At 38.7% G+C, this 72089-nt stretch overlaps 5 protein-coding genes and 1 long non-coding RNA gene across 6 annotated transcripts; 2 read left to right on the forward strand and 4 right to left on the reverse strand.

Moving 5' to 3' along the window:
• Positions 1-3720: 3720 nt before the first annotated feature.
• Positions 3721-10355, reverse strand: LOC105976254 (uncharacterized). Its single transcript, XM_088818209.1, has 4 exons — positions 10289-10355; positions 4503-4726; positions 4094-4403; positions 3721-4018 (listed from the first exon to the last, which is right to left on the reverse strand). Exons 1-4 carry the CDS (start codon positions 10353-10355, stop codon positions 3774-3776), a joined length of 846 nt encoding a protein of 281 aa, XP_088674335.1. The 3' UTR covers positions 3721-3773.
• Positions 10356-11762: 1407 nt separating this feature from the next.
• On the reverse strand, positions 11763-16759 carry LOC148772812 (uncharacterized). Its single transcript, XR_016032914.1, has 6 exons — positions 16717-16759; positions 16605-16639; positions 15787-15852; positions 15640-15706; positions 15454-15522; positions 11763-11912 (listed from the first exon to the last, which is right to left on the reverse strand). It is a non-coding gene; the product is annotated as an uncharacterized LOC148772812 (long non-coding RNA).
• A 601-nt stretch (positions 16760-17360) lies between these two features.
• Positions 17361-20511, forward strand: LOC105954336 (glucan endo-1,3-beta-glucosidase 11). The gene is made up of 3 exons (XM_012978011.2): positions 17361-17716; positions 17818-18929; positions 20125-20511. The coding sequence occupies exons 1-3, from the start codon at positions 17653-17655 to the stop codon at positions 20197-20199; spliced, it is 1251 nt and encodes a 416-aa protein (XP_012833465.2). The 5' UTR covers positions 17361-17652; the 3' UTR covers positions 20200-20511.
• A 2160-nt stretch (positions 20512-22671) lies between these two features.
• LOC148772813 (uncharacterized) lies at positions 22672-24848 on the forward strand. The gene is made up of 2 exons (XM_088821152.1): positions 22672-23884; positions 23970-24848. Exons 1-2 carry the CDS (start codon positions 23381-23383, stop codon positions 24126-24128), a joined length of 663 nt encoding a protein of 220 aa, XP_088677278.1. The 5' UTR covers positions 22672-23380; the 3' UTR covers positions 24129-24848.
• A 1081-nt stretch (positions 24849-25929) lies between these two features.
• On the reverse strand, positions 25930-39343 carry LOC148772814 (uncharacterized). Its single transcript, XM_088818288.1, has 4 exons — positions 38308-39343; positions 37964-38061; positions 37766-37835; positions 25930-27995 (listed from the first exon to the last, which is right to left on the reverse strand). The coding sequence occupies exons 1-4, from the start codon at positions 39341-39343 to the stop codon at positions 25930-25932; spliced, it is 3270 nt and encodes a 1089-aa protein (XP_088674414.1).
• Positions 39344-39457: 114 nt separating this feature from the next.
• LOC148772815 (uncharacterized) lies at positions 39458-40255 on the reverse strand. The gene has a single exon (XM_088818332.1). The coding sequence runs from the start codon at positions 40253-40255 to the stop codon at positions 39458-39460; it is 798 nt and encodes a 265-aa protein (XP_088674458.1).
• Positions 40256-72089: the final 31834 nt, after the last annotated feature.

Genomic DNA, 72089 nt, shown 5'->3' on the forward strand with positions numbered 1-72089 from the left:
AATTAATATATTGGCACCCTACTTTTCTCATTCGATTCCTTTATGTTTTTTTCTTTTTGGTTTATTTAATTCTTTTATTTATCGTATAGACAAAATATAAAAAGTTGGGAACTTTGTATTCTATTTATTGGAGAAATCAAATTCGATTAGGATCTATGGATCACCAGAAAATGATTTTTTTTAATAATATGTACAATATTTTTAGTGGCGTGATTTAGTTTCATGATTTACATCTCAAACCTCTAGAATATTTTTATTTATTATTTGTTTAATTGATATATACATCTATAGATTTTCTTTTATTGAAATATGTAAATTAAATAAACATCTTTAATAATAAAGAAATGACTTAATTTCATTTTGCACCTTTAAAATATAGAATTTTGGCACTTTGCACTCTCGAAAACAACTAGTAGCACTTTGCACTCTTGAAATACAATAAATCATGCATAATGCACCACGAATGAATTTTTAAAGCTAATGAAAATAATTTAATATTTTTAGCGACATTCTTTTAGGATTTCAAATGTCAAATAATTTTTTTTATATTCATCAATCCTTTTGAAACAACTAAGTGCATAAATACATCTCATCAGTATATTTGTAAAGAAATTGTCCAAAAAAATGTTTTACAAAAAACAAAAAGTACAAAAATCCTTCAGCTAGTTTGTTATCGAGTTATTTGAAAATTATGTTTTCTTCGACAGTTTTCTACTAGATATTTTCACTAATAACAGTAAAAGATCTATCAATCAAATGATTTAGTGAAAAATGTTTAGTTATTTTTTAAGAAATTATAAAAAAATTTCATTAATTCGTTGTGATTTTTTTTTTTTTTTTTTTTTTTTTTTTTTTTGCATTGTGTACGCTCGAATTTATGTTGGAGGTGGAAAAAAATAACAATTTAATTTATTATTTTACACTCTGGAAATAATAACCAATAAAAATTGAAATTACCCTCACTAAGTTTTAAATATTCAATTCGGGGTGCATTTTGAATGATTTATTGTGTTTTAGATGGTGCAAAATATATCATAAATTATATTATATTGTTTGAAAAATAATCAAAACATTCGTAACTAAAGTCTGTTCGAAAATTGAAATTTTCGGTAATTTTATATGTAATTCCAATTTCGTGCCAAAAAAATTGAAAAAATCGGAAACCGAAACTAAAAGCATGATTCTAAATTCGGATTTTTTTAATTGGAATTGGTGGAATCCGAAATCCATTCCGACACCCTTAACCACATTGCACTTTTTGCATTCTTTTTCTTTTATTTAATTTTATTAGCCATATGTATGATGATGTTTTTTGGTCGTCATATGTCTGATCATTTTAAAATTATTAAAATATGTTAATGAAATGGTGTTTATTATAAAGGGGTCATTTAATATACACCCCTAATATGAAAAATATATAGGAATAGAGCCATCTCTAAATTTTTTTGAGATACCCCTGAAGAGGAAAAAAAACTATGTTGCCCTTATATGCATTTTTTGCCCTAATTACATTCAGAATTTCCACCAGCTACATTTAGCATTTTCGAGTATTTTTTTTTAAAATCAAATATAAATTTAATTTTTTTTTCTTCTGATTTTTGTTTTCCCCAAAAGTTTACAATTTCGAATATGACTATATGGATTATATATCACTATAGTCTACTATAGACATATTTTTGCTTCATATACAGTTTCTTACATTTTCCAGCTTAAAATTGTATACTCTCGATCATATAGGGTAGCTTAGTCATATTCAAACAAATTATATAAAAAAACTATTATTTATGAAATATTCAATCAACATTCGCAAAAAAAAAAAAAATATAATAATAATAATTTAAATCTTGTTATTACAACTTGACTTATTTCCACAATATTTATCCAAAAAGTTACATGTGTAAATTGTTCAACTAAAACAACCATCAGCATTATTATACATTAAAAAAAACTACATATCTTATATATGACTATACATGATTGCATATGATTGTATATGACTACATAGTTGATTCTCTTTAATTGGCCTGTTGTTACCCATCTTCTTCAACATCGACTTTTTTGGCTACAACTTAATTTTACACCAGAAAACAACAGAAAACACCAAAAAAAAAAAAACTGGGATCAAGAGGATATAGATGAATAGAGAAAAATATACTTTAACCTCAAAATTCGTCGGCGGCGGAGGGCTCTAAACGATTGATCACCACAACACACAAAAATCGAAACAAATAAAAAATACCAAAAAAGTAAATATTCTTTTACTTTGGTCTCAGATCTCGCAGCGGCGGCAAAAACTCGACAACGACTCCTTATATCTTCTTCACTGACTTTGGTCTCTAATCTCATGGCGACGGCAACATAGGACTCCACAAATTCCGAGGAGCGACCGAAGAAGGAGCGGATCCAAGAACACAAATAAAAATCAAAATCATACATATCAACAAACGTTCATAAAAACAGATCCAAACAAAAGAAAAATAACAGACATGCACAAATGGATCCAATCAAAAGACGGATTCATACATCTATAATCTATCTATTCAAAAAAAATTATACTTGAAGGGCGCCGATGCATTCTTTGTAGAACTATATCACAAAAAATCAAGAAGCGACCATGACACCCTGCAACATACAACATAATATATTTTTAGAGTTAATTAAGTATAATTTAAATTGAATTTAATAATTTATTTATTTCTTAAAATTTTCTATTATACACATAAGAGTTTAAAAGAAACAATATAGTTTTAACAATTACCGTGGACAAGAATCCATATAAATATTATATTAGAGAGTAAACATTTAAAATTTTATTTGATCGTTCATATTACACAATAACTAAAAAATTATTTTATATAATATTAATTATATATAATTTTAATTATTTATAAAACAATTAATAATATATAATTTTAATCAATTAAATCTTAAAATAGTGTAAATTATTTGCTAAAGTGGTAAGAATCATGTCTATTGCACGTCGTCGTCGTAGGGCCATTTTTTTTTTTTTATAATATTTCGGTTTTTTTTTTTTGAGAATTGGGGTGATTTTGTAATTATTTACAAAAATACAATAAAGCGTCGTTTAAAACGACAGGCTTTAACGGCCATTGGATTGAGCTGAGATTGACGGCCAGATCTCCTATCTTGTCCTCCTAATCTGACGGCCAGAGATTAATCTGGGCGATCGGACTGTCGTTAAAAGGCGTCATTCAAAATGACGCCCTTTGACCCGCCACACAGGATTACAGCGTCATTCAAAATGACGCCTTTTACCAGCCGTTGGATTGTGTTTATATCAACGGCTGGATTTGAGCTGAGGTTTTTTAAATTTATTTAATTCTTTTTATTGTTAAATTGTAATACTTAATTTAATTTTAATTTTAAATTAATTATATGTTGTATTTCAAAAAATTCCTTGAAATATTTATGCAATTTATTTTATAATTCACTATAAAATAATACAAAGTTAATTAATTATGACCTAACAAAAATTAAGAAATAAAGAACTCTTTTATTAATTATATTACTTTTTTGTGAAATGAACTGTTTTTTTGCATAAATTATAAATAAAGAACTATTTTGTCAATTATATATATATATATATATATTATTTTTTAATCTATATTTCATTTAATAAAAATAAAATGCCTAATTATTGGGAAATATTTTTTGTCTCTAAATACTTTAGTTTATTTAATTTGTTTTTTTATTGAATAACTAAAATACTAAAAAGTTTAAATAAATAACCAACATAAACTACAATAATAATATCACCAATGACGGTGACCTCCGGTGCCACATCTCGGGGGCCTTCTAGTCCTGTGCCCTCTACCAACTTGTTCATCCTCATCATTTTCGTTATCACTCGAAGAATTTCCGGATTGAGAATAAGGAATAGGTGTCATCTGATGATCTACCGGTCGCGATGTAGAAGAAAACTGATGCGTAAACCCCAAATGAACTGGGTCTTCCGAATTCATATTCGGATTAAAGTAGGGGTATGGGGTGTACGGATCTGCATCAACGAGATTATAATTACACTCACAGTTGTAGATAGTATTAGAAATAAAATCAAAGGTACTAAACATACCGGATGGATGCCCGTGTGATCTAGGATCTGTATAATTATCGAATGCCGGATAATATGCACGAGAAGAAGTTCCTGCCTCGCCAGCGTACATCTGAGTCTGTGACTGAGGCATTTGAGATAGTGGTATCTGAGTCTGAGTCTGAGGGTGAGTCTGAGTATAAGGCATCTCAGATTGAGGCCTATCTGAAGGTCCGTGTCGACACTCTAAGACATTAAGACATGTTTTGAGAGTCGGTAAATACGAACAATAGCCATCCCGGGGCGTGTCTCCGCCATCAACAGAAACAATCAATGATCGAAGATGCTGAATCTAAAATAAGTAATAAGAAATATTTTATTTTCAGAAGACATACATTAATAAAAATATAAAATACACAAAATTTTATAATAAATAAATTTGAATACATACCACTGTATCCATTGAAATCTGACCTCCAACCTGAAATCCGGTACGATCAGATGGGGTAATCGGTGATATGAAACGACGTGTGTGCAGTTCATACCACTCAAAATAACCATCTTCTGTAGTCTGACTGTCACTGGCATATGGATAATCAATAATAAAAATGAGTCTATTATCCCAAGCGGTAACATGGGAAATATGTGTAAGACTCCAATCTCGGTTGGTAGCACCTGTACGGTGAGCATTGACGTGCATCCAGAAAATCTGTCTCAATATTTTCAGGAGGTTCAGGTATGGGTTGTACCATCCCGAACTGACGTACTACTTGATAAGTGTTCGTTTTGCACGATTTTTGCTTATCAAATCTTCGAGTTTTGGTCTTCGTTCGTCCGAGTTTCGGCTTTATTTGTATATATTATTGTGTTTCTTGTTTTATTTCTTTTTTTTAGGTTTTGTTAGCTATTTTTGCCGATTCGAAACGATTTTGAAAGCGAAGGCGAGAACCAACCAAACAAGTGCAAAATTGCATCCAAGTTGAAGATGGAAGCGTTCGGTATTTCATGCATAACTCTCTCATTTGACCTCCGATTGAGCTGATTCAAGTGGAGTTAGAAAGCCAACTGCAAGGGCTACAACTTTTGTGAAATGCATGTTTGTCGAATTCGTCCTGAAAAAGGGTCAACACGGAGTTTCAAGTTCAGACAGTCACCATATCGCGATATTGCCATCCTGTATCGCGATATGGGGAGAAATGAAACAGAGAGATTGGGCTTTTGCCATATCGCGCGATATCACCTCCCATATCGCGATATGGCGGAAAACGAAACAGAGAGCTTGTAATTTTACCATATCGCCCGATATTGCCGCTCATATCGCGATATGGGCCTTGGGATGCGTAAAAAATATCTTAAAAGGCAAAGCATACTATAAATAGATCCCTTGTGTCATTTAACAAGGAGGGACTTTTTCGTCGAATTCACTCTTCGACTTCTTCTTCGGTTTTCTCTTCGGTTCTCGCCAGTTCTTCGCGGGAAGCTTCGACGAGGGTTTCGACTCGGGTTTTTCATAAGCTTTTTCTTTACATTTAGTTTATGATTTCTCGTGTTCTTCATTTTGATGCTATGTTTGTAATGAACTAAGCATTTTCTTTTAAGGGAAATGAAACCGTGTATATATTGATTTTGATTTCCAGATCTGTGATCTATTTGTCGTTCTTTGATTCTGTTTATGTTTTCCTGTATTAAATGCTTTCGATTGTTTGGCCAACAGTTGAATTGATTGTAAATGGGAATGAACTCGAGAGAGGATTTCTCGTTTGATGTTAGAAAAACATAGCTCGGGTTGTGGAAACGGAGACGTGATGCACCTCGGGTAGCCCTTAAGGACTTGACCTAAATGCTCTCTTAATATCAGGTTCTGAACGGAGACGTCGGATCTGAACGGAGACGTCGGACCTGTGGGTAGACTCTAACTACACTGGAGACGGGGGTTAGAGTATTTTAGTGTCTGGGTTAGCGAACATAGAATCGACATTAGATTCGGATTTGTAGATCTTTATCGATAGTACACTGGTGGATTTTACCCTAGAAGCCATCACACGTCGGAATTCCTCGCTTCTACTGATGGACCGTTGTTTTTATTATTGTTGTTTTTCCTTTTAGCTTCATTTCATCCCCCACCATTTCGATTGTCTAGATAAAGTGTAGGATAGTATAATTACGGTACTTGGTAGATTTAGGAACTTAATTCCCTGTGGATCGATATCTGGAATTCACTATTCTACAAAACGCGATACTGTACACTTGCGGTTTTTCATACGTAGGTTTTACGCGTATCAAGTTTTTGGCGCCGTTGCCGGGGAATTAGTTAATCTTGAATTTACTAATATCGTTACCAACTATCCTTACTTTACTTTAGACATTTTTTTTTTCTTTTGATTTTTTTTTTGTTTTTATAGCAGATTTGTATACATCGATGGCCTCGATTTATGATCTCTCTCTTTGCAAGATTCAATCCAGAGCTGATTACATTCAACATGAGTTGGAGGATATTGAAAGACATCGAAGGTTGAACCCAGAAAATGGAATTGCACAGACAAATGAGCACTTGTGCTATTTACAAGACGAACTCCACTTTCTGGCAAATATTGTCGAAAATTTTCAGAGATGTCACATTCAGAAACCTCATCCGACCATCCCATATGAAGACAACGAGGTATTTACAGATTTTCGTATTAACGATGAGGTTGAGCACCTTGAGGGAATTATCCATCCCAGTTCTGTAGATACTTTTGCGTGTGATGAGAGTGGGATGAAGATGATGGTAGAGGAACTTGATGAACAAAATCCTATCCACATTGCTACTACGGATTTGAGTATGAGCGAGGAGACGAGTTTCAAATTTGAGGTAGAGCTTACTCCAAAGCTCGAATATCTTGTATACGAGTTTGAGAGATCGGTAGGCAAGCAACCCATCCTAGTCTCCTACCGACTGATTTCCAAAGCAAACGAAAAGTGCCATGGGTTGGGATGGTCATTACAAGATTGCAATCTAGTCCATGATATGATTGCAAAGTATGTATCAAGACTGATGGATGGATGCGCAATCTACAAGGTTTTGGATTGGACATAATCCGTCCAAATTGTGTCGAGCCGTCGACAGTAAAACAGACGCTGGATGGGAGGCAACCCATTATTTATTTTCGTCATTTATTTTGTTAGTTTTCTTTTATTTTTGCATTTTTTGGTTTAAAGCTAGATTTCACCCTTTTTTCTTGATTTTTGCCGGTATTTCGTCTCCAAGGAAAGAAGAGTAAGAAGTCGGGAAGTCTAGACAATTCCGGCAATTCACCCTCGGTGCCAAAATTCACGGCACCCCGTGCAATCAAAGAACACTTTCGCAACCGTAGAACACTGATCAATTTGCGGCACGACTGTTCAGGGTGTATTTCTTTCTCATTTCTTTTATTTTTCGCATTGAGGGCAATGCATGATTTAAGTTTGGGGGTGAGTTTAGCTTATTTTGATTTGGTCTTTTGCATGCATATCATATAATTTAGTTTCATTTATATATTTCGATTTCCGTAATTGTGTTATGTTTGTCACATGCATTTCATTTAAGATCGAGTATAAGTTGCGTTTCTGGAATCTATTGAAGCAAAGCAATTAATGAATTAGTAGATGGGCTAGTTGATTTTAAAATTGAAATTATGGATAACCGGCTAATTATAGATGTACCTTCCGACTGCGTTTTTGCAACTTGTGTGGATAGCCTTTCGAATCCTTTCCGATTAAGCTTGAGCGCACTTTTATGAGGGGTATAATAGTCTGAGGTTTGGGGGGCGAGTTAGAATTGAATTATGTGTTCACGATTTCCAGTTGTTGGCTAAAATTTCTATCAATGGTCTTTACGTTTTTATTTTATGTTTTATGTTAAAAAAAAGGAGAAAAAGAATAAAAAGAGAAAAATAATAATTTGTGGTATTGTTGTGATTCACGCTCTGATTTCCCCGCCTTTCTGACTCGAGCTTAACCCGTTGGGTGCACCTCGTCGCCTAAGTCTCTCGAGCTGTCGAGCTTGGGGGTTTCTTGGACTAAAGTTCGATACATGGGTCAGGGAGATAACACAGTGGTGTCGAGCCTTGCACGAGTCACAATTATGCCCGTTTCAGAAAAAATGAAAAAAGGAAACAATTGTGATGAAAATCACCAAAAATATTGTTGTTGTCAAATCTGTTTGAATAAATAGACCTTCTTATGCCAAACTCGAGTTTTTGAATTTCAGAATCAAAACTTGCTTTTCACCCACATTTCTACTCAAAACCCTCGATGATTGTGTTTATTGTTTAATTACGGATTCTTGAGTCTATCTTTCATTTTGGTGTAGAAACAACTAATTGCGTCGGTAGGAAAGTCGAATACCTGAAGCCGTATGCCATTCTAAGATTTTAAGTTATCTAGCTCGTTTTATCTTTGGAATTAATTGCAATGCTTTGACCAATCTGGCAACTTTGTGGGTGTGTTGTCTGAAAACCCTCACGAGACACAACTCGTCCTTTGGGGGTACCCAGGGGTTCAACGGCTTGTTGCATATGCTAAATGCAATCGTGTTTCCCTACGTTAGTGGCCTAGTTTAGATTGTTGCTTTTGTTCCTTTTTGTTTTTAGTTTCGTTTTGATTTACTCGGGACGAGTAAAGATCTAAGTTTGAGGGTGTGATAAGTGTTCGTTTTGCACGATTTTTGCTTATCAAATCTTCGAGTTTTGGTCTTCGTTCGTCCGGGTTTCGGCTTTATTTGTATATATTATTGTGTTTCTTGTTTATTTCTTTTTTTTAGGTTTTGTTAGATATTTTTGCCGATTCGAAACGATTTTGAAAGCGAAGCCGAGAACCAACCAAACAAGTGCAAAATTGCATTCAAGTTGAAGATGGAAGCGTTTGGTATTTCATGCATAACTCTCTCATATGACCTCCGATTGAGCTGATTCAAGTGGAGTTAGAAAGCCAACTGCAAGGGCTACAACTTTTGTGAAATGCATGTTTGTCGAATTCGTCCTGAAAAAGGGTCAACACGGAGTTTCAAGTTCAGACAGTCACCATATCGCGATATGGCCATCCTGTATCGCGATATGGGGAGAAATGAAACAGAGAGATTGGGCTTTTGCCATATCGCGCGATATCACCTCCCATATCGCGCGATATCACCTCCCATATCGCGATATGGCGGAAAACGAAACAGAGAGCTTGTAATTTTACCATATCGCCCGATATTGTCGCTCATATCGCGATATGGGCCTTGGGATGCGTAAAAAATATCTTAAAAGGCAAAGCATACTATAAATAGATCCCTTGTGTCATTTAACAAGGAGGGACTTCTTCGTCGAATTCACTCTTCGACTTCTTCTTCGGTTTTCTCTTCGGTTCTCGCCAGTTCTTCGCGGGAAGCTTCGACGAGGGTTTCGACTCGGGTTTTTCATAAGTTTTTTCTTTACATTTAGTTTATGATTTCTCGTGTTCTTCATGTTGATGCTATGTTTGTAATGAACTAAGCATTTTCTTTTAGGGGAAATGAAACCGTGTATATATTGATTTTGATTTCCAGATCTGTGATCTATTTGTCGTTCTTTGATTCTGTTTATGTTTTCCTGTATTAAATGCTTTCGATTGTTTGGCCAACTGAATTGATTGTAAATGGGAATGAAATCGAGAGAGGATTTCTCGTTTGATTTTAGGAAAACATAGCTCAGGTTGTGGAAACGGAGACGTGATGCACCTCGGGTAGCCCTTAAGGACTTGACCTAATTGCTCTCTTAATATCAGGTTCTGAACGGAGACGTCGGACCTGTGGGTAGACTCTAACTAAACTGGAGACGGGGGTTAGAGTATTTTAGTGTCTGGGTTAGCGAACATAGAATCGACATTAGATTCGGATTTGTAGATCTTTATCGATAGTACACTGGTGGATTTTACCCTAGAAGCCATCACACGTCGGAATTCCTCGCTTCTACTGATGGACCGTTGTTTTTATTATTGTTGTTTTTCCTTTTAGCTTCATTTCATCCCCCACCATTTCGATTGTCTAGATAAAGTGTAGGATAGTATAATTACGGTACTTGGTAGATTTAGGAACTTAATTCCCTGTGGATCGATATCTGGAATTCACTATTCTACAAAACGCGATACTGTACACTTGCGGTTTTTCATACGTAGGTTTGACGCGTATCACTACTCTGTCTGGTCGATGCATCTCCACAATTGCGTAGCATATCAGGGGGACTCTCGATACCTATATACCTGAATATGTGATCGCCGAATCACCAGCTACAGTCTGATACTCCGGATCATCGATATCATATGGCATCCATATAAACTGATCTGGGAGCATATGATCCAACATCATCCTAAAAATACGAAGAACATGTGCACCAGTCTCAATGAAGCTGACATGGTTGGTCCACCTGTGATATATTATTATATATTAAACTAAAGATAATAATAAAGATAAGGTTAAATACAAAAATACCCCACTACTATGAATTTTGTATCATATGCCCCATGTACCTTTTTCCCAAATATGACTATAATACCCCTACTCAAGCATCTTTTTGACAATATTACAAACATCTTTAAAATCATATTTTTGTTGAGAATTTGAACAACCGGAAGACATTTAAGAAAAAAATTAAGAAATTCAAAATGACAAAAATAAAAGGTTTTATTTAGAAAATTAAAAAAAATCTAAGTAATTAAATGTTTTGAAGAAAAAAAGAAAAATATCAATTTTTTTCAAGTAAAATTGACTGAAAATGTTAGAAAAATATAGTGGAAGGTTGCTCAAACAAACCCTTATATTTATAGGCACAAAAAATTAATACACAAATCACCGTAAAAATAATGCAAAAATAATTAACATAAATCTTAAAACCATTACCGTGCACCGTAAGATGGTACGGGAAACTCATATCCTGCATACTCAAGTGTTGTGCCCCATTTTGCCAGAGTAGGTATGGGCCTTGGTGGAGGAATCCGCATCCATGCCCATATCTGTTAAATAATACAAGAATATAAATTTTTTATAATATAAACTACAAATTAAATGTATTAACGTACTAAATTATATAAGTAATTCATATGTTACCTGTAATAATTGAACAGGACCACTGATTTCTTTTGCAGATATCTTCGATGCTTTGCACAACTCGTGGTAGAGGACTGCTAGAGTACAACTACCCCAACTATATGTACTGACAGCATCAAGATCCTCTAAATGTCGCAAATACATCAACGGAATAGAGTCGCCGGTGTGATCGGGACACATAATCCCCCCTACTATGAGAAAAGCAATCCCTCGAGTGTAATGAATAAGGTGCGCATATGTACTATTATCAAGAACGAGATTATTGATTAAATATTCACTAAGGGCTTTGACGCTCAACTTCGATCCTTTTATCTTTGTTGAATCCGGTGTAAATCCCAGCCATGTCATACAATACTGCAGCCACTCACGAGTCCTACGATGAGTATCAACTCCTATGACCGGATGTCCGTCAACCGGTAGTCCGTATATCAACGCCACGTCCTGTAGCGTGACTGTCACCTCCCCTACACGCAAGTGAAATGTGTGAGTCTCCTGGCGCCATCTCTCTACTAATGCAGTGATAAAAGTCCCCAATCTGCTTGCATACGTCGACAACGATATACACCATATAACTTCATTTGGACCTAAAAACATAACACCCGAGGATGAGGATGAGGGTTGTGCGGCCTATGAAAGACGCTCCATATCCCATGATCACTTCGTCTGACTCGTATGGTCGTATCCATATTAGACTCTGTCAAAACACTTGATCTATGATCATTCTGAAGATACAGAAGTGAGGGATCTCGGGGACCGTATACAGCGTTCTCCATTTCAATCCTGTTTCAAGTTCATGTGAAAGCACATAAGATTATTATTATTATTATTATTATTATTATTATTATTATTATTATTATTATTATTATTATTATTATTATTATTATTATTATTATTATTATGATGATTATGATTATGATTATGATTATTATTATTATTATTATTATTATTATTATTATTATTATTATGATGATGATGATGATTATTATTATTATTATTATTATTATTATTATTATTATTATTATTATTATTATTATTATTATTATTATTATTATTATTATTATTATTATTATTATTATTATTATTATTATTATTATTTCAACAATTAAAGTTCGACATAACATAACACATACATTACATAATATAACATAACAAACACAACATATCATAAGATCGACACAACATAACATAACATAACACATAAAATAACTAGTGTGATTCTTGTGTTGCCCGAGATTTTCTTCTAGCACGCGCTTGTGGTCGGTCCATTTCGTTACGAATACGAGTACTTTCTGGCCTACCCCGTCGTGTAGCTTTCCGTAGGGTAACATCGTGAAATAGCTCAAAATTTGCATCCTCCCAGCACATTTCAGGCAGCAAAGGGTGAAACACGCCACTATATGTGTTCTTATGGTTTCTAACACTGTAGTACTCGGCAACCAAAGTTTCGGCATCCAAACGAAAATCACGACATACATGTTGCACATGAGAGCAAGGAATCCCAAACAATGTCCACTTATTACATGAGCATTCTTTGGCCCTAAGATCGACACAATGTGTTTTTCCTCCACCTCCTTGAGGTTTTGCCCTGGTGAATACCTCACCAGCGTAGTTGCGAGTGTTGAACCTTCTCATGTAATGGGTCGTTGAATGTTCCTCCCATAATTTGAACTTCTTCAATGGAAATTCGGCCCATCGTTGTCCCGATTGCTCCCAATTATTACCTTTCGCTACTCGATTAATAAAGTGCTTAACCACTCGATGAAATGTAAAATCCACAATAGCTGTGACAGGCAGTTTACGAGCACATTTCAAAGCACCATTGATGGACTCGGACAAGTTGGTCGTCAACTGACCGCGTCGAGACCCTCCATCATGTGCTAAAGTCCACTTTTCTCGATCCATGTTCATCAAGTATCTGTGTGCATTGGGATTTTCCTCCCCAATCTTGTCCAAATACCGGTTCAGCTTCCAAACCTGAGATTGTTTTCCAGCAGCGTAACAAAAATCTTTCACCACAATGCTCTTAAACTTGGCGTTGACATTTGAAAAAACATGCCTCAAACAAAATCGATGGGTGATGCGAGGGGGCCTAAACCCGGGCATTGAATCGATGGCACTTAAAATACCGGTTCCTCGATCCGAAATTATACAAATACCATCTGATATGCCCGAAAGTAAATGTTTGTCAATGCATTTGAAAAACCACTTCCATGCACTTGCGGTCTCTTCATCAACAATTGCATGCGCAAGTGGTAAAACTTGTTGATTCGCATCCAAACACACAGCAATCAACATCTTATGTTTGTACTTAGTGTACAAATGAGTTCCATCGACGCTGATCACCCGACGACAGTATTTGAAACCATCAATACACGGCTTGAAGGCCCAGAAGACGTATTTGATTATGAATTTCGATGGATGATTTGTCGCGTGATGTTCCCACTCAATAGCTGTGCCTGGATTCCTTTGTTGCAGTGCTTTCATAAATTTTGGCAACTTCTGGACCGAACTCTCCCATGTTCCATATACATTTTCTCTGCATCGCTTCAAAGTGTACCATGCCTTCATGTAGGATATCTCATATCCTATTTGCGCGGTCACAATCTCTCTTGCCTTTGAAATCTCACAAACTGGATTTTCACGAACACTTTTCAATAGAATTGCGGCGCAATAATTGATGTTCAAGTTGCCATGATTGTTTGTCATCCCTTGCATACCGCAACTATGATCGCCATCGTAGATCCCAATCCTAAATTGTCCTCTATCCCCAATTCTTGATGCTCTTAGCCTCCATCTGCAAGGTCTTGCTTCAGTGTCGTGTTTGCAGATAACCTTCCAAGTTCTTTTTGTACTTTCGATAACTTTAAACTCTCTTCTGGCAAATCGAATGGAGTGGTCTCTAACGGCTGAAATGACCCTTGCTTTACTATCAAAAATCATCCCCTTTTCGAGAGTACCTTTGCTGCTATCATAAAATTTTGACCACATACCCGACGGAACATCAATGGAATCGGCTGGGATTTCAGGAAATGACAGAGAGTAGTACGAAGGTGGATCATAAAACTGAGTAGGAGGTTCTGCAAATGATGGATTGCTGACATGAACATGGGAAGTTGATGGAATTTCTGCCTGCGATATTGTTTGTACAATGTCATCAACGGCTTCGATATTCTCATCATTGTTCTCTTCACCACTATCATCATCGTCTCCATGGTCGGAGGGTTCAGAGTCGCTTCGAACATTTGGCCCATGTGCGTCTCCGAAAGGATCATCGTCATCATTATTATCACAATGACGAGTATCATTAGGAAGATCAAAATTTTCATGAGCATTTCTCATGCCACTTGATTCCCCAATATGTACCCCAAGATTTTGATAAGAATGCCTCGATGGCCCCGCTTCAAAGCCCATATTAGAAAACCCTTGTGTAACCGCAACTAACTCAGGACTTGTTTGCATAAATGAATTGTAAGCATCATTCAAATCAAAATGTTGTGAAGGTCTCGAAGGGGAGTAGAGAGGTTCTGATGTAGTGAATTGTGAAGGTCTCGAAGGGGAATAGAGAGGTTCTGATGTACTGAATTGTGAAGGTCTCGAAGGGGAGTAGAGAGGCTCTGATGTAGTGAATTGTGAAGGCATCAAAGGATTGTATAAAGGCTGAGACTCAACATAAACATCTATGGAATCGTTTCCTTCATCCGGGTGCAAATAGATTTCTAAATCATCATCACTTGTTATCTGAGAAACTATAATCGCTCCACTGATTTTGATACCATCGTGATATTTTGCCCGACACCGATAACACAAATTCATTTCTATCTATTCGGCAACGTGAGTATATTTTCGCCAAGAAGTCTGAGAAAGATATATCGCGTTTCACTCGTACGACTGTATGATGAGATTGATCATAATTCACTGACAATCCATCATAAACAATCTGGCCTCCTATGTACACGAAAACTTTGACAGTATCCCTACCCGGAGTCGCCATTGAAACCCTATATTTTGATATTTTGAGATTATTATTTTTATTTCGAAATATTTAATATTTTCTATTTCTTTTTATAGCTACAAACACTTATGTTATATTATAAATCAGTTAAAACAAACAATTAAAATTTAAAAATTTCTAATTCTTTTTATAATTTGATAGTTCCAAAACTATTAATTTGTATATTATAAATCCTAAACACATTGTGTAACTCGTAATTTTTCGGCATATTCATATAACACTAACCAGTTAAAAACAAACAATTTGTATAAATTAGCAAACTTATCATTCAAGTAAGACTTAAATTAACCAATAAAATATTTAATTTACCTCAAAGATAATTGTAGATTTGCTAGCACCCACAATCACTACTCAATCCACCACAAGTTGAACTTCCACCTATTTATAATAATAAAAAGACCATCAAAATAAAAATTTCAGCAATTATTTAAAAATGGGGAAAAAAAAACACAGCTCCAAGTTGTACTACATTTGTACAATATAACAAATAATTACCTTCAAGATATTATTATTTGCTAGCTACAAAAATCCCTTCTCAAAACACCACAAATTAAGCTTCCACCTAGTTATAACAATAAAAAACAGAATTAAAATTTCAGCAATTAAAAATAATAATATTTGTCCAATATAACAAATAAATACCTCCAAATATTTATTATTTGCTAGCAGCGTAAATCCCTTCTCAATCAACCACAAATTACATTTCACCTAATTATAACAATCAAAACACACCAAAAATTTAAATTTCAGACATTATTTATAAAAAAAAGGATAAAAATATGTTAAATTATTAAAACATAGGATCAAAAGTGAAACTGATGTAAACTTGAGGGGCTAAAGTGTAATTTTACAATTTTCATAAATTGAAAAGAAAAAAAATAAGAATTTTGAAGTCATTGATTTTGAATTTTGACCAAACATCCATAAATTCGAACGGTTTGAAATCATGAATTTGAAATCTAAATCCTAATTATGGTAAAAAAGACGATTTATGGTCAAAATTAATGGCACTAAGAAATTAATGGTAAAAAAGACGATTTATGGTCTTGTTGAGGTAATACCTATTCTAATGTCATGACTAATTCTACCAATTTATCCACTAACTCACTAATAATTAATTAATTTATCCTACTAATTATTCTACTCGTATCATATTTAAACCATTACAAAAAAATTAAATTTCAGAAATTATTTAAACACAATCAAACATTCCTTCTTAAATCCACCATAAGTTAAAGTTTAACCTAAAAATAACAACGAAAAACAACAATAAAAATTTGAATTTCATAATAAATTATATATATTTTAACAATACAAGAAATAATTTATCACCAAATTAATTGATAATTTACTAGATCAAAATTTCATTAATCCACCATTAATAAAAATTTAACAAAATTATATTAATAATTAAAATTCTATTTAACTATAATAATAATTGAAAGAGTGAAAAAAATTACCTCAATAAGTACCCTGCTGAAATTAATTAAATTACCTACATTAGTTAAAATATAAATTAAACAATTATAAATAATAATTAACAAATAAAAAAGGGAGAGAAAGAAAACTTACGGTGGTGTTGGGAAGAAGGGAGCAAGGCAGCAGCAAATGTGGAATGGTTAAGGGATAAATAAATAAATAAATAAATATATATATATATATATATATATATATATATATATATATATATATATATATATATATATATATATATATATATATATATATATATATATTCGGCCGAAATCACGACCGTTAGATCAAGAAGAATCGGACGGCCGCTAAAACGCGTAGTTTGAAGTGACGCGTTTGACCATCTGACAGGTCAAAGCGCGTCATTCAAAATGACGCGTTTTAGCGACCGTCAGATCTTGCGATCTATCCCTGGCCGTCAGATTAGGAGGACAAGATAGGAGATCTGGCCGTCAATCTCAGCTCAATCCAACGGCCGTTAAAGCGCGTCGTTTTAAACGACGCTTTATTGTATTTTTGTAAATAATTACAAAATCACCCCAATTCTCAAAAAAAAAAACCGAAATATTATAAAAAAAAAAAACTAGTATATAGTAAACGTAGAACTGAATAACTTAATTGCCCTCCGAATTCTACATATGGGTTTTTACATAGAAAATGGTTCCTTTATAATAATACAGATAATAATGAAATAGTATTAAAATAACATAGTAAAATTGTAGTTAAATAGTATAGATTAAAATATGAAGTGTCCTTCTTTGTGATGAAAAAGAGGTGGAAGGATCTAATTAAAAAAAAGAAAAGAAAAAAAGATATCCGTTGGAGAATCTCCAAAGAAGCACATGGTAAGAGTGTATGACATTAGTCCACAAAAACAATAATAGCTACTAGCTGTATATATTGTATTGTATTGTATATCTATCTATCTTGTTGGTTGAACTAAACATTCATTATATCATATTTACTTTCCTCCTCCATTTGCACTTGTGCTGTGTCTCCTCACTCTTTTCCACACTCCTTCACACAACTAATTCCATGGACTCCACTCTCCTTCACCACCACCACTACATCTCCGCACTTGCTCTCTTCCTCTTTTCAGGTAATTTATTAATTAATTAATTTAACCCCCTTTCGATCAACGAATAATCATACATATGTATATATTTAATTTTTGTTTGTAAAATGAATGAATGAATGCAGCTTCATTGTTGTTGACGGCGGCATCCTCCTTCGCCATAAACTACGGGCAGATCGCAAACAACCTCCCACACCCAGAGTCAGTAATCCCACTGGTGAAATCAATCGGAGCAACTCGTCTGAAGCTGTACGACGCCGACCCACGTGTCCTGAAAGCATTTGCCAACACGGGGGTCGAATTCATAGTTGGCATAGGGAATGAATACTTGGCCAACATGGTAGATCCGAAGCAAGCCCAAGCCTGGGTCAAGACCAATGTCCAATGCTATTTGCCCGCCACCAAAATCACATCCATTGCCGTCGGTAACGAGGTTCTAACTTTCAACGACTCAACTCTTTCTTATAACCTCCTCCCAGCCATGGAAAACATCCACTCCGCACTTGTTTCGCTCAATCTCGACAAGCAGGTTATGGTGACAACTGCACACAATTTGGGTATTCTGGAAGTTTCTTACCCTCCCTCAGCCGGCGCATTCCGCCGGGATCTGACTCAGAAGCTGTCCTGCATACTTGATTTCCACTGCAAAGTGGGATCCCCATTCTTGATTAACGCATACCCATACTTCGCCTACAAGGCTAACCCAAAGGAAATAAAGTTGGATTTCGTGCTGTTCGAAGGGTCCGGGATTGTGGATACGGGTTCGGGTCTCCACTACGATAACATGTTCCACGCCCAAATCGACGCAGCCCATTCAGCGATGGAAAAGCTTGGTTACAAGAACGTGTGTTTGCAGATCTCTGAGACGGGTTGGCCGTCGAAGGGTGACGGAGATGAGGCCGGAGCCTCGCCGGAGAATGCTAGAAAGTACAACGGGAATTTGCTGAAGTTGATATCCGAGAAGAAGGGGACGCCAAAGAGGCCCAATATGGATTTGAATGTTTATGTGTTTGCATTGTTTAACGAGAATCAGAAACCAGGTCCCACTTCCGAGAGAAACTTCGGTCTCTTTAAACCAGATGGAACGCCGGTGTATAATCTTGGATTCAATGTCACCGGATTGGGGAGTATGAATTCGCCGCCGAGCTCAAGTTCCGGCGGCAACTCCGGCGGCTCAACACCGATATCTTTGCCGGCCGGTGGCCCTCCCTACTTGTCCATTACTGCAGATGACGCGGTACGCCATAGTCTCTTTTTCCCCTCTTTACTTATTTTTCTTTTTTTTTTTTTTATTTATGTAAAATATAAAATTAATATTTAAAGCCAATAGAAGTAATTTATTATATTGTCCCTAAATTGAAATGAGTGGTGCAGGGAAGTATAGGATATTGATAAGGCTTTGAAGGGAAAGAAAATTCCAAATTTCTGAAAGATTTTTTGGGGAAAAGAAATTTCTTCAACTTGAATTGAATATTTTACTTAATATATGAAATCAGTAACATTAATGGTAAAAGAAAATAACAATAATAATAAGGGGATAAAAAACAGCTTGTGTGGGGGGTGGGTGGGTGGGTATTGGTTCAGTAAATGTAAAATCTAGGGTAGATATACTCATTTATGATGGAAGAGAGTAGTTGTGCGTGCATGTTGAAGTAGTACATTTATCTTTTTGTTGGCCAACTGTCCCATGTGAGAGAGAACTGGCATCCCTTGTCTTCTTCTCAATACAACCAACACCTTCCACCCAGGTTTGTGCATCGTCTTTTTATCGGCCACCCACTTTTATCGGTTGATAATTTTTTCGGCTTATAATTCTGTTGTCCGGCCGGTAATTTTAACCGAATCACATATAAATGGATCTACCGGAAAGTTTACTCAAATGTCGGTTGGCCGGGTTGGGTAATATCGGTCAGCCAACTTTTTTAATAATAAAAATTTATTATAAATATTTAATTGTAATTCTTATTTTCTTAACTTTGAAATATTTTAAAAATGTCAAAATTCATAAACTCGAAACACAAATTTATAAACCTCTACGCACAGTTGATATTTTATAATTCTTATTTCATATTCTTCATTATATATTTACTTATTATAGAAGTTTAATAAATAAAAAACTCTTAGTTTTAAAGATAAGATTTTTGCAATATTAGTTTTCCCAAAATTTTATATATCTTCTAAATAAACTTTTAAAATAAAAACATCTTATTTGGAACTTTGAGCACCTCCTTATAATCTTTTTTATCTGACTGTTCTAATTTGGTTGCCATTAGATGTTTACTACATTTATTATTTTTTATTGGTTTAAATATTTTGACAGCATAAGAAAAATAACGAATGTGGACCACTATATTATATATACTATTGTTTTCTGACATAAATGAAAGAGATGATTTATTTAATTTAGGTTTGTGTTGTCTGAATTAATGCAGGAACGACTTCCTATTGGAGGGGCATTATTTGTATTGTGCCTCATTGTTTCAACTATTCTTGCACTACAATTTTGACAGCATAAGGTAGGTATTCTTATCTCAAAGTTCCGGAAATTCAACTGAGAGTTTGAATTTGAAAAGAATGGATTCTTGTTCATTTGCATCTCTACACAAAAACAAATTATTAGCAATGAATTATGGGATATGATAAAAAGATGCAGTAGTGCAGGCAAATAATGCCCTCTTGAGCTTTTCTTCTCTGTAAATTTTGTCCGAGGACCGAGTTATGTTCCTATTGTATTATTAATTACAACCTACATTATTTATTATTACATGTATGGACCCATTCTTATTCTATTAGACTTTACTTATTGTTCGTGTATTGAATTGGCATCCTAGGATGTGCTCATACATCTATCATACATACTGCTCATTGCTCAGTCATTTCTACTTCTTTGGAACTATTTAAATATACAATTTGGCCGGATCGGACACGGCAATCATACGCCTCACGGTCAACTACTTATTGACTGCGACACTTAATCGATGTCTGAAGACGAACATGATCATTGTTGATGGTTTTTTACAAAACAATATTGACTGTTGTCGACAGTCAAATGATCAACGATCAAGAGAACGTGAACGTAAAAACAAAAGAGCAATATTGAAATATCCCCGGTTCATTTCCTTGATTTAAAATTGTAAAATTTTATGTTGGGAATTTTCTATTTCAGTAAAAGGGCTTGAAAATTATTTCATGTCCGAATAAATTCAATAAATTTGAACTATTATTGGATTTTCCATCTATTTTTTTAATCAAGGAATACAAGCCAATCATGCACTTAATGTACTGATGATGCTAAAATGTAGATCACCTAGGGTAGTGTAAAAAATGAGCTGGGAGAGCAAAGCGGATCAGTAGCTTGACAACTCGATGATCCTGAGGTTCCTGCGAAATGAACACACGTGAACTACGCCGGGGGTTGATCCGGCGGAAACCCCTCCGACGCTCAAGTCAGATATACGGATCGTGGAAATGGTAGAGAGAATTAAACTCTAGATTGTTCGTGAATAATGAAAACGTGCCTTAATAAATGAGTAAAACATCTATTTATATATCGGTGATTGGGTTGGGCTTACTTTGTTGGGCCCAAGCCTTACTTTGAATGTGTTTGGGTTTTCGTGTAGTGGGCCTAATTAGTAGATAAATTTGAGGGGCCATTGAGCCGGCCCATTTAGGTATATCATTAAGCCCCCCAACTCTCGATTCGAGACGGGGACTTGTGTGGAGGGATCCGGGTCGTGTCGAGAGTTAATTGCGTCGTGGATTGAATTGTTTTCGTTGGCGGTGAATTAATTTCTTAATTTAAATAAGGGATAATTGTATTTATTTGGCAGCGATGTATATATTTAAGGGTTTTAAATAATATACCAGGGCCAGATAAATAGACTCTTTTTGCGGTGGAAAGAATTAAACTTCATCTCATGCGTAATAAATATGTGTATGTACTTTTAACTTTAGGTCTTCTTTGTGTTCTCTTCTTTTATTATATAGCGGTAGAGTAGAAATTTTTTGTTTTCTTGATTGCTTCTTTGGGGAAAAATATTTCTCATTTCGAACCCGGGTAATTCGAAACCTTTGCGAATTAAACTTCGAGATCCGGTTGAAGGGGGCCAGAAAACTTTTGGTACAGTGGGTATGGAGCGCGAAAAGTTAGTGTTATCAGATGTGGAGGGTTGTACGCAGATCGGATCTTGCAAAGGGGGTGGGGGTTCTCGTGCCGGCTCGGCTATGCAAGTTGGCTTGAACCGAGCCGGCGAAGGTGGTTTTGTGGGAGTGCGCGCGCGGCCTGATGAAGGATTGCAGCCGAGACGAGTTGCTGAGGTGGCGGCTGGCACGGAGTCCGAGGGGAGGAGAGGGACACGTGAAGGGATGGCCAGTGGGCAGGGCGCCAGCGGTGTTCCCACGCGCGCGTCGTATTGGGGCGTGCGTGGACGCGCGCGCTCGGGAGGGAGGGGTGGGGCTGGGCGGTGACGCACGCGCGTTGGCCAATAAGGCGTCGATGGGGGGGGGGGGGGGATCTGCTGGTAGACGCGCGCGCGCTGCCCAATAAGAGCGCGCGTGCGCGCGCGTCACACGTGGGGGCCAGTGCGAGTGAATGCGCAGTGGGGGGGGGGGGGGGGGGTGGTAGGGCGTCTCCGGACGCGACTCGCGCGCGTGAGCGCGTCCGGGCCCTGTTTTTGACGCGATTCGCGCGATCGGGTCGGGGTCTCGGAGTTGGCAGTTGACGACGAAGTTGATGCGATTCGGAGGAATTTTGGTCAGCGAGAAATCATTGAGTTGTGGAGTGATGATTTGGAGTCTAATATTAATATTCACTCTAGTGTTGTGGAAGATGATTCTAGTAGGCGTCGTTACGGGCGTCAAGTTGTGGATTTCGGTAGTGACAGCGATGATTCGATTCAAGCGCCTTCGGCGAGTGATCATTCCGCCGAGTGAAGTTGAGGCGATGGTCGAAGAGGAGGACGAAGATGATATTCCGCCGAGTGATGTTGAGATTGATACGAGGAGGCAAAAGAAAAATAAGCCAATTAATTTGGACTTAGTTAATTTTGATAGTGTATTGACGGAAGAGCAATTGCATTCTATTCGTCGTTTATCTGGAGCGCCAAGTAATGTTGAGTTGTTGTTGCCTCAGAAGGGCGACCGTTTGTACTCGCAACCCAATGGGTTTCATACGGTATTTTTGGCGTACTTGACGTGTACATCTCAGATTACACCGCATCCGACCTTGTTGAAGGTTTGCGAGGAATTCAAGATAGGGTATAGTCAGCTAACTCCTACTGCTGTGCTGATGTTCGAGGCGTTTCACTATAGAGTGGTTCGAGTAGGTCTGCCTGTGACTGTGAGTTTGTTCAAGGTGTTATTTACGTTACATCGGCCCACTAAGATGCCTTTCTTTTGTTTTCATCCTCGCGTTCCCTACCAATTCGTGAAGAGTGTGAAGTTATCCTTGGGGGAATGGAAGACCCATTTTTTTTATGTGACGGCTCCCATTTTTGACGTTCCCGTAGTTTGGAACCCTACGTGGGAGAGTTTCAAGATAAGTGCGAATATGGCGAAGAGGATTGAGGAGTCTGGGTTGTGTGATGTGGAATTTGACCCGAGGGGTTTGATACCAAAGGCGAAGGGTCAGCACCGTATATCCTTTGAGTGATTTTTTTTTTTTGGTTGTCCTTTGGTTGTATATACTTCATGTCTCTTATGTGTTTGTTATCTTTTGTAGATGGGGGTATCACTTCTGCGGCACTTCGAGCTAAGGCGAATGGGACGTCGAATAAGGCATCGAAGAAGGTTCCCGCTACGTTGGGAGGTTCTTCGGGTGGTTTGCCTCGTGAGACGGCCCCTGTAGAAACTCGTCGAGTGATCGAAGATGACCGTAGCAGTGCTGGTGAAGTGGATGGGCGTCCACTTACGAGAGACCGTGGCCAGGGAAAGATGGTAGATACCGAGTATGTGGTTGTGCCTAAGCGTCCACGGGTAGACCCTGAGGAGACGTATGCTTTCAATGGTGGGGCGGGGAAACAATTATTTACCTATGGCGTGAATTGTGAAGGTAAGGAGTCGTATTGGGATGTGTCGGACCATGATTTGCCGATGTTGAGTACCGAGGGGTTCGTTCGGGAGTATGACCTTGCTCGTATGTCTGGTAAGGGCCCTTCTCACATGTTGGAGTTAGCTGGTGGGGACCTTTGCCGGGTGAGTACTTGTTTATTGAAAACAAGATTTTATGTTTACTTCCTCTCTTTTTTGTGTTAAAAATTATTTCTACTTTTTTTTTTAGTTGGTGTCGACTTGGAGATATCTCATGGAACACGGTAGGAACGTGGAAGCTAGGAAGGAAGAGGAGCGGGCTCGAAGTCAGGCGCGTGAGGACGAACTTCTAAGCCAATTGGAGATAGCGCGGTCCGATCTTGCTCAACGGTCGGAAGAACTTGCCTAGAGGACAGAGGAGCTTGCTCAGAGGACATAGGAGCTTGAGGTTATCCGAGGTGATGAAAAGGCATATAAGGATGATGTTCATAAGTTGAACGAGTGCTATGACCAGCTCAAAGAGAAATACGAAGTTGAGAAGGCGACGGGGAAGAGGTTCCTCGCGACGTTAGGTGGTGCGGCTTATAGGGACTCCATCGTGGAGGAAACCAAGCTTAGCTTCCGAGGTAGTGATGAGTGTGCTGCTATGATTGAGGAGCATGCGTTGGCTGTGGTCTATAAGCCATTAGTTCGTGCTTGTCGCAAATATCTTCGCGATGCGGGTGGTATTAGTGAGAAGGTTATTCGCGGGATGGAGGATGGTATAACCGATGAAGAGGAGGATGAGGTCGATGTCAACGGAACGGGAACAGAGCTCGTGGATGACATGGTTGCTGATGACCCCACTGTGGGAGCGTCTTCCGCCCGTGGTGGGGGAGTTTAGATATTTTTGCTAGGATAGTTAAACTCTTTTTTATTTATTATTGGTATGGATTTCTTAATTTATCTTTATCGCTGATGTAGATGGGTATGTCCACTACTGTTTCGTTTGAATTTCTTCCTTGTTTGACATTTGAAGTTTTGATATTTAGTTATTTATTTTGACATTGTCAAGATTTTTTGCGTCGCTTATGCGTATTAACATTTAGCGTTGTACGCGATGTACTTGAAGAGGGGATCAGTCTCCCAAGGTTTTTGTTAAGGGTCGTGCCATTTGTTTGGACCACTTGGGTCTAAAATATATTTGTCCGTGGCCATGTTTTAAAAGTAGCACCTCGTGAAACAGCTAAAGGGACTTATATAATCCAGCTGGCCAGGCTATACGGATTATCTAAATCTCTCTAAGTGTTTGTAAGGTTATTGAATTGAACTCATGGTAATAGGTGATTCGTGTAGATGTAACATCACAAATAGTAAAGCAAAAATAAATTTGATTAATTCAATGGTAGCAAAAGTGCATTGATACAAGCCTATGTGAGGCGAATGTGAATAAATAGCTAATGCGATAGGCCTACGCGAGGCGAAGGTAAATAAATACTGCCAAAACAAATAAATTGATGATAAAAATTCTTGTAAGTGATTGTATTACACTTGTTCTTCTTCCACGTCTTCCTTGTACTCGTTCGTTTCACTGTGTTGATGGTAGATTGATTTCTTTTGGCGTCTCTATGCCTGTCAAGTATAATTGAGAAAAAGAGAATTTGTTTAAACACTTGTATTGAGGATTTAGTAATTGAAGCTGTGGTGATGTGTGTTGCACTTTCACGTACCCTACTACGGGGGTTGGTTTTTCTTTCTCGCAGTCTGAGATATGAAATCAACTCGTGAGTTGCTGCGAGTTGCTATGCGATCATGCCTGCTAGTGGAATTATTTTTTCACGTTAGTAAGAGTAAATAAGATCATCCGTGTGTTGAATTCTAGTGGAAGTATAGTTACCCTTGGCGATGTGGTATGGAGTGTCTTCGCTCTTTGGACCATTGATTGAGTAATATACATCCTCTCGTAGTAGGTTCTCAACCTATAAGAAGACGATGGGATGTGATTTTGCATTTCTGATGTAAGTAAAAATTATTAGCCCCCCAGTTTAGGTGGGACGTTCACGCACCTCGTTATGTAGTAGAAAGTTTCCAAAGCGTGTAGAGACAGTTTTGCGAGACGAGTGACGTGGAAGACCGCGGAGCCTGCAGGGGTAATGATTTGTGAGTAATTTTCATATAGGAGGGGTATAGGTGGTGACTTCAACGGATCTTAATTTAGGTAGATGTATACCTTAAGCGTAGAACCGTTTGAGGCTCCCTATATTCCACATTCTAGGTATAGGGCGTCCGTCATTGGTCTCGAGGCGATATGCTCCAGTGTTGACCACTTTGGTGATTTTATATGGTCCTTCCCACTTTGGATCGAGTTTTCCGATGAGGTGAGAAGCTTCGACTTTTCGGAGGACTAAATCTCCAACTTGAAAGGATCGAGGGCGGACCTTTGAGTTATAGGCCTTGGCCATGCGTGATTTATACATCTGTTGTCGGATGTATGCAACCTCACGTAGCTCATCTACGAGGTCTAGGCTTCCCCGCATAGCTTCTTCATTAGCTGCTGGATCATAGTTGGTGATTCGCCAAGATGGTTCTCCGATTTCGACGGGTGCGATAGCCTCTATTCCGAAAGCTAGGTTGAAGGGCGACTCTCCGGTTGCTGCTCGTGGGGTTGTGCGATAAGCCCATAGTGCGTTAGGCAATTCTTCCACCCACTTCCCTTTGGCAAGGTGTTGGAGTATGGTGCGATTCGTGACCTCCGTCTGGCCGTTAGCTTGTGGATTGGCTACGGATGTGAAGAACTGTTTGATGTCCAAGCCGAGGCACCAATTCTTTACTTTGTCACCGCAAAATTGGGTTCCATTGTCTGAGATAATGAAACGTGGGATTCCAAAGCGACACACGATGTTCTTCCATAGGAATTGGGTGACTTCTTCTTCTCGGATACGTGCTAAGGGTTCAACTTCCACCCATTTGGTGAAGTAATCCACTGCAACAATGAGGAATTCGCACCCTCCCGTGGCGGGTGGGAATAGTCCAACTAAATCCATTCCCCATTGGGCGAAAGGGATGGGGCTGTCAATTGGTTGCATTAATGCTGCTGGCAGGTGAGGAATATTGGCATGCTCTTGGCAAGGCTTACACCTCTGGACTAATCTCTTTGCGTCCTCATGCATCGTTGGCCAGTAGTAACCTTGCCTCAGTAGTTTAAGAGCTAAGGTTCTCCCGCTCAAGTGATTTCCGCAGATACCTTTATGTACTTCTCTAAGTACGTAATTCGCTGTGGTCAGGTCGAGGCACTTGAGATAGGGGAATGAGAAACCTCGTTTGTACAGTTCTTCTCCCACTATAATGAAGTGGGCGGCTCTTGTTTTTAACTTCCGCGCTTCAGTGGGATCCGTTGGAAGTTCCCCCTTCTTGAGATACTTCAGGATTGGAGTGAACCAGCATGGTTCATCCTCCTCGGTGTACTGTACTTCACTAGGTGAAGTTATCTCCGGCTGAGGTGAGGTGAGGAGCGTCACCTTCCGACTTCCGATGCTGGCCATGGAGCTTCCCAGCCTAGCTAATTTGTCAGCATGGATGTTATTGGAGCGAGATACTTGTCTTATCTCGTAGCTCTCGAATTTAGATAAGAGAGTGTGCGCGAGAGCTAAGTATTTGGCCATGGTGTCTTCTTTAGCCTCGTAAGCTCCGAGTACTTGGTTGACGACGAGCTGAGAGTCACTTTGGATTAGGAGCTTACGGGCTCCGGCAACTAGGGCGAGACGGATTCCGGTTATCAGTGCTTCATATTCAGCGACGTTGTTCGAGGCTGTGAATTCGAATCGTTGAGCATACTCGAATTCGTCTCCGTCGGGGTTCGTTAGTACGATGCCCGCTCCACGTCCTGTGGCAGTGGAAGATCCATCGATGCTGACGGACCCAGTAGGTAAAGAGTTGCTTTCTTCTATTGATGTCATTTCGACTAGAAAGTCAGCCAATACTTGCGCTTTGATAGCTGGGCGGGGTTTGAATTCCACTCCATATTCACTTAGCTCTATCGCCCATTTTGCTAATCGCCTGGATGTTTCGGGATTCCTTAGTATTTGTTTCAACGGATAATTGGTGAGAACCACCACTTGATGTGACTGGAAGTAAGGTCGAAGCTTCCGGGCTGCATTGATGAGGGCGAGGGCGAGTTTCTCAATATTGGAATAGCGCTGCTCGGCTCCTTGAAGAGCGCGACTTATGTAATATATGGGTTGGTGACCTTTTCCTCCATCTCGGATGAGGACTGCGCTGATGGCATCGGCTGAGGTAGCTAGTTATAGTAGGAGTGTGTCTCCGGGCTGAGGTTTTGTGAGCAGGGGTAGGGATGCGATATATGACTTTAGCTCAGTGAAGGCTTTTTGACATGCCTCATCCCACTCGAACTTTTTTCCTCCCCTTAAAATCTTGAAGAAGGGGAGAGCTTTGTCTGCTGACCTAGAAATGAACCTATTCAGAGATGCCAAACAGCCATTAAGCTGTTGGACTTTCTTGATGGATGTTGGTGTTGGGTTTCGGGCACGTGTACGCAGCGGAAAACAAAAATTTTATGCGAATTAAACGAATTTAAAGCACATAAACACATGCCCGATAATATAAATCAATTAATTGCGTACCTTTGCGCTTCCAGCGAAATTAAAAACAACATACATTATAAAATGTTTAACTGAATTTAAACCAATTAACATGCTCGCGTTTAAACCAACTAACATGCTCGCAACGATTAAAACGATTACACATAATCACATAAAATCATTCGAAAGCAAACATGAATATTTAGTTTAAACGTAAACGAATCGAAACATGAAATTCGTGTGTTTACCTCTTGAAGAGTGAGGTAGGAGCGCTAAGCAAGTCGAGATTGCTACGGAAACCAATCCGTACAATCTGGGGTAGCAGCGGTGCAGCGGCAGCAGCGGCGAGACGGCCACGGCGGCGCGTGTATCTCACGCGCGGTCTTCGGGTGGCGCGTGGGATCGCGTGCGGCTTCGGCTCGTGTGTTGCTCCTTGGTTCTTCGATCTTCGATCTTCCTCCTCTCGGATTTCACCTCGTACACTTCGATCTACTAAACACGTGGCACTAGACACGTAATAGTTAGAAAAACGGAAGAAAAAGAGAAGGAAAGAAACTACCAAAGCAATCGGCCAATGAACGGCCGATTCCGGCGACGGCGCCGGTGATGGCCGGGGGAGAGAGGCCGAGAGCGAGAGAGGTGAGCGGCTAGGGTTTTTTTGATTAGGTCTTGTGTGTTTTTGCAAGGCCTATAAATCAAGTATTTATAGTCCCTTGCATAAAACCCTAACGGACTTAAGTTGGACCGGGCCCAACAGCTTAAGCTCGTTAGTTCCTTTTACTTGCTCGTCTCTCTCAATTCAATGATCGGAAAAATGCAACAATTACAATTTCGGAATCATTATAATATCCTCGTGGGCCCACAACCCTTTGTGGTCAAAACTCGTCCCTTAGAGTTACGATTAAGATGAAGCTCGTTTCACCTTAATCACCCAACGAATCAAGATTGGCGTCTAGCAGCTACGCATCATGATTCCCTAGATACAAATGAAGTGCATGCAAGAACCTTCAGATATAGTTAACGTACAGTACGGTCCCTTCGATACATATGTCCCGATCGAACTAGAGGCATTGGTTCATCGAGACCTCTTTATATGTTCGATGACGGTGCGATCGTTCCAAGTGTTGTAATCGTCACGTGCATGACTTAGAGAATCGAATTCTCTAATCATCACTTAGTCAGCTCTGGCCAGAGACTTATAATGATTACAATCTTTCAGAACACACAGGACATCCAAGACTATTCTAGCGATCGAATCCCCGACTACAATGCACATACCTCCCACTAGATTTCGGACTGCACGAACACTGGCCCTTGGGATGGTCCTCGGTGGAACTCAGGGACAGGTCACGATACAGCTGGTCCTCTAGTGAAGTCACGGTGATGTCTAGGTCATAAGGACTAATGGTGTACAACTATACCATAGATATCTCTACTCGATTATTGGGAACCACTTAGAGATTTCTAGGGTGAGGGAGTTCAGTGAACTCGTCAACTTACGAGCACCCACTTATGCATGCCGATATCACAATACCGTTTACTGATGAGATGCAGTACACATACACTAAGTGCTAGTCTTAATGGGAAAGGCCGATATCCTCATTAGTGGCGTAACCCTTCGACTAGGAACACGTTTAACAGTTATAATACTTAAGTAAATATCTCACGATCCTAACGATCAATTACTAGTACTTGTAATAACTGTAAGGACTATATCTATGCTTGTGACAAAGGGACAAAGATATAGAATGCCAAGGTGGTTTATCATTAATACGAATAAAGGTTCGTTTATTACAATAATAAATACGAAAAACCACAGCCACATGTTGGCTTGTTGGTCACCTACTCTAACAATCTCCCACTTGACCTAAAGCCAACTACCCATAAATCGCAATCCCATCGACTCTCGATGTTTCTCATGGACCGATCTCGGTAAAGGCTTCGTGAAGGGGTCTGCAACGTTCTCTTCCGAGGTGACTCGTTCTACCTTAACTTCACCTCTATCAATGATCTCTCGGATCACGTGATACTTCCTCAGAATATGCTTCGACTTCTGATGAGATCGCGGCTCCTTAGCTTGCGCCACGGCTCTGGTGTTATCACAGTACAACGGTACTGGATCACTAGCATCAGGAATGACACCCAACTCTTGGATGAATTTCCTTATCCAAGTCCCTTCCTTTGCAGCTTCGGACGCTGCAATGTATTCCGCTTCGGTAGTGGAATCGGCCGTCGTGTTTTGCTTGGAACTCTTCCAACACACGGCACCACCATTAAGTGTGAATATAAATCCAGAATTCGACTTTGAGTCGTCCACGTCCGATTGAAAACTAGAGTCGGTAAAACCCTCTAATTTCAACTCGGCACCCCCATAGACCAAAAATATATCCTTAGTGCTTCGCAAGTACTTGAGGATATCTTTCACGACTTTCCAGTGAGCCGGGCCGGGGTTAGACTGATATCTGCTTGTGACACTCACAGCATACGCAATATCGGGTCTCGTACATAGCATGCCATACATTATGCTTCCTATGGCAGAAGCATAGGGCGTCCTTTTCATCTCCTCGATTTCACTAGGTGTTTGCGGACACATAGATTTCGAGAGACGAACCCCATGGGACATTAGCAAGAATCCCTTCTTGGATTCTTCCATGCTAAACCGTTTCATAACGGTGTCTATGTACAGGCTTTGGGATAAGCCAAGCATCTTTCTCGCTCTATCTCTATAGATGCGTATTCCTAATACATAAGATACTTCTCCCAAATCCTTCATTGAGAAACGTGTGGACAACCATGCTTTCGTTTGCTGCAACATTCCTACGTCATTCCCAATGAGTAGAATGTCATCAACGTAAAGCACTAAAAATATCAATGCCCTCCCACTAACCTTCTTGTATACACAAGGTTCCTCCGGATTCTTCTCAAAATCAAACTCTTTGATAGTTGAGTCGAACCTAATGTTCCAACTTCGGGATGCTTGTTTCAATCCATAAATGGATCGCTGGAGCTTGCAAACCTTTTGCTCACTTCCAGAAGATATGAAGCCTTCCGGCTGCGCCATGTAAATTTCTTCCTCAATATCTCCATTAAGGAAGGCGGTCTTCACATCCATTTGTCATATCTCGTAGTCGTACCACGCAGCTATGGCCTGCAAAATCCTAATGGACTTCAGCATCGCGACTGGTGAAAAAGTTTCCTCATAGTCAACGCCTTGTCTTTGAGTGTAACCTTTCGCTACCAATCTAGCTTTATAGGTCGATACCTTTCCATCCACTCCAATTTTCTTCTTATAGATCCACTTGCAGCCTATAGGAACAGTTCCCTTAGGTGGATCTACCAAGGTCCACACCTTGTTGGAGTACATGGAGTCCATTTCGGATTTCATGGCAGTTAGCCAATGTCCCATGTCCGCATCCGATACGGCCTCATTGTATGTTCTTGGATCTTGTCCAAGATCAACATGATCTTCATCATTTTCGAGGAGGAATAACCTATCCGGCATTTTCCGAACTCTTTCGGATCTACGTACTGTAGGTTCAGGAGGTATATTAGTGGTTTGTTGTATTGGTTCGATTGCTTGTTCTTGCGTTTGAACTTCACTTTGTGGTTCTTGAACTACTTCAAGTTCTATCATGCTGCCCTTTCTATCGGATAGAAACTCCCTTTCCAAAAAGGTGGCATTTCTTGAAACAAACGTCTTTGCTTCTTTGACATAATAGAACTCGTATCCCATTGACTCTTCGGGATACCCCACAAAATAGCACAAGTCGGATTTACTATCCAACTTATCTCCCAATAACCGCTTCACATAAGCGGGACAACCCCATATCCTAATATGTTTGTAGTTGGGTTTCCGGGAATGCCAAAGTTCATAAGGTGTGGATTTAACTGCTTTGGTGTTAACTCTATTCAGCAAATACGCGGCAGTACAAAGTGCATGACCCCACAAGTATGCCGGTAAGTTCGTGAACCCCATCATTGATCGAACCATATCTAATAAAGTTCGATTCCGACGTTCGGAGACTCCATTAAGTTGAGGAGTTCCCGGTGGAGTCCATTGGGATTGTATCCCATTCTCTTTTAGATAGTCAATGAACTCGATGCTCAAGTATTCTCCACCACGATCGGATCGCAGCTTCTTAATACTTCGTCCGAGTTGCTTTTCCACTTCGTGTCTAAAATCTTTGAACCTTTCAAATGTTTCAGACTTGTACTTCATCAAGTGCACATACCCATACCTAGAATAATCGTCGGTAAAGGTAGCGAAGTAGTTATATCCACCCTTCGCACTAACACTTAGTGGACCACATACGTCTGTATGGATCAAATCCAAAAGACCCTCGGCTCGTTCCATTTTCCCTTTGTAGGGTGATTTGGTCATTTTCCCTTTAAGGCAAGATTCACAAGTTTGTAGTGATTTCACGTCCTCCAAAGAGAACAATCCTTCACTGACAAAATCGTTCATCCTTCTTAAAGAGACATGACCTAATCTAGCGTGCCAAAGTTGTGCGGGGTATTGATCTATCTCCTTACGTTTTGCTGATATAACATTAATAGGTATTTCATTTGGATTTAGTTCATACAAGTTGTTTAATAGTCGTCCTTTGCAAATCAAATTCTCATTCTTTTGTATAATGCAAATCGAATTTCCAAAAACAAAAGTAAAACCTTCAATATCTAATACATGAATAGAAATAAGGTTTCTAATGAGGGACGGAACAAATAAACAATCGTTCAAAACAATAGGAAAACTAGAATCCAAAACATTTAAGTAAATTGTGCCAATGGCTTCAGCAGCAACTCTTGCTCCATTCCCCATCCTTAGGAAGGTCTCACCCGCTCTAAGTCTTCGACTTCTTGTCATTAGCTGCAAATCATTGCACAGATGTGAGCCACAGCCCGTATCCAATACCCAAGAAGAAGAGTTGACAGACAAATTTACGTCAATGAAATACGTACCCTTTTCAGAACCTTTCTGCTTCAGGTAAGCCTTGCAGTTGCGGCGCCAATGTCCTTTCTTTCCACAGTGATGGCAAGCATCATCAACTTGCTTGCCAACCTTTGCTTTGGGGCCCCCACTACCTTCACCCACTTCGAACTTGCTCTTTGGGAAAGGAACTCTTTCCTTTCTCTTCTTTTGGAAAGAACTCTTCTTTCCAGAAGTAGCAGCAATTAGAACAGACTTCTCTTTCTTAATGGTGGACTCGAAGCTGACCAACATGTTCATTAACTCATCCAAAGGAGGATCTAGTTTGTTCATGTTGAAGTTCACTATGAACGATTCATAGGAACTAGGGAGAGATAACAGGATCAAATCCAACGAGAGCTCGGCTGGGAGGGTGACATCAAGATTCACTAGCTTTTCAAGGAGAGTGATCATTTTGAGACAGTGCTCGTGGACCGAAGTCCCTTCGCGCAGTCTTGCCGTGATCAACTCCTTTGTAGCAGCGTACATCGATGCCCTAATATTCTCACTATACATGCTATCGAGATGGGCCTTTATGTCGAAAGCATGCATGTAAGACTCATATTTCCTCGCAAGCGCGGGCTCCATGGCGGCTATCATATAGCACCTAGCATGAGTGTCATCTTTCTTCCAAACTTCATAAGTTTCCTTCTCAGCATCAGTCGCTGTGGCAGGTATAGTGGCGGGAAGTCTCTCGTTCAAAACATAGAGACGCCCCTCAACGGTTAGTACAAGCTTAAGACTACGCAACCAATCTAGGTAATTAGGGCCATTGAGTTTATTGTCGAGGATTGACATTATGGGATTCTTAGACATGATTATCTGAGACATATAGAGAAGAGGATTATTAGAGATTCGCGTTTAAATGATTGTTACAATTTAATGTTTGGACTTATGTTATTTAATTGTTCTCCCACTAATTTTATCGAGTTCCACTTCCCTCTAGTAGACAAACGAGAAAACTGATTTTTCTTAATGGGCTTTAGGTCGAATAGACAAATATAACCCGTAGTTAATCTAGCCCGATTATATTTGCCCAAAGGTAGATCACAATCAATCATATCCACAATATGACCCTAAATTAATTTTCCTCACACTTGATAATGACCTAAGTTAATCTCGCGAATATCAAAATCGTCGTGTGTCAAGTCTAACCTACCAATCAAAGATGCTCATAGAACTTGATTATGCCAAACTAATGCAGTCCCTAGTTAATCTAGCCGACCACGTTAATTCAACATAACCCTTTTCTATGGCTACCTTCATCGCTATGTCAATTGAATTACAGCTTACTCTACCATAGCACTCCCCGCTAACACGGCTTACTGCACTATAGTAAAGGGCTACACATAATCCAACCGTTGGCAGAAGGAAAGAAATAACTCAACAGATTGGGTTTTTCTTTATAGCTTGAAATGATTCTTAATTAAATTAAGAATGAGGGATTTTTATTAAAATGTTTTATCTCATCAGAAGGTTTGGATTGGTCTATGTGATTCCTACATCTATGTTCTCTAAAGGTATATGGAAGCGCATATTGTCTTAAGAAGAACATACGACCTAATTTCATAATTAATTACATTAATTAATTATCGAGTTTTTCAAGATAATTATAGAACCTCAACTAGCATAAATCATTCAAATAATGTTGAGGTACTACTAATTAAGTTGAATCATAATCAAAATTATGAATGTGTTCTATTAATTGAAATCAATTTAACAATTTAAATTAATTAATTAATCTAACACCTATTTACTAAAATAGATGATTGTCGATCCAATTATCTAATTGGGAATAATTGAAAATAATTTTCCAAAAATTAAAATCAATTTGTTTTAAGTTTAATTTTAGAAATCTGAAATAATTTTTTTTTTTTCAGTGAACCGGTTCGGCCCAACCGGTCTGACCGGTTCGGACCGAAGCGGTCCGGTTCTGCCCGGTCCGGTTGACCCAAATCAGTGGGTCGGATTAGTCGGACCGAGAACCGGTCTGACCGACCCGAATCCACGTGGATTCGGTCAACTAGATCGCACACAACCATCGAACCGGTCGGTTCGACCGGTTCGATCCGAACAATTGAAAAACCGAAGTTTCAAAATAATTTGAGATCCGATTTTCCCATTTTAAACAATTTTAAAGCTGGAAAAATTCTAAACAATATTTCAAAAATATTTTAAACTTACGAAAACTCCCAATTACATAATACAACAATCACTACTTTAATAAATCGAACATGCATAAAATCATAGCATATTAAAACGAACGCAATTAATTGCGCAACGAGCTCTGATACCACTGTTGGGTTTCGGGCACGTGTACGCAGCGGAAAACAAAAATTTTATGCGAATTAAACGAATTTAAAGCACATAAACACATGCCCGATAATATAAATCAATTAATTGTGTACCTTTGCGCTTTCAGCGAAATTAAAAACAACATACATGCTAAAATGTTTAACTGAATTTAAACCAATTAACATGCTCGCGTTTAAACCAACTAAATGCTCGCAACGATTAAAACGATTACACATAATCACATAAAATCATTCGAAAGCAAACATGAATATTTAGTTTAAACGTAAACGAATCGAAACATGAGATTCGTGTGTTTACCTCTTGAAGCGTGAGGTAGGAGCGCTAAGCAAGTCGAGATTGCTAGTGAAACCAATCCGTACAATCCGGGGCAGCAGCGGTGCAGCGGCAGCAGCGGCGAGACGGCCACGGCGGCGCGTGTATCTCACGCGCGGTCTTCGGGTGGCGCGTGGGATCGCGTGCGGCTTCGGCTCGTGTGTTGCTCCTTGGTTCTTCGATCTTCGATCTTCCTCCTCTCGGATTTCACCTCGTACACTTCGATCTACTAAAAACGTGGCACTAGACACGTAATAGTTAGAAAAACGGAAGAAAAAGAGAAGGAAAGAAACTACCAAAGCAATCGGCCAATGAACGGCCGATTCCGGCGCGGTTCCGGCGACGGCGCCGGTGATGGCCGCGGGAGAGAGGCCGAGAGCGAAAGAGGTGAGCGGCTAGGGTTTTTTTGATTAGGTCTTGTGTGTTTTTGCAAGGCCTATAAATCAAGTATTTATAGTCCCTTGCATAAAACCCTAACGGGCTTAAGTTGGACCGGGCCTAACAGCTTAAGCTCGTTAGTTCCTTTTACTTGCTCGTCTCTCTCAATTCAATGATCGGAAAAATGCAACGATTACAATTTTTGAATCATTATAATATCCTCGTCATTACGAGTGCCAACTCTCAATTTCCAACTTTCCAAAAGTGGAAACCCTAGTTCAGTGCACTTTCTAAATTTGGAAACTTCCCGATTTAGAAAGTTCACTAATACGTTCGCCTATTCGTTTCCTTTTCTTATTCTCATTCATAATTCCAAATTACGAATGTTGGATCCAATCATATTGACTTCCAATCATGCAAAGATAAACTATTTTATCTTTGACCGTTTATTCAAAGATCTCATGTGCACGAGCAGTGTGACCCTCGATGGTTCAGGTGTAAGCTAGCCGTGGGCCCACAACCCTTTGTAGTCAAAACTCGTCCCTTAGAGTTACGATTAAGATGAAGCTCGTGTCACCTTAATCACCCAACGAATCAAGATTGGCGTCTAGCAGCTACGCGTCATGATTCCCTAGATACAAATGAAGTGCCTGCAAGAACCTTCAGATATAGTTAACGTACAGTACGGTCCCTTCGATACATATGTCCCGATCGAACTAGAGGCATTGGTTCATCGAGACCTCTTTATATGTTCGATGACGGTGCGATCGTTCCAAGTGTTGTAATCGTCACGTGCATGACTTAGAGAATCGAATTCTCTAATCATCACTTAGTCAGCTCTGGCCAGAGACTTATAATGATTACAATCTTTCAGAACACACAGGACATCCAAGACTATTCTAGCGATCGAATCCCCGACTACAATGCACAGACCTCCCACTAGATTTCGGACTGCACGAACACTGGCCCTTGGGATGGTCCTCGGTGGAACTCAGGGACAGGTCACGATACAGCTGGTCCTCTAGTGAAGTCACGGTGATGTCTAGGTCATAAGGACTAATGGTGTACAACCATACCATAGATATCTCTACTCGATTATTGGGAACCACTTAGAGATTTCTAGGGTGAGGGAGTTCAGTGAACTCGTCAACTTACGAGCACCCACTTATGCATGCCGATATCACAATACCGTTTACTGATGAGATGCAGTACACATACACTAAGTGCTAGTCTTAATGGGAAAGGCCGATATCCTCATTAGTGGCCTAACCCTTCGACTAGGAACACGTTTAACAGTTATAATACTTAAGTAAATATCTCACGATCCTAACGATCAATTACTAGTACTTGTAATAACTGTAAGGACTATATCTATGCTTGTGACAAAGGGACAAAGATATAGAATGCCAAGGTGTTTTATCATTAATACGAATAAAGGTTCGTTTATTACAATAATAAATACGAAAAACCACAGCCACATGTTGGCTTGTTGGTCACCTACTCTAACAGTTGGTGGAGCCATTGAGGTGATCGCTTCGATTTTAGCAGGATTAGCTTCGATTCCCCGCTGTGAGATCATATATCCCAAAAATTTACCTCCCCGAACTCCGAACGAACATTTGAGGGGGTTGAGTTTCATCTTATATCTCGTAAGGTGGTGAAACATTGATCCAAATCGGTTAAGTGGTCTGATACCTTGACACTTTTGACGAGGATGTCGTCGATGTACACTTCCATATTTTTACCGATCTGATCTGCGAACATTGTGTTCACTAGACGTTGGTAGGTGTCTCCTGCGTTTTTTAACCCGAAGGGCATGACTTGATAGCAGTAGATGCCTTGGTCAGTGATGAAACTAGCCCTCTCTTGATCTTCTGGCGCAAGTAAGATCTGTTTATACCCTTGGCATGCATCGAGGAAGCAGAGGAGCTCGCACCCCGAGGTCGAATCGATGAGTTGATCGATTCTAGGTAGAGGAAATGGGTCCTTAGGACAAGCTTTGTTGAGGTCAGTGAAGTCTACGCATAATCTCCACTTACCACCCGGCTTGGGAACGAGTACTACGTTCGACAGCCATTCAGGATACTGAACTGGTCGTATGTGGCCCGCTTCAAGGAGTTTTGCCACTTCCGCTTTGATATGCTTGTTGCGTTCGGGACCAAATGTCCGTTTCCTTTGTTTGACTGGCTTCAACCTTTTGTCGACGTTGAGCCGATGCAGAGCTACCTGAGGAGGAATGCCCAACAAATCTTGGGCTTTCCATGCAAACACATCTCCAGTGTGCCGCAGGAAGTTGATTAGCTGCCGCTCCGTGGTTGGATCTAGATCGGATCCTATTCGTATGAGCTTGGAAGTATCTTCGGGAGTGAGCTCTATGAGCTTAAGCTCTTCAACAGCTGCTAGCTTGATGCTGTCATCTGGTACACTAATAAGGATTTCTTTATTATCCTCAATGATCGCGTTGACCCACTTCCGTTTGTCGGATTTTTGGGTGTCGTCTCCCCTTCCGGACGGTTTAGGCTTCTTGGAAGGTTCTCGTAGGGCCCTTGCATAGCACTCTCGGACGAGACGTCTATCTCCAAGTACTTCCCCCATTCCGTCGGGAGTAGGGAATTTCCACTTCTGATGGTAGGAGGAAGGTACTGATTTGAAGGTATGGATTACTGGCCTCCCTAGGATGATGTTGTAGGGGGATGGCTTGTCGACGACGAGGAATTTGATTAGCTTGGTGATTGGATAAGGGTCTTCCCCTAAAGAGACGGGCAGCTCCACTTCTCCCATGGACAAAATGCCCTCTCCTGTGAATCCTTTCAGGGGCGTGGAGATGGGACTAAACCGGGCATTATCTATGTCCAGCTGCTTAAAAGCGTGGAGGTACATGATGTCAGCTGAGCTCCCCCCGTCCACTAATATCTTCTTAATAATTAAAAAGTTGGCCACCGTTGTTGTTACTACCAACGCATCGACATGATCTTCATCTGGGCCTTCAAGGTCTGAGGAGTTGAAGACTATGCTATGATCAGGTCTTCGTATTTGATAGATACGTGCGGATGGAGAAGCACGTTCTTGATTCATACATGCTGATCGAGCGAGGGTGCGTCATGCATTTTGTGAATCGCCACCTGCCGGTCCTCCGGAGATAAAGGAAATGATGCCCCGGGTAGGTTGGTTGTCATTGTTATCTGGGTCTCATCGATGACCCCCCTCCTCTCGTCGTTGCTGTTGATCTCGATTGTTATCTCGGCGTGGAAGATCATCACGGCGCTTATTTCGAGACTTATCAATGTATTTGCCTAAGTGGCCTTGCTTGATCAACCTCTCAATCGCCACTTTGAGTTGTGCACATTCCTCGGTAGTATGTCCTCTATCCTTATGGAATCGACAATAGCGATCCGACTTTTCTCGCTTTGCATTTGGCTGCATAGGACGTGGAGGCTCTGCTAAACCTTTCTGTTCTATCACGTGAAGGATTTCAGTGAGGCGAGTGTTTAGCGGAGTGAATCTGTTGTAGGAGGAAGATGGTTGACCTTGAGGTGGAAGTGGTGGACGTCGATCATCCCGCCTCCTATTGTCTTGACGGTCATCTTCCCTTTTCCTTTTAGGAGGAGCATGGGTAGAGGCTTCCTCTATCCGGACGTATTTTTCGGCTCGATTCAGCAACTCCTCTAGGTTGCCTGGGGGTCTTCCAGCGATAGATTCTTTGAATCTACCCGGTTTCAAGTTCTGCTGCATAATCCCGGAGAGCATGTCTTGCCCTACACTGGGAACTTCATGGACGGCTTCTACAAAACGCTTGATGTAGTTGCGGAGCGTTTCGTTATCTCTCTGTACTACAGAGAAAAGGTGAGCTGGGGTCTTGGCATACTGCTTGTTGATGGCGAATTGGTTGGTGAACCGAGTTGACAGCCGAGCGAAGGTGTCAATCGACCCTATGGGTAGAGAGTTGAACCAATTCATTGCTCTCTTGGAGAGAGTGGTGCGGAACATTTTTCACATCGCAGCATCCGTCGGGCCATATAAATCCGCCATGGCGCTGAATTTCTCTATATCCTCCTGTGGGTCGGTGGTCCCTTCAAATTGAGGTAATCCCGAGATCTTTACTCCTTGAGGTAATACCTCGTTGAGGATGTCTATGGTGAAGGGACTGCGTCTTATTGGGACGGGCATTCTTTCACCCATTGGATTATTTGGTTGGGGGAAAAGATTTTGGCGAGACATTCTGTTGTTTACCTCGTCTTCTTCCTCATTAAAGAGGGGGACTCTCTGTGGTGACGCATTCCCCCGTGGGGGTGAGCGCTGACGCTGCTGTCTGGGCTGTGCCCCTCTGTGATTAGTGGATAGCTGCACTCCGAACCGTGGGTCCGAGGTGGAGGAGGAGACACTTATTTGATTCTGGATTGGCGGTGGGCCATAGGTGGCACTATAGGTGGAGCTGGTGCTGGTATCGCATTGGGGTGTAAATCATCAAATTTGAGTTGAACTGAGTTTCAAGGAATTCGGGGTAATCTTGATATATATAAAAAAAAGTTTTCCTTATTTGCAAATAAGTTTCAATGAGCTGGAAATATTTGAAAGACAAAAATGTTGAATGTCTTTTTTTTAGTTAAGTGTCCTTGTCATGGGCCTCTATGACATTAACCCTATTTATAATGGACCCTAAGAACAAAGCAAACTCAATTTATCAATTTGGATCAAATAAGTTTTGACGATTTCGATCTTCAAAGTTGAAGATAAGATTTACTAATTTATTATATGGATATAAAAAAAAAACTATGACTTTTTTGTTCGTTAACGTAAATTTATTGAAGTCAATCAAAGGGATATTAGATAATTTTCATAGTTTATGTTGATATTTTAATGATTTTAATAGTTTATGAGAGGTATTTGATTCATTAAATATACTTGCAAAATATATTTACCGTGGCCTATTTGAAATTTGAAGATATCAAAATCCTTCCTTATTTTAAATTACATATTCTAGTCAATGTAGGATTATTATTTTATATGTATATATATACACACACAAGAGTATATCGAACCTACATGCTCTATCTCTAGCAAATTACTCTTTTTAATTTTTACTTTTTATATAAACTTATTTCATCTTTAATTACTTTTTGTATTTTTAAGTACTAAATGTATGAATGTTACTATCAATGTAAATGGTCACAAGTTTGTTTAATAAGTTTACGAATTAAATGTTGGTCATGTTTAAATACTACCCCGACCTTAATGCATAGTGGTAATTGATTTAATCGTAAGGTTGAGAATGACACAATGAATAATTTAGGTACATTCGCAAGGTCAATAAACTAGAGAGGTTTTTAGGAATTGTATATAAATATTTACAACTTCGTGACAACTCTCTAATATTTCTACAATATTCATATCCAAAACAGGGTCTACTATGTCTTTTACCATAATTTCTAGTGAAGACCTTTTTGGCCAAGTACTATAAAATTTTATCCAAAATAGACCGATCCTGACACCTTAGTATCCTTTCATTTCGTAATATTTAAAGTAGGGTTAATCACAAAAAGGCCCATGATAAGGGCACTTAATTAAAAGAGTGACATCCAACTTTTTTGTCTTTTAAATAAATCCAGCTAATTCAAACTTATTTTCAAATAAGGAAAACCTTTTATATATACCAAAATTACCCGCAATTCATTGAAACCCAATTCAACTTCAATTTCATGATTTACACCCCAATTTAGCCCAATTTTATCGATTAACCAATTTTAACCCTAATTTCAATTTTGACCCCAATTTTGACCCACCGCCGCCGTTGACTGCTGGTCTCCGGCGTTGACTTTTTTTTTTTTTTTGAAAAACTTTTTTTCCCCAATTTTTTTTTCCGGTCGGTAAACTGCCGTTGACTGCCGGTCTCCGGCGTTGACTTTTTATTTTTTATTATTTATAATTTTGTTTTTTATAAAAAAAATATTTTAATTAATATTACTGTCTTGGCTGCTAAATTACTGTCTCCGTCAATTATTTAACTGTCGGAGACAGTAATTTAACAGTTAATTAACTTTTTTTTTCTTCGAAAATATTTTAATTAATATTACTGTTGTTGCTGCTAAATTACTTTCTCCATCAATTATTTAACTGTCGGAGACAATAATTTAACTGCTAATTGACTTTTTTTTTTAAATATATTAATTAATATTACTGTATTCGTTGCTAAATTACTATCTCCAGCAGTTATTTAACTGTCGGAGACAGTAATTTAACTATTAATTGACTTTTTTATTCTTAAAAAAATATTTTTAATTAATATTACTGTATTCGTTGCTAAATTACTGTCTCCAACATTTATTTAACTGTCGGAGACAGTAATTTAACTGTTAATTAACTTTTTTTTTTTTTGAAATTTTTTTTCTTAAAAAAAATGATTTTAATTCATATTACTGCTTTGACTACTAAATTACTGTCTCTAACAGTAATTTAACTGTCTTAGACAATAATATTAATACTATTACTGTTCGGGAAAATAATATTCATAATATTACTGTCTGAGACAGTAATTTTGTAACCAAGACACTAATATTAATTAAAATATTTTTTTCTAAGAAAAAAAATAAAAAAAAAGGTCAACATCGGAGACCGACGGTCAACACCGGGAATCTGGCCGGAAAAAAAAAATTCAGAAAAAAAATTATTTTCGGAAAAAAAAATATTTTGGGGGTTACTGTGATATATTTGTTTAAATCCGGGGTCAATGTGTAATATTAAGGAAGTTAGAGCATAATGGATGGAATTGATAAGAATTATATTATGAAGGGTATTTTAGACTATAGACATGGGTTTGGGTTTAATTGAGAGACTGTTTTTTTTTTTTTTTGCACAAAAATACATTTAAGTCCTATGTGATGGGGCTTTTTGCCATTCGCCCAAAAATAATTTGAGAGTTTATATATTTAATGTATCAAATACCTCCCCTAAACTATCAAAATCATTAAAATATCAACCTAAACTATGAAAATTATCTAATATCCCATTGATTGACTTCAATAAATTTACGTGAACGAACAAAAAAGCCCACGTTTTTTTATCCATATAATAATTTAGTAAATCTTATCTTCTACTTTGAAGATCGAAATCGTCAAAACTTATTTTATCCAAATAGATAAATTGAGTTTGCTTTATTTTTTGGTCCATTATAAATAAGCCCATCATAAGATACTTATTCATAGTGATAAAAAAATTATTTTATAAAAAAATCCACACATTATCGAGAGGTGTGTAAAAGACTAAAATACCCCCTCACATTTTAATATGCTCCAATTCCATCATTTCATTCAATATAACCTCATGACCCCATATTTTACATATTATTCAATTTTGACACAAAACTCAATTTTGAGTATAATTTTGCCCGTCCCCGCCGTTGATCGCCGGTCAACTCGGTCTCTGGCATTGACTTTTTCGATTTTTTTTCTTTCTTTCTTTCTCTTTTCCTTTCTGCCGTCCGCTGACCGACGGTCAACACCAGCCTCCGGCGGCGTTGACGTTTTTTTTATTGATTTTTTTTTCAACTTTTTTTGTCCCGTTTAAACAGTAATATTGCCGTAATATTACTCTATAGTACAATAATATTAACACAACAAAAATCACTATTATTGTGTAATAGAGTAATATTAATATGTTAACCGTTCAACAAATGCAAACATAATAAAAAGCCAAAAAAATTAATATTGATGTGGTTGATAGTAATATTACTGTCATCCACAGTAATATTACCGTAACGACAGTAATATTACCATCAACCATAGTAATATTATTGTGTTTATAGTAGACAATAATATTATTACGTTAATCGGTCAACAAATCAAACAAAACAAAAAGACTAAAAAAAATAATGTTGATGTGCTTGAACGTAGTATTATTGTGTTTACAGTAATTTTACCGTTAATGACAGTAATATAATTACGCTGACTTGTCAACAAATCAAACAAAATAAAATAAGAAAAGCAAAAAAAAATAATATTGTTGTGGTTGACTGCTGTCAACGAAAATACAATTACGTAAATGTACTCTCAACGACAGTATAATAACGTTGATGTACTTTCGGCAACTGTATAAGTACTGTTCATGACCGTACAATTACGGTCAACGTTCAGCGGCGGGCGTAAAAAAATGGATAAACAATTTAGGGAAAAAAATAACAAAAGTCAACGCCGGAGAACGACGGTCAACGGCGGACACCGACGGTGGAAAAGCAGGAAGAAAGAGAAAAAAAAGTCACCACCGGAAACCGCCGCAAAAATAATTCAGAAAAAAGAGGTTTAAATTTAAAAAAAAGAAAAGTCAAAATTGATTTTTTGTCGTCAAAATTGATTAAATTGAAGTTAAATTGGGGTTACAATTAGGAATTGAGTTTAAAGGGTTGGGAGTTACAATTAGGAATTGAGTTTAAAGCAAAAAAAATAATAATATTGTTGTGGTTGACTGTTGTCAAAGACAATACAATTACGTAAATGTACTCTCAACGACAGTATAATTACGTTGATGTAGTGTCGTCGACTGTATAATTAGTGTTAATGACCGTACAACTACGGTCAACGTTCAGCGGCGGGCGTAAAAAAATGGATAAACAATTTAGGGGAAAAAAAAAACAAAAGTCAACGCCGGAGAACGACGGTCAACGGTGGACACCGACGGTGGAAAAGCAGACATAAAGAGAAAAAAAAATCAACGCCAGAAACCGCCGCAAAAAAAAATTCAGAAAAAAGAGGTTTAAAAAAGTTTAAAAAAAAAAGTCAAAATTGATTTTTTGTGGTCAAAATTGATTAAATTGAAGTTAAATTGGGGTTACAATTAGGAATTGAGTTTAAAGGGTTGGGGGTAATTTTGTCATATACATTAGTTTTACCTTTATTTATAATACATATTAAAGGGATGTGCTTATTGACAAAAATGATATAACCCTTGAACCTAGAATAATAAAGATGGTTGGTGATGAGACTAGATTAGCCACATACAATAATATACGTGTTCCCTTTACTTTATTCGATAAATTATTAGATCTTGCCATAGGTTTGAATATCCATACCTTGTATTGGAAAGACTATTAAATAATGTAGATAAGATAATGCATATGGAGGGTCCAGTGTATTGAATTCTTCCTTAAAATCCCATCCTTTCTCTCTACCCCTGAACTAGTATATATACTACTACATCATGGGCCTTTATTGGGCTTGTTTACATTTCCTAGGCACAAAACCGTCATCCTGTCTATTCAGCCACGTGGCTAGTTCTTATTGGTTCTTTTCACTGTCCCACAGTCAGTTCAAGCCTATCACCCATTCTTTTCTTCCCAGAATTGTCCCCTGCACGACCCTCGAGATGCCGACGTAATGTCTCCTCCATAAGACGTGGAATCACTTCGTCAGCCTATCTCGTATGTTGTATACCTCGTTAGTTACCCCTTGCGGTCTGTTATGGTATTGGGCTTTCCTACTTGGGCCCCCGAGGTTTTTCTCCTTTGTTGGGCTTGGGCCTTTCCTCTGGGCCCAAATTAGTCCGGATCCTCTGGGCTTCCTTTAATTGGGCTTGGGCCTTTCTTCAGGGCCCAAATCAGTCTGGATCATCTACTCCCCCCACTATACCTAGTTTGACGAGATATCCATAACTAGGTATAGTTTTGAAGCCTAGAGAAAAAATCTCTTGCACTTCCTCTCTACTCCCCCGAGTTCGCCGCGACTAAAAGAATTTAGTGGGGACGAACTATACGGCCCGCCCCTGATATGTCGGCACCTGTCTTTTCGCCTGCTGTCTACTTTTGCCGAAACCTTGCAATCATCACTTTTCTCGGAATTCGCGTAAGCACGTGGATCGAGGGCAGAGGAATTAAATGCGGTGATGTCACACTTGTCCATGTGTCTGCACCCTTATGGCGACTGTTGATATGCCCGAGATTCTGGGGGATGTGAAACGGTTGTGGAATCGTGGTCGTTCTTTAATTTGAAATGAACGGCCAGATTTCCTTCTTTTGAGTAGAGTGAGAAATGCAGTCTATATATACATCCTAAATAGGTTTTTTTCAATTTTTCGTTTGCCTCTTCTTCCCCATATTGCCTTTCTTCTGTTGCCAACGAATTGCCAAATCTGTTCAATCTTCATCGTTTTTGCTTCCATCTTTTCTGACGGCACGTGGACGTCCATTCCCGGATTATCCTCTAGCTTCGCCGGAGGCCATTCTTGCATGTGACTCTCTCATATTTCTTTTTGTTTCCTTATCAACAAAGATACCCCATTTGTAGGATGTCCAGCGATTCTACCCCTTTAGGTAGTTCTCTAGAATTACTATTAGGTGATTCAGATACCTCACTCCTCCTTTTAGACAACGCCATGTTTGAAGGTGTAGACGAGATAGGAAATGTCGCATCGGCGGACCCCAATAGAATATTACAAAACCCCGTACACCCTTCTGCCGCCCAGCCCACTGCGGGCTCAAAAAATCCTTACACAATAGTGGACGGTAGTTGGGTTTTGGAGTCAGTGGAGTTCGCGCCGGGATATTGGTACTTACACCCCGAGCCATCCCAACTCCCAGGCAACTTTGATGACGAGCTGTTGACTTGGTATAAGGACCGAGCCAAAGCCGGCCTTTCCTTTCCTCTTAACCCTTTCTTAGTAGACGTCGCCAACTGTTTCGGGGTCCCCTTATGTCGGTTTTCCCCTAATTCATTTAGTATAATGAATTGTTTTTTTTATGATATGCACCCTCCTTCACATTCAAAACATCTACGGCAGGCTATTTGATTATTTTTTCTACGCATGCCGTTCTGGGTCGATCTATTATCTTTCCAATCGGCGAGATAAAATATTTTTACCAATATCCCGAATAAAATTAATTATTGGCACCGACGATTTTTCTTCGTTCGAAGCAATGAATCGTGGCCTTTTAATACCATTGCCGGTAGTATTCAAACCCCGCCCCCTCATACCGAAGATATTTAGGGTTAAAAAAATTTAAAAAAAATGTGGCTGGCTATGTTTTCTCGCTGTCTTGAATTTTTTATTATTTTACTTTTTGTTGTTTTTTATTTTTTATTTTATTTTAATTTTTTTAATAATTATTTAAACTGTATCGGTGACATTTTAGTAATTTTCATACTTAAATCAAATAAGTTTGTCGTGAATCTGAATCTCGATTTTCAATACGATTCAATAAGAATCTTTTAACAGTGGCTTATGATTAAGTTCACCTTTTGGGTTGATTAATTTATAGTGTTAAAATTATTTGGTTTCAATCCGTTGGATTAAGTTTTACGGCAAAAATCTGAAATTCCAATTCGCGACGGTAAATCAATGGATTCCGCTGGTGCGAATTATTCCGTTGGTGGTGTTTTATGGGTGATGCGACGGCCCACGGTGGATTTGGTAAAGGTGATGATGCCGGGTCTGTAAATAAGAAGCCAATTGGGTTTAATGAACCTGTTGGAAAATTACAAATTAAACCACGTGGTTTCTGTAAATTTCAATTTGATCCCATATTTTGGATATTCCTGATTTCGGACTGGTGTCAATTTGTAATTAATGAACTTCTGATTAGGGCCCCCTAATTCTTACGAAAAGTGCATTTCAGTCCCCAGTTTTAAAGTTTCTCTCCAAACTGTGATATATTTTCAGAAAATACATTTTCACCATAAAATTAAGTATTTCTGAATCTCATGTCCGTTTTCACTCAAAGACTTTTCTTTCGAAATTTCAATTCAGTCTTTTAAGTTGTAAGATTTTCTCGATTTGGGGCAAGAGCAATTTTTAAGGAATAAAAAGTTGATTTAAGGTTTTGGGGCCTTTTTAAAATTTTCAATTATTTTGAGGGACCGGACTAATATGTGAATTCTTTTAAATTCATTTAAAGTTTTTGTTTAGGTCAATAAAGTGAAACTCATTTTGAATTTCAAATTCGGTTTTCTAATGCTAATTTGGGGAATTTTCAGATTTTAAAGTTCATGCCTTACTAAGCTTAAATGTTTTAATTAATGGGTCGAATTAAGGATATGAATTAATTTATTAATTCAATAAGTTTCTGACCAATTATAATTTAAACATTAACGAATCAAAATATGAATAATTATTATTTATTAACCAAATAAGGTTTGACTCATTCGGCATGAGTCGAAACTCTTGTTTTAAGTCTAAGCTGAGTAACTAATATAGTCCAAATCCATATAAAGTTAGATTTATTGGTTAAAATTTATTTTGGTCTCAATATAAATAAGGTTGAACTGTGAGCACCACGTTATCTTTAGCTCAAATTCAAAATAAAGATTGATTTGATGTTTTCAATTCATACCCATTTTTATAAATAACCATATTACTGAGTTTGATTCGAAAACAATACAATGAGGTCTTTAGAGCATTAGCGTTCAACGACTTTTAATTTTTTTTAGTATTTTTTGGGTACATCTAATGACTTGTTATTAAGTTTGTCTAACATTTAAAAGAACTAGTTGAAGCATGACACCACCCTACGTGACCTCTATGTGTAGATTATTAGCTAATTGAGAATGTCAAGATGTTTATGTGTATGTGAATTCATGCGAATTTTAACACTACCCTTACGGTAGGTTAATACTTGGCCGAACCACATATGCAACTGTGGTAATAAACATGTGATGATTATTTGGCTCCTTCTGAATAAAAGTTATATCCCTACGATGAACTTATTATTTGATAGGATTTATTATCAATGTTATTACTACAACAAGAGTGTCACTTACAATTAATATTACTGTCACTAGGACTTGATATTAATATTGTGTTAGGCATAGTTATTTAAAATTTCAAAGTCAAACTTTGGATTATATGTGAGCATATTGATTTTATTTATATTCTCTATTTAATTAATTTATCTCCTTACATTATATGCCTATAACACCTTCGTGCTTAATTGCACAAATATTTCTATTATTATTATTTACTATGGTGCATAAATCTTCAATTTTTTATTTTTTATTTGGATAGAAGATCGTAGAGTATATGAACGTTCTAATTTTAAAGTTTAAGATCATTAGGTGCACCATCTTAAATATTTTTTAGGGGCATAAGGTCCAATTAGGCGCAAACACTTGAAGGTTCCTTAAAGATATTAAAGATACGTTTTATTTTAAAACGACAAAGTTGAAACAAATTAGATTTTGACATATATTGTTTCAATAATATATATAAAAAAAAGGAACATAAATGAGCACATTAAGTAATTGTCTAATTTTATAGCACTTCAGTTAGTGTGGTTTCGCTGACTTGAAAGTGGATATGGTTCAATTTATTTTTCTCCGTGAACAGTCAATATAAGGTTTGTTGTAAAACATAAAGAATAAAACTTTGACCATACACACGAAGAATAAATAATTAAGGGAGAAGAGACTAAGTGCTAATTTGACTAGTACATCTTAACATAAATATTTATAATTGCAGTTTACATTTCAGGGACGTTGAATAACGTAATTATGTTTGTTTCTCACTTTAATTTGTTCTAAAATATATTTTGACTTTGTACCTAGACACATTAAGTGAATAGACCCTTACACTATTCCCGTAAGTGTGCATATAAAGGGTTATTCACATAGCCAACATTTAATTGATGTTGAAATATACAAATCTATAAAGGTCATGTAAGACATTTGGATTGAGGCTACGAGGACTCTTAGGTTTTCTTTTGAATTACGAAATATACATTTGGTACTTTCATTAGATGGATTTAGATTTTCTCTTGAACAAATTCGGTTAGCTTGTTCATTTGAAAACATTAAGCTTGGTCTATGTCATAATTCAAAATTTGACCTATAATTGAAGTAAAATCTCCTACGGTAAAATCTTGCATAAGCAATTTAAAATGGTACAAAATTCAAGAATAGAACATTCAATGACATTCAAAGAAGTATGATAAGTCATTCTTCTTCACTAAGGTATATTTAGGAGAAATATTAAGTGCTGCAATACATTATTTTTAAAAGGAAAAATTTAAAATCTTTTAAGGATGTTGAGATTGAGGGGAAAAATTTAGATTAGAGACATTGTCTTTAAAGAGGAATCAATTTGATTCCTAATATTGCTTTTGACAATCTACATGTTTTTATACTTGTCATTGTTTGAAAAGTAGATTTGGAGTTTTGATAAGACAATGTTGAACAATTGCCCAATCAAGTTTTGGTAATTGTTACTTAAGAGCAAACTCAACAACCGTAAAATAATAAACCATTAAAGATGATTTGCAATTTATAATGACAAGACATTATGATCTTATCGAATTGCCATAAGGTGTGAAATTATTTGGTTACAAATAATTGAGACCAAATGTAATTCAAATGGGCAATATTGAAAGATATATGGTACGTTTAGTCATTAACGATTTCACTCATATCGACTATATTAAGATGTTTATGGATACAAGGAATATGTTTCTCAAATGGTAATGGAACAATAAAGTGCAACCATAAAATCTTAATATTTACAGATTTGAAGGATATTGATTGCAAACTAAACTAGTTCATTAATGAAATTAAAAGTCCCGTTAATGATTTTACAATCTTAGGCTAATTATCTCATATGTACTTTGAGATAAATAAAGTTAATGGTTGTACATACCCAATGATCAATGAGAGATAATCTCACAGCAAAGGAGACTTGTTTAATTTCATTTCAATGCCCCAATAAATATTTTAAAAGAATGTGCGCATTCGGTTAAGGCATGCATAAAGTTAGGTAGATATCCGAATAACCCAATAAAGTGGATCACATAGCAAAGCAGCCAAATGGGCTATACACTAATTATAGGGAATATAAGTTATATATATATGTTCTTTTATCAATATCATATTTTGGGAGATCATGTGGCTTATTTATAATTTTGATTTTTATGATGTCCATAAAGTATGGATCCATTTCGATTAATGTAGACCTAAGTGATTGAGCTATTTCGGTATGAGTGTTAAGCAAACATTACTTTAACCTCTTTTCACAATGATTAAGAATTTATGGTAATTTTTGGCATCTTGTTTTAGAATAAGACTGTAAAATTTTGTCAATGGGTGGCATTATACTAAACATACGTTGGCAACAATTTAACAGTCATAAATTTCAAATAACAGAAACTTGTAAAGTTCTTAGTTTTGAGGGTACATAGTGAACAATACATAGAGCATTTTAAGATAAACTTCTGAATTGTGGATCCGCTTACTAAATGATTAATGCATAAGGTATTTCATGAGCATTGCTCATGTAGGTGTTATATCATTTAAGGATATTATGGTTCAGTAAGGAGTTTGTATCTAAGTGTATAAATATACACATTTTGGTAGCTCTATGGCATGTTTGGACACAATTTGTCTATTTTGGTGTTCTGCAGAAATTAAGTATTTGGCTACACTTTGTACAATTATGTTAAATTTTGGTCTCAATGAAGTTTAAAGTAAGACCAGTTGAAAATAGGCATGTTAAGATCACATTATATGTAATCTCCATGCTACACACCATCATTTTGATCTATGTCGTTTGGCTATATTGGTATACGTGATTACTGTTGGGTTTAGACACGGTCAATGTGACTAAAGCCTCTTTAGTCCTATATTAGTATGGTCAATTGACGAGATTGTAAGGAATACCTTTTTTATATGATAGCAATACTTGAGCTCATAAGGTGTACATTTATAAGGTATATAGCATATGTAGCCCAAGTGGGAGATTGTTGGAATTATTTCAATAATTATGTGGGCTGACATATGTAACGTAAATGTGTATGGCTAAAGAAAGTCCAAATTAATTGTGATCTAATAGACATTATTCGGTTGGACTTATAGTATTGAACCATAATTATGGGCCTAATGTGTATAGAAAATTAGGGTTTAATTGTGATTTATTGATGGGGTTAAATCTCAGGTGTAATATAACTGGGCTCTACAATTATATAAAGGGTCATGGTCTCCAAAGAAATGAAATCATTCCGTCTCTTCTAAAATCCATCGTTAGAGAGATAATTAAGGAACTTCAGATTCTTTGGAAGACCTGCCCCAAGTCCAGTGGAGATTCGAAGATTCTATTTCATGATGTAAGGTACGCTTCCGTGTTTATGTTTCTGTAAAATACTCGTTGATTTAAGCATGTTGGTTCTTGGGAATTCGTATATATGTACGATAAATTTCTAACAGTCACTTCGATGCATGAATGGATCATATCAACACTCCTTTTGATCATTAATGTTCTTGCACGAGTTCTAGCCACTTATCTTCTTCCGAGATGTTTTTTTTTGTCTTCAAAAGTCCTTCCCCTAATAATTTTGGAAATTGCCTTTTTATAACTGAGAGCCAACGCCCGCTCTATAGAAATTTACCAATAACACGGTGCGGGTCTTCCACGGTTTTATCGTGATTCTAGTGCGCATCTAGTGGGATTCCTCATTTTCCTATGTTCACCATGTAGCCACCGAAGCACCCCGAAACGGCATAAAATCGACCAGTGCTCTGCTAAATGGAATTATAAATAAAACGCAATGAAAATGGACACAAACACTTGAATAATTACTCAAATTTTATCCTAAATAGATGCATGTGACCGTACTTTTATAACGCTAACAATTACTTTTTAAAATATTATAGGGGACGTAAGTTACGAAACGAAAGTAATCAATCCACATGTTAACCCAAACACTAATATTAACATTGTTTCCCATGACCCAAAAAGAACAAAAAATGATTAATGAAATAGTACGATAAACATTTTTGGAAATTCTAATCTGATAAGTTCTGAAAGGAGGAGCATGAAAGAAATCAGGATTTGAAAAATATGTAATGCGGAAAATTCTTGCCAAAAGAAAACAGACGTCGGTGAAAATTTGTAACTCGTATATAACAAAAGAGCATTGTTAAGAGCGTATAAATAGGTTTCTTATACCCAAATCAACTTGAATTTTTGTTTTGCTAACTAGATCTCAAATAAACTATATATCCTTCTTTGGATAAAAACATAAAAAAAAAAAAAAAAAATCAAGCTTTTTTTTATGAAATTCCAGGTTGTCATGGTAAATTCTTTCATAATTGTGTCGTTTTCTCTCCGAGCAGACGCCTCAGAAGGATCTTGTTGACTACGTGATCTGGTTTGTATCGTTCCCACAGACAGCGCCAAAATGATGATGCTAAAATGTAGATTACCTAGGGTAGTGTAGAAAATGAGTTGGGAGAGAAAAGCGGATCAGTAGCTTGACAACTCGATGATCATGAGGTTCCTGCGAAATGAACACACGTGAACTACGCCGGGGGTTGATCCGGCGGAAACCCCTCCGACGCTCAAGTCAGATATACGGATCGTGGAGATGGTAGAGAGAATTAAACTCTAGATTGTTCGTGAATAATGAAAACGTGCCTTAACAAATGAGTAAAACATCTATTCATATATCGGTGATTGGGTTGGGCTTACTTTGTTGGGCCCAAGCCTTACTTTGAAGGTGTTTGGGCTTTCGTGTAGTGGGCCTAATTAGTAGATAAATTTGAGGGCCCATTGGGCCGGCTCATTTAGGTATATCATGTACCTAATGAAATCGTGAAAACTATTTCATGTCCGAATAAATTCAATAAATTTGAACTATTATTGGATTTACCATCTATTCCTTATTTAAGGAATCAAAGCCAATCATGCACTTAATGTACCTAAAGAAATCGATATAAGTTACTTTAGCACGTTTCATTACATCGTGTCACGCACGGGATTTTTGGGTTATCTTACGAAAGCATTGCTGGTGGAATGTTCTTAAACGATCACAGTGGAGGCGCTCTGGGCCATGGGCGGCCATGGTGTGCCCATTTAGAGTTTAGACAGGCCGACCAGGTCGAGGACAGTAGGTTTGTGGCTGGTCTTGGACTTGATGTTGAAGAAGGGACTCAACCATCCCTACATAAATTGGTCGTGGACAGGAACCGCCTCCTGATGAGTTCGAAGTTTGGCGAAACCATCAGTGTTCGAGAGATTAGGCTAACCTCACATTCGAGGGGCGCTAACGGGCTGTGTGTAGCTGAAAAGTCAAGGTCCGTGACATATGGTATAAGAGCCATGGAAACGGTGTCGAATCCGTGAAAGTGGGCGAACACCATCCAAACATGTCTTCCAATCCCGACATCAAGTACTCACACTGACGGCAGTACCCAGTGGCGGATCCCCAACGAGAGTGGGGTCGAGCACATGGGATGTCTGTGTGCGGAGCATGACTGTGTGCGGAGCATGACTTAGCGATCTTGGGAAATGCCTCCCGGACTCCTGGCGTGTTAATGCGCGCGGGGCCCATATAGCAGTTGCATAGAGGTGTAGTGCGGGGCATACACCATTTTCAATGGGGAATTGTGTTTAAACGATTATGGCGTATAGGAGATGGCAGCGGAGCGGGTACCCTCGAAAAGGTGAATATCAAAATTATTACGATTTAATATATGTCAAACCAAAACCATTCTAAACCCATTTAAAAATTGAATCGAAATACCACAACCATTACTATTAATATCCGGATACCCGCGGGTATCCATTTACAATTTAAATTAGGTTTTAAGAAATAACTTTAAGCGAATTATACAAAATGAATTAAGAGGCTTTATCAAAATTGAAGTTCCACAACAACAAGATGTTTAAAATAGTAATATTTACTGCAAGATCTTAAAAATATAAGTAATTAATTTCATAAGTATGAAATTTAGGATATACAACTGACTCGAATCATACGAAACTTGTTATGTACTTAAGCAAAAGTTATTGATGATGCTAAATACTTAGATCACCTAGGGTAGTGTGGTAAACGAGTTGGGAGAGCAAAGCGGAGCACTAGTTTGCCAATTGGATGGTCCGGAGGTTCTTGCGAAAGTAACACACGTGAACTAAATCGGGGGATGATCCGGCGGAAACCCCTCTGACGCTAAAGTCAGATATACGGATCGTGGAGATAGTAAAGAGAATATGAGCTCTAGAATAATGATAAATAATGGAATATACCTTAACAAATAAGTAAGAACATCTATTTCTATGTCGTTTATTGGATTGACTTTGTTTTATTGGGCCCAAGCCTTATTTGAAGGTGTTATGGGCTTTCGTGTGACGGTTTTTTTTTATATTGGGTCTGCAGCCCACGAGACAGAGGAATTGTGGGCCCATTGGGTCCGCCCAATTTGGTATATCATTAAGCCCCCAACTCTCGAGTTGAGGTGGGAGCCAAGTCGGGAGGGTCCCAAATCGTGTAGAGAGTTAAATGTGTTGTCGTTTGACCATTTTCGTTGTCGCCGAAATATTTCGTAAAAATGGCATATATATTTACTTGGCTGGAAGATATATATTTAAGGTTTTTAAATATTATATCAGTGCCAAATAATTATAATTCTTTTACAATGGAGAGAAGTAAATTCTATCTCTTGTGCGGAATAAGTATGGGTAAGTATTTTTAATTTTTGGGTATTTCTCTGTGTTCTTCTTTGTATATTTTGGGGTAGAGTAGAATGCATCCCTTGGTTGAGTATTTTGCCGGAATTTATCATGGTCAACTCGGGTAAATCGAAATCCTTGCGGATCAAATTTCGAGATTCGGTTAGAAGGGGCGAGATGCCGTTTGGTACCGTGGGTATGGAGCGCGAGAGGTGTTGGGTATCGGACAAGTGTACGCAGCGGAAAACAAAAAAATATATATTTTATTTATATAAACTAATTTATATAAATAAACACGTGCACATTAATAACAATTAATTGCGTACATTTTCGCTTCCAATCACCGACAAACATGCTCGCATATATATAGTTAATTTAAATAACATAAATTAAATCATCATAGCATGCTCGCGAAATTAAATCAAATAATAAACATGCTCAACGAACGATTCACATAAACACATAATCGAACATATAGATTCATGTGATTCAATCAATTAACATACATTAATCTCAATTAATATAAATTAATTAATATATATATTAATTAGGGAAAAACAATACTTTACCCTTGAAGCGTGAATCCAACGAAGACACGAGAAGATAGCTAGCTGCTCTTCCCACTCCAACTAATCCAACCTCTTTTCTGATCCTAAATTATAGGTCTGCTCCGACTTTAATATCTCCATGGTTATTGACTGGATGTACAATTCATTTTGGAAAATTGTATATCCGTGAGTTGTGAAGCTTCTGTAAAAATTTCACGTCCATCCGATCACCGGTTGATTTATGGTGAATTTTCTCGCTGGACTGCGCAGAAAATCCGAGAGCAGTTTTTTAGATTTGCCTTCTCGCATCACCGGCTTGTGGCGGCGCGTGGGTGCACGTGGAGAGATGACCCTGGTGGCCACGTTGGCGGCATAATAATCTTCCTCCTCTTATATTTCAGCTCGTATATTCAATCCACTATCCACGCAGCACTAGATACGTGATAGGCTAAGTACAACGAAGAAGAACGAAGGGAAAAGAAAGACGCCGACGCAGCGGCGACTGGCGGCGGCTGCTGGCGGAGGTAGGTTTCGGCTGCAAGGTGGACTGCCGATGGAGGGAGAGAGGCTAGGGTTTCAAGCTTGTGTTCGGTCGTTTTTTGTTGTGTGTTTCACAACACATATAAATCCTATTTATATGCTTCTTGTGAAAACCCTAACAGGCCTTAAGTCCACTCTCTTTCTCGGCTCGTTTCTAAAAAACGAATGCTCGTAAAAATATAACAATTATATTTTGACAACGAGCACAAATTCTCGTCGATACGAGTACCACTTTGCAATTTACCAATTACCGAAATTGGAAACCCTAATTTAGGACTTGCCAAATTGGGAAACTTCCCACAATAGAAAGTTCACTAAATTTTCGTTGGATTCTTTTCCTCTACTTATTCTCATTCGTAATTAACAATTAAGAATGTTGGGCTCAATCACATTGACTTCCAATTACACTAAGATTAACAAATTAATCTTAGCTCGTTGCATTAAGGATCTCAAGTACACGAGCAGTGTGACCGTCGATGGTTCAGGTGTAAGCTTGCCGTGGGCTCACAACCCATTGTGTTTTAAACTCGTCCCTAGAGTTATAATTAAGTTGAAGCTAGTTTCAACTTAACTACCCAACGAGTCAAGATTGGCGTCTAGCAACTACGCATCATGATTCCCTAGATACAAATGAAGTGCCTGCAAGAACCGTATGATATAGTTAACGTACAGTACGATCCCTTCGATACACATATCTCGATTGAACTAGAGGCATTGGTTCGTCGAGACCTCTTTATGCGTTCAATAACCGTGTGGAGGTTCTTGATTATACAATCCGTTCGTGTTTGACTTAGAGAAACACATTTCTCTAATCACGACACTTTCAGCTGTGGCCATAGACTTCATGGATTATAAATCGCAAGAACGCAGAGGATATCCATGACTGATCAAACGATCGAATCTCCTACTACAATGCACAGACCTCCCACTAGATTTCGGACTGCACGAACACTGGCCCTTGGGGCTGTCCTCGGTGGAACTCAGGGACAGGTCACGATACAGCTGGTCCTCTAGTGAAGTCACGGTGATGTCAGGGTCTTAAAGATTAATGGTGTACAACTATATCATAGAAAACTCTACTCAATTATTAGGAACCACTTAGAGATCTCTAGATTGAGGGACTTTGGTGAACCCATCAACTTATGAGCACCCACTTATGTATGCCGATGTCACAACATCGTTTACTGATGAGACGCAGTACACATACACTGAGTGCTAGTCTCGAATGGGAAAGGCCGGTATCCTCATTAGTTTCGTAACCCGTTGACTAGGAACCATGTTTAACAGTTACTATACTTCAATAAGTATTCTCACGATTCTACTGGATCGATTTATAGTAATTAAGTAATTTTAAGGACTACATATATGCTTATGCAAGGGACAAAGATATAGAAAGCCAAAGGGTTTTTTGTTTATCATTAATACGAAATAGATTATTTATGAGTAGCGTGACAAAACACAATAATTAGTTGGCTCTTCGGTCACCTACTCTATCAATCTCCCACTTGACCTAAAGCCAACTACTCATTACCTATGTCCCATCGACTCTCGATGTTTATTATGGACCGGTCTGGGTAAATGCTAAGTTCAGGGATCTAATACATTGTCTACCGAGGCAACTCTCTCCAGCTAAATTTCACCTCTATTAATTATCTAACCATTGAGATAATTATGATTAAGTATATGCTTGGATTTCTGATGAGACTTATTGAAATCATACATTCAACATTTGAATGTAATTTCGAATCCAGACTTCTACTTTGTGTCATCTAATGCCGCAATATATTAAGCTTCGGAGGTGGAATCCGTCGTTATGTTTCACTGTGAACTCATACGACACCTCGTTAATAAGCATGAATATAAATCCCGACGTCCCTTTTGAGTCATCCACTTCCGATTGAAACACTAAAGTCGTCCAACGACTTTGTTTTCAATTTGAAATCCCCATAGACTATATATGAACAACTTCTTAGTACTTCACAAGTATTTAAGGATTTGTTTCATAGCTATGCAACTAACTTGGTTGGGGTTAGATTGATATCTACAGTGACGCTTCACTGCATACATTTATATCATGTCTATAATATGAATTGGCATAACTAGCGACCTCTTCTATTTATCTCTATAAATACGTATCCTCTAATACGTATGAAGCTTATCCCAAATTCATGTATTGAGAAATATTAGGACAATCGTGTTTTAGTTGAAGGCAACATTCCTACAACATTCAAAATGAGTAGAATGCTATCAACACAAAGCACCGGGAAACGTAATGGCACTCCCACTAACCTTCTTGTAAACTTAAGGCTCTTTCGAATTCGTTACTAAATCAATTGCTTGATTTTTGTATCGAATCGAACAATCTAATTCATGGGATGCTAGGTTCAATCCATAAATGGATCACTATTTTGCAAACCTTTTGCTAATTTTCAGAAGACATGAAGCCTTGCGGCTGCACCACTCTGATTTCTTCAATCTCGCCATTGAAGAAAGTGATCTTCATATCCATTTTCCATATCTCGTAGTCATACTACGCAGAAATGGCTAGCAAAATCCTAATGGAATTACATCATAGTGTTTGGTGAAAAAATATCTCAAAGACAACAACTTGTCTTTAGAGTATAACTCATTTCCACGTATTTAGCTTTATAGGTCGATACCTTTCCATCTATTCCAACTTAAAGATTAAAATCCACTTGCATCCTATGGGAAAGATTCCTTTAGGTGGATCCATCAAGGTCGATAACTTGTTGGAGTACATGGAATCCATTTTGGATTTCATGGCGTTAAGCCAATGTCCCTTACCGCATCAAATACAGCCTCATTGAAGGTTCTTGGATCACATCTCTTGTCAAATTCATTTTGACTACCTTCGATGAGGGTTAGCCTATTGAGTTTTCTACGGATCCTTTCAAATCTATACATAGATGGTTGAGAAGGTACATTAATGGGTGATTTGATTTTGATTGGCTCTTGTTCTATTTATGGTGTTGGAACTTCAATTCGTGGTTCTCGAATTTCTTCGAGTTCTACTGTACACCTATTCTATCGCATAGAAATTTCTTTTTTAAGAAGGTGTCATTCCCGAGACAAACACTTTTGTTTCAAGGGATAGTAGAATAAGTATCTAAAACAATTTTTAAGATACCCCACGAAATGGCATAAGTTGGATCGACTATGCAGCTCGTCTCCCACTAGCCACTTCATGTAAGTGGATTACCGGGAATGCCAAAGTTCATATGGTGTGGAACTAACTGCTTTGGTGTTAACCCTATTCAACAAATACGCGGCGGTATGGAGTGCATGACCCCATAAGTACGCCGGTAACTTAGTGAATCACGTTCTCTTTGAGATAGTCGATATCATTTAAGTATTTTCCAATACGATCAGATCGTTGTTTCTTATTATTTCGTATGAGTTTCTTTTCTACTTCGTTTTCGAAATCTTAGAACATTTCATATATTTCAAATTTGTACTTCATAAAGTATACGTAACAATACCTTGAGTAATCATCGGTAAAGGTTACGAAGTAGTTAAAACCACCCGTGGCACTAAGACATAGTGGACCACACATGTCTGTATAGATCAAATCCAAGAGACCTTCAACACGCTCCATTTGTCCGTTAATGGTAATTTGGACATTTTTTTTTTAAACAAAATTTACAAGCCCACAGTGAGTTCATATCATCCAATCGTGAACAATCCCTCACATGCAAACTCATTCATTCATCTTAAAGAAATACGTCCTAATCTAACGTACCAAAGTTGTGTTGGGTTATCTTCTATATCGAGTTCAGGTTAAACAAAAAACGCATCTTTCTCAGAACGTTTCCGATTGAGACATTCCGTGCAGTTTACAGTGCCCAATGGTCTGTCTTTCCACATTGGAAGCAAGCATCACTTATATGCTTGTTTTCCTTAGCCTTGCGAATACTCGATTCACCCCTAGTCTATTATTTGCTTGACTAGAAACTATTTTCCTTTTACCCTCCTCTTCCACTATGAACTATTCTTAGAAAAAGATATAGAAGGTGTCGACGACAAAACAAACGTTTCTTCATTTATAACTGACTCGTATTTCAACATATTGACCAACTCTTTCAAAAAGAGATTCAACCATATTCTCATTGAAATTAATTATGAACGTTTCATAGAAGGTAGTTAGTGATGGAAGCATGAGATTCACCGAGAACTATGGTGGGAGAACGACATTGTGGTCACGCAACTTCTTTGGGAGCGAGTCATCTTAAACCATGCTCATGGACCGGAGTTCTTTCGCGTAGCCTAAGAGACATCAACTCCTTAGTCGTCACAAACCTCATTATCATAATGCTCTCACCACACACGATCTCAAGGTGAGACTTTGTGTCAACAACATAAAGATAATTCTCATAGTTCCTTGCTAACTCGGGTGACTAGATGCTATCATATAGTATTTGGTCATAATGGACACGCTTCTTCCAATTCTAATAAGTGGTGGTTTCCTAGTGAGTCGAGTTATCATGAAGTTTGGTTAGGGTATATTTAATTATGCACAATTGCTCTTGGAGCAAAAGCACCAAACGAATGTTTATTGAGCCAATCAAGGTTATTGTTGCCATTACGTTTTGTTAGTGTCGAGAATTGACGATAAAGGATTCTTAGCATTTATATTGAAAAGCTTTAAGTAGACTTATAAAAGATAATTCGTTATTAATAATTGCAATTAATGATTTGGACTTTTATCATTTAATCGTACTCCCACTAAATTTTATCGAATTCCACTACCCTCTAGCAGACAAACGAGAAAACTTATTTTTTTAATGGGATTTAGGTCAAATAGGCAAATGCAACCCGTAGTTAATGTAGAGCGATTACATTTGTCCAAAGGTAGATCTCCATCAATCATATCGTTATATGACCCTAAAGATATATTTTCCTCACACTTGATATTGACCTAAGTTAATCTCGCGAATTCAAAATCTTCGTGTGTCAAGTCTAACCTAGCAATCAAAGATGGTCATAGAACTGATTTACCAAATTAATGCAGCCCCTAGTTAATCTAGCCGACCACGTTAATCTAGCATAACCCTTTCTATGGCTACCTTCATCATTATGTCAATTAAATTACATCTTACCCTACTATAGCACTCCCCGCTAACACGGCTTACTGCACTATTGCAAGGGGTTACACATAATTTAACCATTGATAGAAGGAAAGAAAAATTCAACAGATTGGTTTTTCTTTATAGCTTTAAATAATTCTTAATAAATTAAGAATGGAGGATTTATTATTGTTTTATTGTTATCTCATCAGAATTATGGGATAGGTCGATGGATTCCTACAACTATGTTCTCTAAAGGTATATGGAAACGCATATTGTCCTAAGAGAACATTCGACCTAAATTATAATTAATTGCAATAATTAGTTATGAGGATTTGTTTCAAAATAATTAAAGGACCTTAATCAACATAAGTCAATCAAATAAGATTAAGGTAAAACAATTAAGTTGAAGTATAATCACTATTATACATGTGTTCTATTAATGAAATTAATTTAACGTTTAAATTAATTAATTTATCAAACACTCATTTATTGAACATTATTGATAAATGAATCGAATATTTGGATTGAGCTATAATTGATAAATAATTTCAGAAAATAAAAAATTAATTTTGATTTAATTTTAGTTTCTAGAAAAAAGAAATATTTATTTCTGGCTATTTGAACCAGTTAGATCCGGTCGGACCAGTTGGACCGGCATGATCGAGCTGTCCGGCCCGGATAGTTTTTAGAAAATCTTTTTGGAATTTGAAACTCAAATCAATTTTAATTTTAAATCCAATTTCCAATTCCAATTTTAAAATCGATCAAAATCCAATTTTAAAACCAAAATCCAATTTTCTAATTCTAATTTCAAAATTGATCAAATCCAATTTTATAATTCCAATTTTAAAATCGATCAAATCCAATTTTAAAATCAAATCCAATTTTCTAATTCCAATTTTAAAATTGATCAAATCCAATTTTAAAATCAAATTAAAATTAAACCAACCCAATTACAATTTCACCAATTCAATCAATTCAATAAACTATTCACATGCAATCGAAAGCAATAAACACGTAGCCAGTTATTTGCGCAACCGTAGCTCAGATACCATTATTGGGGGTCGGGCACGTGTACGCAGCGGAAAACGAAATGTTTTATATTTTATTGATATAAACTAATTTATATAAATAAACACGTGCACATTAGTAACAATTAATTGATTAATTGCGTACCTTTCGCTTCCAATCAATGACAAACATGCTCGCATATATATAATTAACTTAAATAACATAAATTAAATCATCATAGCATGCTCGCGAAATTAAATCAAATAATAAACATGCTCAACGAACGATTCACATAAATACATAATCGAACATATATATTCATGTGATTCAATAATCAATTAACATACGTTAATCTCAATTAATATAAATTAATATATATATATATATATATATATATATATATATATATATATATATATATATATATATATATATATATATATATATATATATATATATATATTACTTAGGAAAAATGATACTTTACCCTTGAAGCGTGAATCGAACGAAGACACGAGAAGATGGCTAGCTGCTCTTCCCATTCCAACTGATCCAATCTCTTTTCTGATCCTAAATTACAGTTCTGCTCCAACTTCAATATCTCCATGGTTATTGACTGGATGCACAATTCCTTTTGGAAGATTGTATATCCATGAGTTGTGAAGCTTCAATCAAAATTTCACATCTATCCAATCACCGGTTGATTTATGGCGAATCTTCTCGCTGGACTGTGCAGAAAATCCGAGAGCAGTTTTTCAGAATTGCCTTCTCGCATCACCAGCTTATGGTGGCGCGTGGAAATGACCCTGGTGGCCGTGTTGGAGGCATAATAATCTTCATTGTCTTAGTTTTCACCTCGTATATTCAATCAACTATCCACGCAGCTCTAGATACGTGATAGACTAAGTACAACGAAGAAGAACGAAGGGAAAAGAAGATGCCGATGCGACGGCGACTGGCGGCGGCGAGGCGGCTAGTGGCGGAGGTAGGGTTTCGGCTGCAAGGTGGACGGCCGATGGAGGGAGAGAGGCTACGGTTTCAAGCTTGTGTTCGTTCGTTTTTTGTAGTGTGTTTCACAAGACGTATAAATCCTATTTATATGCTCCTTGTGAAAATCCTAACATGCCTTAAGTTGGGCTAGGCCCAACAACTTAAGTCCACTCTCTTTCTCGGCTCGTTTCTAACAAACGAATGCTCGTAAAAATAAAATAATTATATTTTGACAACGAGCACAAATTCTCGTCGATACGAGTACCACTTTGCAATTTACCAATTACCGAAACTGGAAACCCTAATTTAGGACTTGCCAAATTGGGAAACTTCCCAAAATAGAAATTTAACTAAATTTCCGTTTGATTCTTTTTCTCTACTTATTCTCATTCGTAATTAACAATTAAGAATGTTGGGCTCAATCACATTGACTTCCAATTACACTAAGATTAACAAATTAATCTTAGCTCGTTGCATTAAGGATCTCAAGTACACGAGCAGTGTGACCGTCGATGGTTCAGGTGTAAGCTTGCCGTGGGCTCACAACCCATTGTGTTTTAAACTCGTCCCTAGAGTTATAATTAAGTTGAAGCTAGTTTCAACTTAACTACCCAACGAGTCAAGATTGGCGTCTAGCAACTACGCATCATGATTCCCTAGATACAAATGAAGTGCCTGCAAGAACCGTATGATATAGTTAACGTACAGTACGATCCCTTCGATACACATATCTCGATTGAACTAGAGGCATTGGTTCGTCGAGACCTCTTTATGCGTTCAATAACCGTGTGGAGGTTCTTGATTATACAATCCGTTCGTGTTTGACTTAGAGAAACACATTTCTCTAATCACGACACTTTCAGCTGTGGCCATAGACTTCATGGATTATAAATCGCAAGAACGCAGAGGATATCCATGACTGATAAAACGATCGAATCTCCTACTACAATGCACAGACCTCGCACTAGATTTCGGACTGCACGAACACTGGCCCTTGGGGCGGTCCTCGGTGGAACTCAGGGACAGGTCACGATACAGCTGGTCTTCTAGTGAAGTTACGGTGATGTCTGGGTCTTAAGGATTAATGGTGTACAACTACATCGTAGACACCTCTACTCGATTATTGGGAACCACTTAGCGTGCCGAACGAGGGGAGGAAAGGCTCAGACGGCGCGGCTGGGGTGCAGGGAAGAGGACGCGCGCACGCGTCTGGCTCGACGACCGAGGGATGCGCGCGCGCGAATATCGGTGAAGCACACGCACGTCTGTGGCTGAGAGGGGGGAGGTGTTGTGCGCGTCGTGCACGGGAAACAAGGGGATCGCGCGCGCGCGTCACACGCACCACTCAATCGGGCCGCGAGTGGAGGAATGTTGGGTAGACGCGTGCGCACGACTGGGGCCATGGGGAGTGCGTGTTAGGCGTGTGAGGGCTGCTCGGAGGAGCGTTCTGGCGCGTGGAGTGACCCGGAGGTGCCGTTCGAAGTAGGTCGCGATAATCGGACAGTCGAACGTGGATTTCGCGAAACGGTAGGTGCTTGGAGTGATGATTTGGGGCCAAATGTTAGTACTTGTCCCACTATTGATGAAGTTGGTTCTAGTAGACGTCGTTATGGACGTCAAGTGGTAGATTTTGGGAGTGATAGTGATGAGTTAAATCAATCGAGTTCGTCGAGTGAACTTGCCGGATCGAGTAATGAAATGGAAGCGATGGTTGAAATGGAAGAATAAGATGATATTCCGCTTGGCGACGTCGAGATGGATACGAGAAGGAAAAAGAAGATGAAGCCAATTAATCTTGATTTAGTTGATGTTGATAGTAAGTTGACTGAAGAGCATTTGCGGACTATTCGTCGGTTGGTTGGAGTGCCGAGAAATATCGAAACTCTTTTGCTTCAGAAGGGCGAGCGTTTGTATTCCCCACCTGTTGGGTTTCATAGAGTGTATTTGGCGTATTTGACGCGTACTTCCTAGATCACACCGCATCCGACTTTGTTGAAAATATGCCACGTGTGAGAATTTTGAAGATTACTGAGAACATGGCTAGGAGGATCAGAGAGTCTAGGTTATGTGATGTGGAGTTTAATCCGAAGCACCTGAACTCGGATGGTCAGCGACGCATATAATGGTAAATCAAGTACAAAAGAATGGTAAATCGAATTTTCTTTTTAAAATAATGAAAACAAACAAATAAATATGATCCAAAATTATTGAAATAAAATCATAAAAAAAACATAAAATCTGAAGTTTAAAAAAAAATGCATATTTGGTGGAAGTATAATCTTTATAATATAAAAAAACGTATATTTAAATATAAAAAAAATTGAACTTTAAAATATAAAGTTTGAAAATTCAAAAGAACACATTATAAATATTAGGAAAAATATCCGATTTTTAACATAAACTACTTATATTTATATTTTGTAAATGTAAAATATTAGAAATAACAATATTGTAATAAATTATATTCAAATAAATAATTATATTTTTATCATATTAGTTTCGATGTAAATCATAATTGTAAATAATTTTATCTTATACATAAATGTTTTAAATCAAGGAAAACAAATAAAGAATAAAAAAATTGAAGATGTGTAAACATCAATTGTGTACATTAGCTTTATATATTATATAAATTTATATTAACAAATAATTCATAGTTTGATAATTCCTAGTATATATTCATTACCTATTATATATTATTTTTTAGTTGTATTTTTTATGGAAGGATCTAATAAATGGGCAAATGACAAATAGGTCCATGACACATGGACTTAATTAGAAAAGGGATATCCAGTTTTTTTATCTTGCAAAAAAACCCAATACTTAAAAGTTCATTTAAAATCAAGGCAAGGGTCTTTTTTCGGACATAATTACCCCTGTATTTAATGTAAAAGCCCTAAGCTCGTTTTTTATGAATTGTCTGCGATTCTTCTCTCTTCTCCCCCGAATTCCTCTCTGTAACTCTGTATCTCGAAACTTAGCTACATCTAGCTGGGATATGCCTAATTGGCCCAACCCAATGGGCCTACAAATTATTTACCTACTGGGCCACGAGCCCAATGTCGAAGACCACTATCACCGAGGCCCAATCACCTTCAAGTAAGGTTTGGGCCCGACAATCTCAACTAAGCTATAAATAAAGGTTTGAACTCATTCCTTAAGGTAGGTCCTATTAACTGAGCAATACTACAATACGTATTCTCTGGACTATTTCTATGATCAGCAGGCCTGACTTGAGCGTCAGAGGGGTTTCCGCCGGATCAACCCCCGACGTAGTTCACGTGTGTTCATTTCGCAGGTACCTCAGGATCATCAAGTTGTCAAGCTACTGATCTGCTTTGCTCTCCCTGTTCGTTTTCTACACTACCCCAGGTGATCTAAGTAATTAGCATCATCATTTTGGTGCCGTCTGTGAGAACGATGCAAACCAGATCACGTAGCCAACAAGATCCTCCTGAGGCGTCAGCTCGGAGAAAAAATAACACAGCTAATCAAGATCCTCCTGAGGCGTCAGCTCGGAGAGAAAATGACACAGCTAATCAAGATCCTCCTGAGGCGTCAGCTCGGAGAAAAAATGACACAGCTAATAACCTCCCAGTCCGTGGAGGATCTGGCATGCCACCTCCTCCACGTGCCGCAGAGCCACTTCCTCCACGTGCCGCGGAGCCAGCTCCTCCACGTGCTGCAGATCCACCTCGCGAGGTTCAGGTGATCCCCCCTCGGGACCCACCACTCGCCGATCCACCACTCCCTGCTCCTCGAATGGTTCATATAACCGAGGATGCGCTTCAGCGCATGATAGCAGAAGCTTCAACTCGCGCTGCCACAGAGGCCATGTCCCAATATATCGCCACGATGGGAGCAAATGCTCCCAACGCGATACCAGCACCTTCTCCACATGTGGAGCCACCTATGGCACCACCGCCATCGACTCCCTGGGGGCTTACATATGCCCCCAAAATATTTCGCTCGCCAAGGGTTATCGACTCCCTGGGAGCTTACATCTGCCCCCAAAATATTTCGCTCGCCAAGGGTTATCGACTCCCTGGGGGCTTACATCTGCCCCCAAAATATTTCGCTCGCCAAGGGTTATCGACTCCCTGGGGACTTACCTCTGCCCCCAAAATATCTCGCTCGCCAAGGGTTATCGACTCCCTGGGGATATACAGTGCCCTCAAAACATTTCGCTCGCCAAGGGTTATCGACTCCCTGGGAGCTTACATCTGCCCCCAAAATATTTCGTTCGCCAAGTGTTATCGACTCCCTGGGGGTTTATAGTGCCCCCAAAATATTTTGCTCGCCATGGGTCATCGACTCTCTGGGTGCCTACTTCCGCCCCCCTCGAACGGTTAAGATAACCGAAGAGGACCTTCAGTGTATGATCGCCGAAACTTCAACAATATCAACTGCTACTGGCTCCTCTAACGGTTCAGATAACCGACAAGGACCTTCAGCATACGACAGCGAAAGCTTCAACTCGTGTTGTCACTGAAGCAACGACACAACCGTGTGCATTCACCTCAGACCATAGGTCTCGAGCGCCTCATCCTACAGTGGGTGGTTAACCCATCCCAAGGTTGGGCATCACCCTTACCTTTCAACCCCAAGTGGGTTCACATCACATCGCAAGAGACGAGTATAATCTTCCTACTCAAAAAATAGAACATCCCAGGGGTGAACATCAACCACCAAAATAAAATAAAAAAGGGGTAAAATCGCGCACGCGAAACCCAAGAAAAAAGAAGAAGAACAAGAAGAAGAAAAAAGAGAGTAAAAGAAGAAGAATTAGAAGAAAGAAAGAAAGAAGAAGAAGAAGAAAAAAGAGAGCAAAAAAAAAACGGGCACGAATCCCGAAGCAAAAAAACAGGAACGATTCCCGAGAAAAAAAATTTGGGCACGATTCCCGAGGTGCGCGCGACACGCTTCCCGAGGCGTGTATCCGGCACGCTTCCCGAGGCAACAAAAAAATGGACACGAATCCCGAGGCAAAAAAAAATGGGCACGATTCCTGAGGCGCGCACGTGCACGATTCCCTAGGTGCGCGCTGCACACTTCCCGAGGCGCGCGCGACACGCTTTCCGAGGCGCACATCCGGCACGCTTCCCGAGGTGCGTATTCGGCACGCTTCCTGAGGCAAAAAACCGGGCACGATTCCCGAGGCGCACACGGGCACGATTCTCGAGGCGCGCATCCCGCACGCTTCCCGAGACAAAAAAATTTGGGCACGCTTTCCGAGACAAAAAAAAAACGGAATAAGTGAATAAAGCAACATGCTGCGTCACTCTCGAGGAAGTCCCATATCAGCTCTTCATAAAATGCTTAACTATTCCACACTCTCTCTCTCCATGCGCGCGTGCCCCCCCCCCCCCCCCATATGGGCTAGTGCGTACACGGACCCCAAGTGCGCGCGAACTCTGGCACATCAGCGTCCTATAATGCGTGACGCCTCTCCTACCTCGTAGCACGCGCATACCTGAGGTTGCGCGCAACTCTCGAAATTCTACCTCAAATCACATGAAATTTTTGACGCACTTTACTAAATCGCGCAAGAATTTCTGTGCGCTCCACCAAATCGCTTGATAGTTTCACCTCGCTTAACCAAATTGCGCGAGCTCTTCAACGCGCCTACCAAATCGTGCTCACTATCAAACGGATAAATAAAAAAAATATTTCTCCACGCCACGCCAACGATTAACGAAACACTACAACACCGATCTACTCTCGACACGATCCGGTATCATTTTCGACTAGGCTCCCACCTTGAATCGAGAGTGGGGGGCTTGCGAGACAAACCCACCGCGAGACAACTCCCACGAGGACCAAACTCGCTCGGCCCTACACACCCGTTGCGAGGCAACTCCCACGAGGAGCCAACTCCCTCGGTACCACAACTCACAGCGAGATAACTCCCACGAGGAGACAACTCGCTCGGTCCTACAAACCCGTTGCGAGACAACTCCCATGAGGAGCCAACTCCATCGGTATTACAAATCCACAGCGAGACAACTCCCACGAGGAGCCAACTCGCTCGGAACTACAACTCGTAGCGAGACAACTCCCACGAGGAGATAACTCGCACGGTCATATAACCCGTTGCGAGGCAACTCCCACGAGGAGCCAACTCCCTCGGGTCTACGAAACCACAGCGAGATAACTCCCACGAGGAGACCACTCGCTCCGTCCTATAACCCGTTGCGAGGCAACTCCCACGAGGAGCCAACTCCCTCGGGTCTCAAAACCACAGCGAGATAACTCCCACGAGGAGACCACTCGCTCCGTACTACAACCCACAGCGAGATAACTCCCACGAGGAGACCACTCGCTCCGTACTACAACCCACAGCGAGGCAACTCCCACGAGGAGCCAACTCGCTCGGTACTACGAACCCGCAGCGAGACAACTCCCACGAGGAGCCAACTCGCTCGGTACCACAACCCGCAGCGAGACAACTCCCACGAGGAGCCAACTCGCTCGATACTACAAATCCGTTGCAAGGCAACTCCCACGTACAACCACCTCGCTCGATAATAAGACTCGCTGCGAGACAACTCCCACGAGGAGACAACTCGCTCAGAGCAACCTCAATCCGCATGCTCCTCAATCCCGCGTCATCCAATGCTCCTACAACTTCGCTGCAAGACAACTCTCTTGAAGAGACAACTCGCTCGCAATGCACTACATAATCGCAAGCTCAAGTTAGCACGATTACAACCCTAGAAACACTTAGAGATATTATGAGAATCTATATAGCCTGGCCAACTTGATTACTCAAAATTTATCTACTTGTTTTCGATGGGTCCTTCATTAAAACGTGGCCACGGTCCAAACATACTTACGACCCACGAGGTCTAACAAGGGGCACGATCCCCATAAAAAACTCTTGAGAGCCTGATCCCCTCCTCAAGTACATCACGCACAAGGCTATATGTAAACACATACAAGCAACGCGTCAAAACATTGACAATGTCGATAAATAACAACTCCCACGAGGAGAATACTAGCTCCGTGCTACTACATTATCACGATACAACTCCCACGAGGAGATAACTCGATCAACTCTATTAGCCCACGACGAGACAACTCCTACGAGGAGATTACTTGATCCGTGCTACCACATTATCGCGAAACAACTCCCACGAGTTGATAACTCGATCAACTTTATTACCCCGCGACGAGACAACTCCCACGAGGAGATAATTCGCTACTACATCGTCGCGGGACAACACCGACGACTCAAATAACTTACATAGCGACAACTTGGTCGCGCTACGCGCCAACGCGCATTCACGCCCTTCCGACACACGCTCCAACGCGTTTTCGCACACCATCGACTACTACAATTTTTACTCTCGACACGATCTGTCACCCATTCCAATATGGCCCCCACATCGACTTGAGAGTGGGGGGCTTAATGATATGCCTAATTGGCCCAACCCAATGGACCTACAAATTATTTACCTACTAGGCCACGAGCCCAATGTCGAAGACCACTATCACCGAGGCCCAATCACCTTCAAGTAAGGTTTGGGCCCGACAATCTCAACTAAGCTATAAATAAAGGTTTGAACTCATTCCTTAAGGTAGGTCCTATTAACTGAGCAATACTACAATACGTATTCTCTCGACAATTTCTATGATCAGCACAGCACGTCTGACTTGAGCGTCGGAGGGGTTTCCGCCGGATCAACCCCCGGCGTAGTTCACGTGTGTTCATTTCGCAGGTACCTCAGGATCATCAAGTTGTCAAGCTACTGATCTGTTTTGCTCTCCTAGTTCGTTTTCTACACTACCCCAGGTGATCTAAGTAATTAGCATCATCAAGCTGTTTACCGATCATATCTGCTGAATTATTATTTTCAAGGAAGGTGTGTCAATTTTTTTATCTGCTTGCGAATGTTTTTTAAGTTACAAATGTCAATATCGCTATATGTATAGTTTGAATTGTAGTATATTGAACACCATGATGTATGGGCGTTCAATTATTGTTTACATAAATGTGTTTTTTTGTTTGTTGTGTATTTTTGTTTTCACGCTATTTTGTTTTGAAGTTTTTATATAATGTTGTTGCGATTGGCAGTATAATTGCACGTGTATGTTATTTCGCTGGTTGTTTATGTATTTTGACTATCATTTAGCAGTATAATTATTTTTTTCTTTTTGAAAGCGTTTATATAATGTTGCTGCCATTGGCAGTATAATTGAATGTATATGCGGATTTACTTGATGTATTAGTAATGT

The sequence above is a fragment of the Erythranthe guttata genome, chromosome 1 (assembly GCF_056151865.1).
Source record: "Erythranthe guttata isolate IM_541 chromosome 1, IM_541, whole genome shotgun sequence".
Lineage (NCBI taxonomy): Eukaryota > Viridiplantae > Streptophyta > Magnoliopsida > Lamiales > Phrymaceae > Erythranthe > Erythranthe guttata.

Bases quoted from the DNA above. Each gene is read 5' to 3' on its own strand.
- LOC105976254 (XM_088818209.1), bottom strand. From the start codon at position 10,355: ATGCCATATGATATCGATGATCCGGAGTATCAGACTGTAGCTGGTGAT. The intron at 4,404-4,502 runs GTATGTATTCAA...TACTTATTTTAG, and splicing joins AGATTTCAATGGATACAGTG to ATTCAGCATCTTCGATCATT. The intron at 4,019-4,093 runs GTATGTTTAGTA...TCGTTGATGCAG, and splicing joins ATCACACGGGCATCCATCCG to ATCCGTACACCCCATACCCC.
- LOC105954336 (XM_012978011.2), top strand. From the start codon at position 17,653: ATGGACTCCACTCTCCTTCACCACCACCACTACATCTCCGCACTTGCT. The intron at 17,717-17,817 runs GTAATTTATTAA...GAATGAATGCAG, and splicing joins TGCTCTCTTCCTCTTTTCAG to CTTCATTGTTGTTGACGGCG. The intron at 18,930-20,124 runs GTACGCCATAGT...GAATTAATGCAG, and splicing joins CCATTACTGCAGATGACGCG to GAACGACTTCCTATTGGAGG.
- LOC148772813 (XM_088821152.1), top strand. From the start codon at position 23,381: ATGTCTCTTATGTGTTTGTTATCTTTTGTAGATGGGGGTATCACTTCT. The intron at 23,885-23,969 runs GTGAGTACTTGT...TTTTTTTTTTAG, and splicing joins CTGGTGGGGACCTTTGCCGG to TTGGTGTCGACTTGGAGATA.
- LOC148772814 (XM_088818288.1), bottom strand. From the start codon at position 39,343: ATGAATCAAGAACGTGCTTCTCCATCCGCACGTATCTATCAAATACGA. The intron at 38,062-38,307 runs GTAAGTGGAGAT...TAAAAAACGCAG, and splicing joins ACTCGTTCCCAAGCCGGGTG to GAGACACCTACCAACGTCTA. The intron at 37,836-37,963 runs GTATCAGACCAC...ATGATCTCACAG, and splicing joins TCCTCGTCAAAAGTGTCAAG to CGGGGAATCGAAGCTAATCC.
- LOC148772815 (XM_088818332.1), bottom strand. From the start codon at position 40,255: ATGTTCCGCACCACTCTCTCCAAGAGAGCAATGAATTGGTTCAACTCT.